The sequence below is a fragment of the Protopterus annectens genome, chromosome 1.part0, assembly GCF_019279795.1.
Source record: "Protopterus annectens isolate FY-2018-M chromosome 1.part0, PAN1.0, whole genome shotgun sequence".
NCBI lineage: Eukaryota > Metazoa > Chordata > Ceratodontiformes > Protopteridae > Protopterus > Protopterus annectens.
In genome coordinates, this window is record NC_056725.1 from 1,121,615,249 (window position 1) to 1,121,687,337 (window position 72,089).

Genomic DNA, 72,089 nt, shown 5'->3' on the forward strand with positions numbered 1-72,089 from the left:
GGCCAAATTGGAGGGTGCAGTGTAGGCCAGACACGGATCAACCCTTAGTACTCTGTTGTAGATATAATACAGTGATAAGGATGTAAATCTTTCTACCTATGATTTCTTGTTTACACCATGCATCTTCATTGTGCAGAAACACTGGTGTTGGTCCAGTTGTTGCAAATGTGTGCTGAGGTACATGCAAAATGATGCATTGTACTCAATTATTGGTGTGATGAGGGTTGAGTACAATGGCATTATAATGTTCTTTGCTGTGGATGGCCTGCCCATACTTATAAGTTGCATCATATAAAAGGGATTTGTCACTACTGTGGACAATGGTAGTCAAAGCTTTGATTACTATCTAACTGAGTACCCAGTTCATGTTGTACTCATAGTGGTGTGCTGTCTATATTGTAATTAGTTTAGGTATTTCTTTTTCAAAAGGTAATAATTACACTTTTGTGTCTATTTATTGTGTTTCCATGGCTCTGACACTAATCATTTTTGTGTATTAATAGCTTCTGCAGTATATCAGTAGTGTTCATGGATTCAAGGATAGCCTATATTTTGCAGTCATTCACAAAGTTGGTAAGACAAAGGCTATCTATGGTTTTCTTGACTTCTTGGAAGTAAATACTGAACAGGAAAGGGTATAGTACAAAACCCTGTGTTATGTCCATGGTCACTGAACTTCTGCTAGGGATGAACTTACACAGTACGTGTCATGTTGGTGACTCATTTGGCTACCTACCTGGTGATGTATGAGTTTATGACCAATTGAGGCAGTTTATCTGTAATACTTGAGTGTGGATTTGTGCCAAATACCTTGACCAGGTCTAGTTAGATGGGTTACACAGTCTTTCCCTCATCCATGTACTTAGTGGCCTTCTTGAAGAAGTCAAACAGATTTAAAAGACATGATGTATCTTTAACAAATCAAAAATGGGTTGTGTACACAGTCAGGCAATTACCTGTGTGCTTTTTGATAAGGTCCATGATGATTCATTTGATTGCCTTGCAGATGAAGTGAGTCAGGCTTATGGGTTTATAATTTCATGGGTCAGGTGATGGTTTCTCCTTGTTCGGATGGACGGCCATTGCTGTATACCCTTCTACTAGAACATAGCTTGTCTGGAGGCTGTGGATAAGTAGGGATCCGACTTTGTCTGTTTTGTTAGGTTGCAAGTTATTGAATAGGAAACCTGGACATTGTCAGGGCCCATTGGTGCTGAGTTTTTAGCCTTAGAGAGCACAGAGATTCATAGGTTCATAGGTGTGTACTAGGCTAATGGCTCTGGAGCCTTTACAAGTTTAGCCCATAGTATTACCCTGGCATCATGCCACCCGACCTTAGTTTCCAGTGCTTCTGTTGAGCAGAGCCACTGGAGTGATCCCCAGGGTGAATTTTCTATTTCCCATCCACTCATCAAGATTCCTCTTGAAGAGGGCCAGTGAGGTGCTCTGTTTGACATGTATGGGAAGTCTATTCCATAGCATGGGCAGTCTCTGGGTTATGAACCTGTCCCTCCAGCATGTTCTGTTGATTGTGGTAATGAGGTTGAGGTCTCTGGACTGTGTGGTGCAGAAGGATTGGGATTTCTTTAGATGTAGCATTTCTAACCAATCTGGGTCAGATATGGCTTTGTAAGTCAAGCAGAGATTGCCTCTAAGTAGGTGATAGGAGACATAGAATAGTTGGAGTTTTTTGAGACAAGTGTTTAATGCCTAGGATCCTCTTTGTGACGTACTTTTCCGGCTTCTCCATTTGTTGCAGGTGTCTACTGAGGTACATGCCAATTGGGGCATTGTACTCAATGATTGGCCTAATAAGGGAAGAGTAGAGGGAGACAATGACCTCTTTCTTCCTGGATGCAAAACCCTTAGTAATGAGATGTGCCACATAGAAGGACCTTCTAACCACAGTGGCAGTGTGGTGGTCAAAAGAGAGGTTGCTGTCAACCTGTGTTCCCAGATATCTTATAACGCCTTGTGTGTTCAGTGGACTATCATCTATGTGGTAGTTCATGGGAACTGGGTTTTTCCCAAAGGGAATGGCGACACATCTTTTGGCATTGAGCTTAAGGTCATGGTCCTGATGCCAGTCGTTGGTCTCAGTGAGGCCTTTCTGTAGGATGTCACTCATTGGGGATTTGATAATGGCTCCCAACTTGCAATTGTCTGCAAACTATGTTAGCCAGAGTCCCTTCATGTTGGACTGGACTTCTGAGAAGTACATACCAAACAGGAGAGGACCCAGGACTGATCCCTATGGGACTCCACTTGTGATTGGTCAGCAGTCTGACTTGGAGTCAACTACTTTCACACTGTGGGTACTAGTTGTGAGCCAGTTTGGAACCCCCCCTAGTGATATAGGGTTGATGCCTAGCTTAATGAGGTTTTCTATGATTTCTGAGTGGGGAATGGTCTCAAAGGCCTTGGCCAGATCAAGGTAGGCTGTATGAACCACCTTGCATTCATCCACGTCTCTGGTGACTGACTCAAAGAAGTTGATCAAGTTGAGCAGTCATGATCTACCCTTCACAAAACCAAACTGTGTGGAATCCAGAGTTTGGAGATTCCCTATATCCTTGCTTATTAGGTCCATGATGATGCATTCCATAGCTTTGCATATCAGACTTGTCAGGCTAATGGGGTGATAGTTACTCCTCCTTTGTGGAGAGGGATGACAATAGCAGTGCGCCACCCAGTAGGAACAAAGCCTGAGGTAAGATTGTGATTGAACAGGGCACACAGGTGAGGTGCAAGTTCACTCTGTAGTTCATGTAGAACACAACCAGGGATATTGTCAGGTCCCATAGAAGCTGTATTCTTGGCCTTGGATAGTGCTGTTTTAACCTGTGCAGTAGTAATACTGAGTGCCTGGCAATCTACTGGTATCGTGATTGTCCTTTGGGGGGAGAGAGTAAAGTAGGCAATGAATCTGTCGGCCAGTATATCGGCAATATCTGTTGGCTCAGTATAGGAGGTACCATTGTGCAGTAGTTCAGAGCAAATCCATGCAGGTTCTTTACGCAACTATAGAAGGCCTTGTGATTGTCTTTACTATCTGATGCAATTCTGTTTTCATAGCTAGCTTTAGAGGATTTGATGAGGGATCTCAACTTTTTGTTGACGCTGATAAGTGAGTTTTTCCAGTCTTGGGACTTCACTTTATTCATCATAATTTTTGCCTTCAGTTGTAGAGTTTGTTTATGGCAGGGGACCACCATATTGACTTCCTTTTTTGGAGGAGAGCGTCTTGGTTCTGTTGGGTATGGTGAGATCCATGTATTTGTGTACATGTTCGTAAAGTGCATTGGTGTATGATTCGGTGGCCATGCAACTATTCTCCATTTGCATGGGTGCTGTGAAGTTAGCCACTTCTGTTCTTAGCTACCCAAAGTTAGCTTTAGAGAAGTTTTTCATGGTGGTTACCTTTGCGGGGGTGGGGGGGTGGGAAGAATGTGGATTTCCAAGGTGACTAGTATGTGGTCGGATCTAATTAGGGAGAAGATGACTACTGGTGTAGAGCAACGGTCACCCATGTTAGTAATAACCAGGTCAAGGATGTTGCTACCTCTAGTGGGGGTAAGAATGATCTGGTCCAGAGCATTGGAATTAGTGAATTCCAGAAAACATTGGGCAAGAGTATTGGCACATGAGTAGTTTTCTCAGTTAATAGAGGGGTATTTGAAGTTGCCTAGTATGAGTGTGTTAGGTTGGACCCTAATATTCACCAGGGTGCTTAGGAACATGGAGTGAGTGTCTTGTGGCATGGTTGGGGACCTATAACAGGCTACAACCTGAATCGCTGTCTTACCCAATGTTAGCTGCACCTGAAGAATCTCTGAAGCGTTATGTTGGGCTACCAGTCTGGAGGTGTGAACATCCTTTTTGAGCTGCTCTCTTTAGAAAATAAGCTGAGTATTGTTTGCATGTATACTTTGGGTGATGTCCAGTGTGGACAGGGGGTGAAGTTTGATCCAAATCTGTCAGCTAGCAGATTTTCTATTTTCTACTGTTGTGTATGTTTGGTGCCAGCCACAAACAGCTCTGAGTTTAGTTGTGTATTACCAATATCATTTTGTACTTATTTAAAAAATGATTTGTCACAAAAACTCCAAATACAACTTTGGGTATGCATCACATGCCACACAGTGAAAATATTCACAAAGTCATATAACTCTACCTATGTCATATAATTACATTTATTGCACATCATATGCATATGTTTTTCACTGGGAAGCTGTGTGTCAGGGCCCTGATACCATATAAGGACACAATACAAATGAAGTGGATGTAGTTCATGCAGAACAGTTACTGACACAAATGCTGTTACTCAGACAATGCTGATGGGGACCACATCAATAATCCTTCTGAATAGCAACACAATTTTGCATACAATAAAGTCATAAAGGTTGCAATTGAATCTGGATTACTTATGTGTCTGTGAATGTAACAGCATTACATGTGGATGAAACAAGACATTTGTGCCCATGTAATCAGTATGATGTTATAATGCTGTATCCCACAGAGCATTTAAAGATGGTAGGTATAAATATGCACACCTATGCCATACTGCAGCTGTCCATGTGATTGTTGAATGAGAACTCAGTAGAGTATTGGTATACTCCACTACTAAAACACATGCCTTAGTAAGGAAACAATATACAAAGCATCATCCCATGTCAAAAATTCATAGGAGGCATATTACTACAGCTGCTATGTAAGGAACATGTAATCAAATTGTAGCAGCAGCCATCAATGCATTACCTGAAATCACAGATTGGAATACACTGTTGTAGGGCTACCTTACATCCACACCTCAACATATCACATGTGGATGACAGCAACATTGACATCTTCATAGGGTCATAGGACATTACTAGGCTAATTGCTAATATTACATAAAATTCTAACCATCTTAATGGGATTTAAACAATTATGTCTATGTGATGGAAGATAGTAAGGGTGCATGCATATGTGCAAAAGTGCTTAATTGTATTACATTTTGACTCCATCCATATGTGACTTGGGAACCATCCCATGACAAAATTAGCACTCACACATCCAGTGGGCTTGAGCTGGCTTGCAGAGGGTCATGGAAGAACTTTGCTACAAGATGTGTGTATATATCTTTGAGATGATGACATCCTTCAGTCTTTTGCAGAAAGGATGTTATGTGGACAGAGTAAAAAAGGGGATGTTGCATTCTTGGGGCTATGTTAAAGGTTCATAGGAGTGGGAGTCAAATGAAAAGAGATCCAAAAGGTCATACAATGACCTTAATACATCACCAAGCACGAGCACAACAGTTGACTGAGGTAACATTTGAACATTAAACCTGTGTGGTTATAGAAGCTGGATTCCATACAATGTAATACTAACACTACCACATTATTCTGATTTTAACAGGTTCATAGGTTGGTACTAGGCTATCAGCCCTAGAGCCTATACAAGCCTAGCCATAACAATTCCCTGGCTATTTCTTCCAACACTATTTACTTCCCTGGACCCCTGTCTAGCAGGGTGACTGATGTGATCCCTGGGGTGAATTTCCTTTCTCCCATCCAATCATCAAGGTTCCTTTTGAAGAGGGCCAATGAGGTGCTCTTATTGACATGTATGGGCAGTCTATTCCAGAGTCTGGGGAGTCTCTGGGTCAGGAACCTATCCCTCCAGCATGTTTTGTTTATTGTGATGACAAGATTTAGATCCCTGGAGCATTTGGCTCTGAGGGATTGGGATTTCTTTAAGTGTAGCATGTCCAACAGCTCTGGGTTTGACATGGTCTTGTATGTTAAGCAGAGATCGCCTCAGAGTAGACGATATGTGACAGAGTATAGCTGGAGGTTTTAAGGTGGTCAGCATGGGGCATCTGCTTTAGGCCTGTGTTTCTTTTAGTGAGGTATTTCTGCGGCTTTTCCAGTTGTTGCAGATGTCTTGGGAGGTACATACCAAATAGGGCGTTGTATTCTATAATGGGTCTAATGAGGGATGAGTACAGTGGGACAATGACCTCCTTTTTTCTGGATGAAAAGCCCTTAGTGATGAGGTGTGCCACATAGAAGGATTTCCTGATTGTTGTGGTGATGTGGTTATTGAAAGTGAGATCACTGTCCACCTGTGTCCCTAAGTCTCTTATCACACCTTTACTGTTTAGTGTACTGCACCTATGTGATAATTCATGGGTACATGTTTTTTCCCAAAGGGGATAACTATACATTTCTTGGCATTGAGCTTGAGCCCATGGCTCTGGCACCAAGCATCTGTTTCTGTAAGGTCCTTTTGTAGAGTAACCACATCATTTGGGGATTCAGTAATGGCTCCCAGTTTGCAGTCATCTGCGAACTTTGTTAGCCAGAGTCCCTTAGTGTTGGCCTGTACTTTAGAGAAGTAGATGCCAAACAAGAGAGGTCCCAGGACTGAACCCTGAGGTACTCCACTTGTCACTTGTCTGGAGCTGGATTTGGAGTCAGCTACTTTTACAGTGTGGGTTCTGTCAGTAAGCTAGTTGGCAACCCATCCAGTGACGTAGGGATTAATGCCCAGCTTAGTAAGTTTATCTATGATTCCAGAGTGGGGGATGGTGTCAAAGGCCTTGGCGAGGTCCAGATAGGCTGTGTGGACTGCCTTACCCTCATCCACAGCTCTGGAGACTGATTCAAAGAAGTCAATAAGGTTCAGGAGACAAGATCAGCCCTTCATGAACACAAACTGGGTGGGGTCCAGTGTTTTAAGGTTGGCAATGTCTTTGTTTATACGTTCCATGATAATACATTCCATGGCCTTGCAGATCAGGCTTGTCAGACTGATGGGGCGGTAGTTCCCGGGATCCATGGTGGATCCCCCCTTGTGGAGTGGGATAACTGTAGCTGTGCGCCACTCAGTGGGCATGAAGCCTGAGGTGAGGGTATGATTAAAAATGACACTTAGGCGAGGTGCCAGTTCATTTTGTAGTTAATGTAGTACACAGCCCGAGATGTCATCTGATTCCATAGATGCTGTATTCTTACCTTTGGATAGTGCGTTTTATACCTGTGTGGCTATTATTACCAGAATTTGGCAATCTTCCAGTATTGAGATGGGCCATTTAGGGGGTGAGAGGGGGGTGAAGTTGGCACTAAATCGATCTGCTAAATCGATATTGGCACTATCCTTGGGATCAGTATATTTAATGCCATTCTGTTGTAGCTCAGAGCAGATCTGAGCATTGCCATTTAGATTCTTGACATAGTTATATAATGCCTTGTGGTTGTCTTTGGAATCTTTGGCAATTTTATTTTCATAACTAGCTTTGGAGGATTTTATGAGGGATCTGAGCTTCTTACTGAGGCTGGTAAGGGAGTTTTTTGCATCTTGGGATTTTCCTCTTTTCTGCAACAGTTTTTTTCTTTTGTTGTAAAGTTTGTTTATGGCAGGGGACCACCAGATTGGCTTCCTTTTTTTGGAGGAGAGCATCTTGGTTCTATTAGGGGGTGGCACAATTCATGTATGAGTGGATGTGCTCATACAGTGCCTTAGTGTAGGGATCAGCAGTCGAACTTTCAGCTCCTGTCTGCATGGATATCATGAAGTTTGTAATTTCTGACTTGAGTAGCATGAAGTTAGCCTTGGAGAAGTTTTTTTATGGAGATTTCCTTACTGGGGGATGGGGCTGGGATGTGGATGTTAAGGGAGATTAGCTTATGGTCTGACCTGACCAATGAGGGGGTGACCATAGGTGTGGAGCATCGATTTCCCATGTTGGTAATGACCAGGTCTACGATATTGGAGCCCCTGGTGGGACTATGGATTAGTTGATCCAGGGCATTGGAATTTATGAATTCCAATAACCGTTGGGCCATTGTGTTAGTGCACGAGTAGTTTTCCCAGTTAATTGCAGGGTAATTGAAATCACCCAGTATTAGGGTGTTTGGTTGTATATTAATATTTTCCAGTATGTTTAGAAAGGTGTAGTGAGAATCTTGGGGCATGGTGGGGGATCTGTAGCAAGCTACAATTTGGATTGCAGTCTTACCTAGTGTTAGTTGCACCTGGAGAATTTCAGATGCATTGTGTTGGGCAACTAACCTGGTGGTGTGAATATCCTTGGTGAATATGGACACTCCTCCACCTTTAGTGTTTCGATCCTGGTTTGGTGGCCAAAAGTGTGGTAAGAGTTGTAGCCTGGTATTGCAGGGGTGCTCTCTGGAGCCTTGAACCAGGTCTCAGTTACTGCACAGATATCAATGTTCTCCATTTTTAGGAGTGCCTCGAGAGAGTGCATTTTGAGGTTTAGACTTCTAGCATTGAGTAGCATTACCTTCAGATTTTGCATGCTTGTACCTGTTATGGTGGTGGTTTTGTGCTTTGAACTTCACCTAGAAAAGGCACTATAGAGGTGGCAAGAGCCTTAACCAGTAACCTGAATCCTAGGGGTGACAGGTGCAGACCATCTCTGGCAAAGCATCGTGGTCTGTCAATCATGTCGTCCCAGGCAGACAGATACTGGATCCCCTTTGAATGACACCAGAAGCTTAGCCAATTGTTGAAGTCAATCATTTTGTCCTTATATTGTGGCATCATTCTGGGCAAAGGCAGGATGCTACTCAGGGCTAGGGTCATATCTGCCTGGGCCACATGATCCAAGAGCTCTTCCATGTCTCTTTTCATGTAGTCCAGGGAGGTACATCTCAAGTCATTCACTCCAACATGGACAATGACAGAGTCATATTTGTACTTGTTGTGGAGTGGCTTGAGTGCATGAATTATGTGGCAGATCCTGGCACCCGACACGCAGCTCACTGTAATTTTCTATTAGTTCAGCCTGGTGAGTCGGACATCAGTGTGCCTGACTATAGAGTCACTTATAATTAAAGTGTTAGGTATGTTGTCTTGCCTTAGAGGCTGTTGCTGGGTGGCACACTGGTGTTGTGAGCTATGTGACACTTTGGTTGTTGTTGGTGTTTGTTTGCATTTCAGCTTCGGAGGTCCTTGTTACTTGGGCAGGTTACAGTTAAGGGCCTCCGCATATGTGGATTTAGTGTTGCTATGTGTAGGTGTTGGTGGTGTCAGATTAGAAGGGCTATGTGTTGCTTGAGGTGTAGTGTGGGTGTTAACCTTCTCCTCTTGACTGTCTACCATAATCTTGGGTGGAGAGAGTGTTGCTTCCAGTTTGGCTATGTAAGTGCATCTCTAACAGGTTGTAGTGTTGGGTGGTAGGAGGAGAGGGTTGTCTGAGTACATGAGGCAATTGCTGCATTGCCCCAGTATGCCCAGATTCACCAGGTGGGCAGGAGAAATCAACTGAAACTGACCCTTGGACATGTCTGGTTTGGTGCTTTTTTTTTAAAGTACAGGAGCTGTTTTCCCTTACCTTAGCAAGGTACTTTGCAATTATAGGCTGTTTAGTGCCTATGATTGATTTCTCCTTATTGATAAGGAGATTTGAGTGCTTGTATCAGTTTAAGGCTTCCTAGTGCTTTCCAGCAGGTATTATAGTAAGTGCTAGTCACAGGGATGCTTAAAGGTAAGATGAAAAAAAAATGGTTTATCCTAAACAATGCAGTGTGCACTAGAGAAGTTAGATGTGAAAGTAGGTAACTTAAGTTTTACCTGTCTAAAAAGTTAAGTTTAATGGAGAGTCACTATTTTTAAAACAGCAAGATAGATTGAAAGGGGGTGATCACTTTTGTATTCTGGTACTATGGAATACAGTAGAATGGCCAATAAATTTAAATAGTTGAAGGGGATTGATTTCACAAAATTATAATTTTGTGCTTACTCACACAAGCCAGTGAAAGCAGAGATTACATGAGATATATGGTCAAATTAACATAACAGACAGGCAGCTAGAAAGACAGTGGTATTTAAGAACATGACAGTGACAGGGTGGGGGGTGAGGAAAATGTTCTGCCTGACTCACATGAAACAGAGCTGTGGTGTCTTTTGAAGTTTTAATATGCAGTTAAAAGCAGGACACAAGCAAAACACAAGGTAAAGGAAACAAATCACAGCACTCAAAATATAAAAAGGCAATAAACCAATATAAAATACAACAAATAAAAAGCAAACCAACCTTTCCCTCACAGCAAAGTGTAGCAGAGTCTGAGTAAGCCTATTCAATAAAGTGTCACGGTGCATTTTATAGAAGCTGATAGCTTCATTGTATGCTAATATGAAGTTGTTTGGAGGAGTGTCTGACACAGATGTGGAGTCACATCTTGTATTGAAAGTTGACTGCAGTAAGAGTCAAAGCCCTACCTAGGTATCTACAGAATGCAGTACTCAATACAAGCACCACAGCACAAGTCTGACTGTTATAGTGTCAGACAACACTTTATAGCAGATGACATCATCAGTGCACACTGAGAAGAAGACAGTAGTAGGACTGTCTCATATGTCTGCACACACACACACACACACACACACACACACACACACACACACACACACACACACACACACACACACACACACACGTGTGTTGATTGCAGTAACACTAGAACCCTACCTAGCAAATATACAGAACACAGTTCTTAGCCCAAGTGTCACAGCACAAGTTTGACTGTTCTAGTGTCAGACAACACTTTATAGCAGATGACATAATATGTGTACGTTTGGAAAAAGATGCTGAGAGTCCTGTAAGAAATGGCTGTGTAGTCATGTACAACTGTAAAAAGTTTTGCTCTTCATGAAACTTGGTTGCTGACAATATGATATAGACCAATGTTCTTCTTACTACTCACACACGCAAGTTAATTGCAGTGAGATTAGAACTCCTACCTAATTAGTTATGCAAACTAGAGAATAGAGTACTTAATGCACGCACCATATCACAAGTCTGAGTTTTGAGCAGATGACATCATCAGTGTATGCTTGGGAGAAGATGTTGGGAGACCCATATGACATGGCTGTGTAGTCATGTATGACTGTAAAAGATTTTGTTCTCCATGAGACTTGATTGATGATAGTAGGATAGAGACCCATGTTCTTCTGACTATACACACATGTAAACATACAAACACACACAATTTGGCTGTTGTGTTACTTGAACCCCTAACTATTTTGTTCCCATCTGCAGAGCATATTAGCTGATATTTGTGTCATCATCAAAGTCTGATTTCTCCTTGTCATACTGGTCTTTATAGATGATGATATCATCATTATATGATGCAGGTAACATATCCTGTTATGACAGTGGTGTACAAAGTGTGGACTTCAGATTTTCTATACTCTAAAAGACAAATTCTTAAACAATATGCAATAAACTGTCAGGAATGCAATTGCGTGATTCATTTTTGTAGTGTAGTTAATATTTGACCTATTACTGACATATCCATTTTCAAGTCCATAGGTGCAGGGCACACATGAGTCTGAGTAAATATGTGTTCAGTCACTAACAAGTCTCTTCCCTTTGGTTGTGTTTTTAAATAGCTTTTCATGGGATGAAGACTAACTGGATAATAACCACAGTGATAACATGCCAAACACCTTTTTACATTACAACTTACCGAGCAACTGATTTGATGGCAAAATGTTTCGACAAGGGAGATTCACATTTAATGAAAACAATTTGAACTTGAGAAGTAGTTATGCATACATGCTGTGAGAAATAGCTGACAGATACTATGATGCTTATACTGTAGTTTATATTGGAAATGTGTCATAACTTTTATGACATTAAGAACTGTTGCTATTGCCTTCTCCATTTGCAGGGAGTTAAATGATAAGCAAAGCTGGCTCACTGCTTTAATGGGAAATTAGCAATATTTCTCTTAATTCACCTTCCTTCGCACAAATGCTCTAAGAGTCAATGCATGGCCTTCAGCACTTTGGACAGTACTTATTGTAAGAAATATACCTGTTGCTTAGCTTTCCTAGTGGTAGCAGGTGTAAGAACAGTGAGCTCATGTTTAGTGCGTAAATGATGTAGGGTTTGAATCCAGCCCAATCTCATTTTTTTGCACATGGTGTCAAGATGGCATTACATAAGTAAATATGACAATTCCTGCAGATGTGAGAAGCAACAGCTACAGTGTAAGGCTGTATAAAAAACACCAGTCAAGTAATTTATGTCAACAGGACACATATGAATTTGCATTTTTATATATTCAGTAGTCTAAATAACTATTAGAATAAATGTTTCAGCATACTGTCTTTACTCTGCTTTGACTCTGTGGTCCTTTGGTGCAGTGATTTTAAGCAGCATTATGCAGAGGTAATTTGACTTGTGCAGCTGATGGCAAAAACTCACCAGGTTCTGCCATAGAACATGACGAGCCATTCACTGTCACTTGGTATTGGTGCATGATGCCAAACTCCATGCAAATATAGAGGGCAAAAAAGTGAAAGGTTTTATTAAGGGGCATTTCTGCCATGTGTGTGGATTGTTTTTTTTTCACCAGCTTAAAGGTGTAAAAATGGGGTAGACAGGAAAGTGGGGAAATGGGGGGGGGCAAGCAGGGGAAGAACAAAGGAGAAGCAATATAGGAATGTGGTGGATGGAATTAGGAAAGAATCATAGCTATGAACCAACAAACCAAAACACTCAAAGTGAAAAAATCCATTCTAAGGAATCCACAACAATGAACCAATACTCCAGAATATCACTTTAACACTTTCTTCAGTTTTATAACTAGTGACTTCTTCAGAATAATGAAAAAACAGTAGCAAAACCATTATTTAAAGCAAATAAATTAAAACACATGATGTCAAACAACCAATCACAGAATGAAAATCATTAAACAGCAGAATACTGACTCATTAACTCATAAAAAAAAACTGAACATACATTCCACCAGTATACTAAACTTCACTAAACAGCATAAGAGCATAGTCTCAAAATACTAGTTATACTAAAATTATCATTAAGACCTGGTGGCATATGGGCTTTTAATTGTATTTGCCAAACAAGTTCTTTGAATTCTACAACATCAGCCCATGGTCCCCCCTTGGGTCCTTTTTAATAACTTCTAAAACAATGAATTTAAAAACACGTGTTGGAAAACTAGCCAGATGTTTAAATAAAGCATTGTTTAAGTTATTATTCCTTATGTCTCTGCCATGTTCATAAATTCTTTCCTTTAATTTGTGTATAGTTTTTTCCTATGTAAAAACAATCACAGGAACAGCATAAGGCAGCATAAATCACTCCTACTGAGTTACAGGTAAACAACCCATTAGGTCTAATGGTGATACCATTAATTCTTATTTTTTCAGTACTTAAACAATGAGAGCATTGTGTATAGAACCTGCAAGTCTTAGTACCTACCCTCTCATTACCTGATTTAATGAATTCACACCATTCCAACATATTTTAATTGTTGTACCTCTCCTAAAAACTAAGTTGGGTTTATAACCCAGTTTCTCAGTTAGTCCATCATATCCCAAAAAATCTGCCAATTTGTTAAATAATATGTCACATGTAGTGTGATGGTCAACAGAAAATCTGGTGATGAAAGAACACTAATTTTCATTAGTATTAACAGATTTAGTTAATATATGGTCTGCATTTTGGTTATATCTTTCATTTAACAAGGGCTGCATTATTCCTTCCTTTCTTTTAGTAACAATTTCAGTTCTAACCTTTCCAATTAAATCAAAGGGTCTCTGGAGTGAAACATTTCAGTTAACAAATCACATTGAGTCTCAAATTCATTATCAAAGGTCACCATCTGTGTCATCTGCATGGCTTGCCCCTTCAAAATACCTCTTTTTAACATGGTGAGGATGACATCTTTGAAAATGTAAGAGACTATTTCAATATGGAGGTTTCCTATATACATTACTAACGTATTGCTTCTTCTCAAAATCTTTTTTAATTTCCACATCCAAATAATTGATGATGTGTTTGTTATGGGTATAGGTGAATTTAAGAAATGGAGTAGTAGTGCCGTGGTGGTGCAATGGTTAGTGTTGTCACCTCATAGCAAGAGGTTTTACCTTTCGACTGTAGACTGGAGCACCTTCTGTGTGGAGTCTGCATGTCCTCCCTGTGGTCGTATGATGTTTAAAGACATGCAGGCAGGTGCGTGCATGAATGGGTGTGCCTTCTTTGAAGGTTGGGCATCAGGCTGGCAACTCGGCACCTTAAAATCCACTGCCAATCATTGTCAGACCAGAGTTCTGCTGTGGCAAGCCCTAACCAGGAAAAGCCAAAAGACAATAGTAGCATTAATAAAACCCAAAAGTTCTTCTAGATTTGTTTCATCCCCTGTCCAAACAAAAAACAAGTCATCTAGGTAACAAAGGTACAAGTTCCAGTTATTTTTATACCGAGATGGAAACAAAAATTTTCTCTCCCACATCAACATTATGATCTTCGCAAAGAGGGTGCACAAACTGCCCCCATAGCTACCCCCATTTTTTTGAAGGAAATATTGCCCTTCAAAATAAACATAGTTGTTACGAAGAATAACTTCCATAAAATTAAGCAAAACATCCACTTGTTCATTTGTAAATAAACATGAATCAAATAAACATTCTTGAAACTACTGTAAACCTAGGATGTGGGGTATCACATTGTAGAGATCAACAACATCTACATTAAGAAATATCACATTTTTGTGAACTCTAAAGTGTTTAACTTCTTCAAAAAGTGCCAAGAATCTATGCAAATATGATCTTCACCTTTTAAAACATCTTTAAATTTCACATCTATATATTTACTCAAAGAATGTGTTTTAGACCCCTTTGCATTACTGATAGGTCTTAAAGGGGGGGTGGGGGGCATGCATATTCTTATGTATCTTCAGAATACCGAAGATACCAGGCACTCTTGGGTGTTTGGTAAACAAAAATTCCACTAAGTCATGGTCAGTCTGACCTTGATCTTCCATGTCTTTCAATAATAAATCAATTTTTTAATAAGAAACATTGACCATGTTTTGTGAAAATTCTTCATAAAAAGAACAATCTAACAAATGAGCATTCATTCTATTAACGTAGTTAACTTTTAACATTATGACTACCCCACCCACTCTTGTCTGGTTTCATAACTCAAAGTGATTTATCATTACAAATTTTGAACAATAAAGCTTTTTCTTTCATAGAAAGATTATCATGAACATAAGCAAATTTCTGTTGCAACATCGCTCTAAAGTTAAATTTACAAATTTTGTCAAATAACAATAGGCTGTTAAATAATGGAGGGTTAAAAAAACTCTTTTTTCCTAAGAAAAATGTTGACATCATTCTGTCTACTATCATTAACAAATAACTTCAGATTCAAACTTCTGATAAACAGTTTTAAATCCAACGTTAAATCTGTTATACTTGAATGACTGGATGGAACAAAGTTAAAGCCTCTGCTGAACAAGTCAGCAACATCTACATCCAATTTGTTAGGTAAAAAATTATATATACAAAAGTCACCCTTTTCACTAAAAACATGAGTGGGATATTCGATTTCCACACCAGTCACCAGTTTTTCTTGATCTTGAACTGATGTTACATTCCTCATGACTAGTTACATCTGTTGTAAGGCCTCTTCGGGTATGGGTTCCTCTGATTGTAATTCCCTGATGCCCTGGTGTTCCACTGTGGCCTGTAGTTCACCACATGGCCCTGGTTGTGAATTCTCTCTGTCTTCTCAGTTGGTCCCACCCTAAAGTGACCTGATTGGTGGTTATGTTTGATGGTTCTCCTTCATGACTATTTGCATTACTATTGGTGTCTGAAGTTAGTGGGTGTGTCAAAGTCAGAGAAGAAGGTTTAGGATAGGCTAAACCAGCCATATATGTTTTTTTATCTCTTTCAAGCTCCTTTTCCTTATGTGTTTTAACATCTGCAGCTATCTTCTCCACTTTATCAAACACCCCTTTATAATGGAAAATTGAATGTTAAAATAAGTCATCATGCAATTTTTTATTCAGTTCAGTGATTTCACGATAGAGTCAATAGTTAATCAATTGTGTTTTACTAAAACATGCAGAAGTTCACATCCCTGCCTATCAAAAAGCTCAAGAAGTTCACAATGTAATACAGACTCTGCCTCTAGTCTGTTTGGGAACTTCCAGCTTCTCAAGCCTTTAGGGACCATCCTAGTCATTATACCCTCAATAAACTATATATTTTCAAGCTGAAGTTTCCTACACTTCAGCAACTTAGATTCAAATAGTTGCAAGGTTTGAATAAAGAAGCATGCTTCATTATTAGGGCTTATATGAAAGCTCAAGTCCCTATTAAACCAAGCATTTACATTAAAATCATTTCCATGGTTAAGGTTTATCATAAACCCATTTACCTGAGTAGTACCATTATCAGCCAAAGTTCTGTTACTCATAACTGGTTGCCCTGGAGGAATGCTGTGGGTAGATGCCACAGCTTGAGTGCCTCGATGGCCATTAGAGCTTAACACTTCTTGCAAAAGTTGTTTTATCAGTTGTGTAAGCATCCCAATATTTTCCACTGGGTCATCCTTAAGAGTTACAGTCTGTGTTGAAGGATCCATCCAGGAAAAGACACAAAGGCATACACTCTGAACCAAAGAACCAAAATAGTCAAAGTGAAAAAATCTGTTCCAAGGAATCCACAGCAATGAACAGATACTCCAGAATATCACATTATTTAGTGCTTTCATCAGTTTATAACTAGCGACTTCTTCAGCATAATGAAAAACAAGTACCAAACCCATTATTTAAAGCAAATAAATTAAAATAAGAATTGTAGCTATCCACTTATTCAATGGCATAGTATGAACATGGATAGATAATGTTTTAACATGGATAGAAATTTAGATGAATTTGGACTGTCACCACAACACAGATGGGTGAAAACAACATAATCATGTTGTATAGACAATTGGACCAAATCAAGTATGTTGAGAAGACAAATGTGCACAGTGGAGAGCTATGTATGGGACAAAAGTTTTTTTTGTGGGACAGGTGCAGTGCCCAGTATTTTTTTAATTTTATTTCAAAAAGAGTGTTGGGGAAGGGACATAGGAATGACAGGGTCAGGCAAGTAGGGTAGGTGAGGAAGCAGGTGTAGGCAAACAAGATAAAAAAGACAGACACAGGGATGTGAGAGACGCAAAAGGTTGGGGGACACCATCACTGGGGATAGGGATGGGACATTGGAGGCACATGACTGCCAAGCATGGGGACAGTTAGAATGTAGTCATCACCTGCAGAATTTTCATCACTGTCCCTTCTTCAGCATCCTGTTGGATTGCTTGACATTTGGGTTGACTCTGCATTCCCACAAGCAACTTTTCCAGAAAGAGGAGGTGTGCAGCAGTACTACTTTCTAAGACCTCACACACCATACCTGGCAGTTCCTGGTAGGTAAAAAAATCCCCACCTCTACCAATACTCCCAGAGGGTACCACTGCACCAGCTGATGGGGTAATGATACCTGATATTGAGGGCCCAGATAGTGTAGGGGATGCAGAAGCAGTATTGCCAGGTTGAATTCCAGATGTGCTGGGTGACTGGGGGTGACAGGCTGAGCCACAGCAGTTAGCCTACCTTCCTTTGCTGGAAATCATTTTGTTGGTTGTCAGAAAATTATGACATCAGAATGGTGGGATCACACATATGGAAATAAAAAAGAAAGAGATAGGAGGTGGGGTAACAGAAAAAGAAAAAAGATAATTAGAACCGTTATATGTCACATACAGTAATCTAGTACAATTAAAATATATTTTTACTTTTATGTTAACTATACTTTTTAAAAATACAAAATAGGACTGAGAATTGTTCCTGATAATCCACACAATATGCATATATTGCACACATGATTGTAAAAATATTACAGAGTAAGTTAACAACATGACATTTATGTCAATTTTGTTGAAATTCAAACTAAATATTTTTATTATACTTTTAAAATATTACAGAGTAGGTTAACAGCATGGCATTTATATACATTTTGTTGAAATTAAAATTAAATAGTTTTTTTATTAGTATGCATTTGTGGGATTTAAACCTACAACATTTGAATATACTATTACACTTGGCTATAACAATTATCTTGAGCTACAGAATAAAGGATGCATGTCTGCTTTTACAGTTAAAATATGCATGCTTAATTTGATAGTAATGTGTGCAAGAGCAATCATTTTAATAAAATAATGGCTAGGCTTGTAAATGCCCTCGGGCAGATAGCCTAGTATGAACCTATGAACCTATGTTAATTTGTACTACATACATATTCTTTACTTTTCTGAGTCTTTCTATAGGTTCAGGATGGGCCTCCTTGTATGCTGAAAGCTCCTAAGCAACTGAAAAATAAATATGGAGAGAAAAAGAGAAAAACATTATATGTACCAGTTTTGGCTATCTACAGCTTTCTGTAGCAGTTAAAGTATCTTTATCTGTATACCTACACAACTGTGGGATGTCAGCAGTCCTAAATTCATTCAGCCACTGATTGAGTTGTTCCTGTTTGCTCTGTTTTAGGTCAATGTAATGAGGCAGCATTTCTCCCCAGTATGCGGAATGCCAGTTGCCCTGGAGGCAGCCTTGGCTACACTGTTCCAAGCTTCCTAGTTATACTGGAACATAGTATAATTCCCCTGCAAATCCACACAACCATGCTGACTACATTTACTTGATGGTGCACAGGGAGCAACATTGGCAAAAAGAGAGGAAGGCAGTTTATGAAATAGAAGAGTAATGTGACAGTTGGTATTAATTTAATGCTTGTCAGCTGCTATACCTTTTAAATGACTTGACTTTTAAGACATACATTGGGGGATATAAATTTTATGACTTGACACAAATTTTGTGGAGCTTTAAACATTGATAAAAGTAATTTGTACAATGTGGGATTCAAATCTATGTCAACAGCAAATACATATTCTTCAACATAGGCATTTTTTTCTTATTAGACATGCTCATTACTTATATAGGCACATAAAGAGTATTAAAGAGTGGCACTACACTTCAGTTAACCATGTATGTGTGTGACCTGACAAGGTCCTGATTTATGCATTCTCATTTGTGATGCAGAAGTAATGTATGACAATATACTGGAAATGCATATATTTGTATTACTTTTAGGAAAGATTTCTGAGTTCTGGGTCAGACTGCACAATACATTCTGTTTTTCAGCTGTACTTGTGTTATATGAGTTCAAGCAAATCATGTGCATACAAACAATTCCCATTAACAGGACATGCACGTGGGCATTCTCACTTGTTTGTGCATGTGTGGCTTACATACTTAGTGCAATGAGTGATCACACAACCATTTATAAATATCTTTACAGAAAATGCAGCTCTGCCACCTCTTTGTATTGTGTTCATTCTCCTATCTCTGCTGTAATATCAGACATGCATTTTGTAGTGTATTTTGTGTCATTCTACTTTAACTGTATGATAAAAAGTACATGACAGTGAAAAACATTTATCAGCACAGGAAGGAGAGTTTGTCTACTACTGAACAGAAATGATAAATGTGTGCTGTTCAATTCCATTTAAAAGCTTGCTAATATTACTTCTATACTTTGTAAGTGTATCCCAAGTGACACACCCACTGCAGGGAAGGTAGTCTGAATTGCTGTTGTGTCTTTCTTCTCTCTCCTAATCATTTACAGTTGCAATGTATTAGCAACTAACAGTGTTGTATACCTACACTATGTTTACAATAGCTACATGAAGTTAAAAGTTTGTATTCAGCAATCCAAATGAGTCCACACCTCATTTCATCTTCACCATGCTCAGAGGCCTGATTCTAGGCTATAAAAAGGTGAACATTTAGCTAGGGAACTTGAAGGTGAGGACCCTTGTGTATTTGGACAAAACAGAAAATTGCTCTTCCTTTTGATTGATCTGCATAGAAGGCTTCAACTTTTACTAAGGTATGCTTGTATTTTTCAAGTACATTCTAGATTTTGCAACATGTTACAATCAATTTATATAGCCAGTTGGAAATTGAACTTTTAGCTGTATGTACGTCTTATAGTTCACTGTGAGCATAAGCATTTTTAGCAGTCATTTTCATTTCTCAGATATACAGGTTATTATTAGCTTTCATCACAATTGTTATTGTTAAAATTGTTATTTTACAATCTTTTATGTTATTACAGAGAAATGTAATGCACATGTTACTGACACAGGTGTTATACTTCTGAGATGGCTCAGGCCACCTTCAGGGGAGTGGTGGGCACAGTGAGAGGTGACTGGCAATCATAAATTGAGCTTTCTGTTGTAAATGTGTACATATTCTGATAAATGCATTGAAAGCATATATGCCAATTTAATTATGTGGTATTCCTTGGTTTGTACAAACTTTCATTTGTTGTTTCATGGTGGGGAGCCACATACCATTTGCGTGTTGCCAGAACACAAATATGCTTTTCTCTTGAAAATATGTAGGCATCCTGATATTTCATATAATATATGGTATTCCTTGGTTTGGACAAACATTGATTTGTGTGTGAGGGTGAGTTGGGACAATCACATAGCCTTCAGTTTTAATAATTGAAATGTGTGTTTCCAGTGCTTAATGTTGACAAATGTGTATGTAAGCAAGACTTTAGTTAGGTGACATTTATGTGTTGTATCCTTCTGTGTTTTATGTGACATATGATTATGGTACCCAAAGGTGTTCATGTGTCTGGGAAAACAACTGTATCCCAGGAGCAGCTTCCAGGTAAGCTTAAATATGGCAAGTTTTAGATTTGTTTGTATAGTAAAATTATAAAATATATAATTTGACTAATACTTTCCTGGAGGAATTTTACTTTACCTATTGATAACTTAATAGATGCATATGACACAGGTGTTCAATACACATGTGCTCTGGGTGGATGTTTCCGCCAAGTTTCAGTTAAAACTATTCTTACAGGACATATAGGCAATTAGTATTCACTGCCCCTCTGTTATTCCCATTGCAATGTTTATTTGCTGTACTTCCCTTCATTCATTTCTTCCATGACCATCATCCCTGCAAAGTGTGGGGTCATCTGCACATGGCAAGCAAAAAAGTTATTTTTGCTTATTGATGACCATTTGTCAGATATATGCTTTTACCTGAATGTGTAAGGTGGGTGTAATGAGTGCCTGTATTGCTGTACCATCTGCAATAGTGGAATCAGTGTTAGTTTGCTATCATATAAATTGTTTTAACATTTAATGTAGTGCAGTATTAATTTAATTTCTGAGTTTGTTGCTTATTATCACAGGTTTTGTTAACAGTGGGAGTGTAGGACTTTTACCACCTGATGTCAGAAGCAAAGCCTACATGGAATTTACATGTGTGCATGGTGATCAGCTGCAAGCAGCAGCGCTAATTACACATTCATATTGTGCACCAGATTTAAATGTAAATAAGTGTGGTTATGTAGTTGGCAACAGTGTTGCTGGGATGGAAACTGTGTAAAGCAACACGGATAGCAATCCTGTTTACAGCAGAGCATAGTCGGTTACTGTGTTTGTGCAGAATATCACAATGATCAACAGGGCTTAACAGACAACTTTCCATAGCTTTCAACCTCTTAGTGCAAGAAATCTGGACAAAGCCCAACACAGATTTAGAACAAAGACTGCTAACCAAAAGCATGGAGTAATAACAGGAACAGATACATGAAAAAAATACTCCAAGCTACCATGACTAGGTAGTGTGAAAATTATATATTTATTGATAAAACTTGTGAGTGTTTTCATGGTAAAACAGTACCACTTCTTCAGACCAAACACATAAATCTTCAACACGATACATATAATACAAAAGAACCTATCAAAATTCACATTAAAGTCCCATGTTAAAAACATAGAAAACGATTTGAAAATTAAATACTATTTTTCACAATCAGTTAATAAGCCCATTCATACACAGATAAATATGGACTAAAAACAAATTGACAAAATATAAAACAGAAAAACCTTATACTAGGCAGATGACAATGCTTTGCACATGAAAGCCTCTCATTGGACAGAATATGTAAATCACCCTGGCTATTGGTCAGAGTTGTCCAAATAAGCTATCATCTTAAAGCACCCTAAACAAAAACAATATAAATAATTAAAACTATCTAAAGATGAATATATATATATATATATATATATATATATATATATATATATATATATATATATATACACACATATATACATACACACACACACACATATAAATGGAGACTCTACATAAAGCCTAATTGAAATGTAAAAATCCTGAATAAAAAGGCAAAGGCTTCAGAGCTGACCTAAGAAAAAAAAAGCTCCAAAGATCCACCAACTAAAAATAAAAAAGATGTCTGTGTAGGACTATGTGGCAAACAGAAAATTGAATAAACACCAAGTCTACTTAGGGCCCTGAAATAAGGGGATGAAAAGTAATCCTTGTTGAGGCCATAACAATATCAGAAATATATCAAGCCAAGAACTAATAAAAAGCCTAGTCTAAAAAGCTTAAAAATCATGATATAGCTAATCAAAGGCTTAGACAGCCCATCAAATGCTAAAAAATGTCTAATCTACTTATCAAAAAGAGTGAAATACTGTGTGCCAATAGGACAACAGAGTGTATAGAACAATCTATCAAAAGATCAAAAAGCTAAAAAACTAAAATCTCTGGACAATGAAATATGCCTGAATAGTCTGGTATGACTAAAACAAGATATATGTGCACAAACATAAATAGACCTCTAACCTCTATAAAATGAAAAAATATAAACATTCCATGTAAAACAACAAAGACATCAACAACCAACCTAAATTTTTGTTCCAGTGTCCTGACACTGTAACATCTGCTGAAAGTGTTATGAGGAACACTGCTATATCTGTGTGTGACATTATGATTAATACAGGCTAGTTGACTAGTGTGCATGGCATATATATATGGCACAATCCACACTGTCACAAATGTTACCCATGCCATTAATATTGTTAAATAGCTATGTGTGGACTGTGTGCATCACCAGAACAGGTATACCATATCACACGTGTATCTGGTATAACAACTTGATGTGGTTTCTGCACCATCCTAAAGTAATGTTTATCCCATAAAAAGAATACCTGGGTATGGCCAATAAGATGTGTTACAGCTCACTGTGGCAAAGGTAGTACACTTCAGTTACACATCACTGGAAGATGTGTAGTAACATACATGAAGAAGAGTGCATTGTACCCAAATTATTGATGTGATGGCTGTGAACTATGGAGGTATTATGGTCTATGATGTTAATGTAATTCACATACTCAGTAATTGTGTTACATACAAATGAGTAATCAGCACTGTGGCATCAGCCCTGTGGCCACATGCTGGTGTATGTTCCACATACCATCTACCCCAGGACACAGGACACATACCTAGTGGTCTAATTATAGGGTGTGATGTCTACATTATACTTGGGTTGTGTGTTTGTTTTCCTGAAGTAACAAATCACCTCATATTTTTATGTCATTGCAGTGCTGTCATGGCTGTGGCGGCAACCTGTTCTGTGTGTTGATACTGTCTGTATTATACTAATATCACAGATGGAGTCAGTGATTGCCCACAATTTGTAGTTCTTCAGAAAGCTGTTTGGACACAGGATGTGTATGTCATTTGTGATGTATGTCACTTAAATAATGGACAGCAAAAGGTCTAGCAAACAGCCTTGATGTACGGACTTGATCACTGGACCTGAGATATAGTTCACTTCACACATCTCAGCATATTATGATGCCTTGTATGTGATTACAGTGGTTTCCCCACTTGGTGATATAGGTGTTTATGGCCACATCTGAAAGTGTTGAGTGAACACCTCAGTGTGGATTTGTGTCAAATGCTTTGGGCCTGTCAAGTTCAAAAGGATGATAGTGTTGTTGTCATGCATGCCCTCAATGACCTCTTTGAGGACAACTAACAAATGTAACACACATGATGTAGCATTAACAACTCTCACAAGTTTGTTGCACATAGCCAGGATATTACTAGTGTCCATTTGGTAAAAGGTCCATGATGACATGTTGGTCTACCTCATAGATAAGGAGAGTCAGGATGTGTCTGTACATGCATGCATCGGGTGCTGCCTGCAAACTTACATGAATGCATGTTGATATACACCCTTCTACAGGAACATTGTGTGTGTGGAGAGGGTGTGCTGAAGTGTGTATTGAACCATGTCAGGAAGGTGCATGCACCGAGTCATGTGGTACGCAATCTGTGATGTTGACACAGCCCATTGATTTTGTGTGATAGGCCTGGATGAAGGTAAAGCAGTGCATACTGCCTATCCTGATCTGGCCTAGGGTTTGGACACAATCCCCATTGCAGGTATCATTGAGAAACTCACCCAGCTAGGGATTAACCCTTACATCACTGGATAGGTAACCAGTTGGCTCACTGACAGAACACATACTGTGAAAGTTGGTGAATCAACCTGTTCCAGCAGAGTTGTCACTACTGACTTACCCAGGGATCTGTGCTTGGCCCTTTACTGTTTGGAATCTATTTTTTGACAGTTCAGGCTGAAGTATATGGCCTTTGGCTTACCGTATTTGTTGATTCTTGCATACTGGGTGCAATCATTGAGTCCGTCTATGATGATTACATACTACAGGTGGGGCTAACACAGACAAATGATTGGTGACAAAGCCACAAGGTCTAAAAATAAATGCAAAAATGTGTCTTTATTTTTGTCCTTCTGCAAAGTGGAATTCTCTGCTAATTACAACATTGACAACAGTCCTGTTATGCTGAAATCCAGTGATGCAAGCACTGGGAACACGCATAGATAGTAATCTGAACTTCAACCACCAAGTGTCCACACTGGTATTAAAAGCCTATGTTGTGCACATCATAAGTCATGCCATCATCTTCAGATCTGAGGATTGTATTACAGCACTGTATTTGAACCTCATCAGAACAATAATAGAGTATAATGTTCTCTTTTGCATGTACCTCATCAGACACATACAACAGCTGGAGAGACCATAGGGGCTTCTCACCAAGAAAACACAGGGTCTACAAACCACACTATAATGTATGTGAATTGACTGAAAGCCATGTCACTGTAATCTGAATTGCATAGGATGAGATGACTTCTGCCTGGCCTCCAGGCCAGTCTCTGACCATGTCCTCGTGAGAACAGTACACATACGCAAATCATATACAGCTGATGACATCAGCAGTGTCTGGTGAGGAGAATATGGTAATAATAGTGTCCCACATGCTGGTGTAAAATGCTTTCTACAATGTCAGGCAAGTGCACAAACACACGCACACCCCTAGTTGACTGCAGTAAGAACAGAACTCCTATCTATCTAACTACTCTTGAGTATAATACGGTAATAACAGTGCCCCACATGTTGGTGTAAAATGCTCTTTGTAATGTCTAGCAAGTGCACACACACACACACACACACACACACACACACACACACACACACACACACACACACACACACACACTTCAGAAAACCTAACTATTCAAGCATGTAGAATATGAGCTCAGTATTTTACACAAGTGCCACAGCACAAGTCTTACTTTTACAAGGCTGCAGGACAACTTATAGTGGATGACATCAGCACTGGATGTAGGGGAGAAGATGTTCGGGGGTGTGCATAGGTTCATAGCTTCAAAGGAGGTTACTAGCCTAATGGCCATAGGGCATTTACAAGCCTAGCCATGTAAAAGCTCAAGTACCCTTATTGAGCATAGTTAGATGTTCATTGTTAGAGCAGTTTTGTGATCAGCACTGACTCCCTCTGTCCATGAGGGACATAGGTGTCACCCCTGGGGTGAATTTATAATCAACCATCCAGTTGTCAAGGTTGCTCTTGAATACGGTCATTGAGGAACGTTGCTTCACATGCAGTGGGAGCCTATTCCAGAGGAGCATCAATCAATGGCAGCTATATCTGTCTCTTCAGCATAGTCTGTTTATGTCACATGCTAGGTTGAGATCTCTGGAGCAAGTTATTCTTGCCCCATTTGATTTGCGGATGTCCAGCATTTCCAATAAAGCAGGGTCTGAGACTGCTGTGTAGGCCAGGCACAGGTTGCCTCTCAGCAGCCTTTATGATACTGAGTACAGTAGCAGGGCTCAGTCTTTCCATGTGTGTCATGTTTTGGTGGCCCTGGATTCTCTGGGTCAGAAAGCTCTGTGGCTTCTCTAGTTGCTGCAGGTGTCTGGTGGGGTACATACAGAAGGGAGCATTGTACTGAATTATTGCCTGATAATGATCGGGTACAGCAGAGATTTGACCTCCCTGTTCTTGGATGTGATGCACTTATTTATGAGGTGTGCAATGTAGAATGCATGTCTTACCACTATGGACACATAGTGATCAAAGTTTAGATTGTTATCAACCTATGTTCCCAAGTCTCACAGTACTACATTTGAGCTTAGATGGGTGCTATGTATATCATAATTACCAGGGATACCTCTTTGCCAAAGGGAACAATGAGGCATTTTTTGCATTACATTTGGCACCAATCATTTGTCTTTGTCAGTTCTTTCTTTAATATGTTAACATCATTGGGAACACTATATGATTATGCCCAGCTGACAGTCATCTGCAAACTTGGTAAGGGACAGGCCATCTACGTTCACCTGGACTTCATAGAAATAGTTTCCAAACAGTAAAGAGCCCAGCACAGATCATTGTAGTACTCCACTGGTAACTTGTCTACCTAGTGGAGGTGGACTCCCCAACTTTGACTGTGTGCATTCTATTGGTGATACAGTCGGCTACCCATCTAGTAATGTATGGGTTAATCCCCAGATGGGAGATTTTCTCTATGATACTTGAATGGGGGATTGTGTCAAAGGCCTTGGCTAAATAAACATAGGCAGTATGCCCTGTTTTCCCTCATCCAGGGCTTTTGAAACATTATCAAAGAAGTCCACTAAGTTTAATAAGCAAGATCTACCTTTAACAAAACCAAAATGGGATGGGTCAAGAGGGTTGAAGGTCATTTATGTCTCTGTGGATAAGGTTCATGAGGATTATTTCCATAGCCATGCAGATAAGGCTGGTTAGGCTTATGGGTCAATAGTTCCTAGTGTCAGTTGATGGATGTGTAGGCAAGTTCAACTGTGAATATAGTTCTAGTTCTGCATGTTATAAGACAGGTGCATTGCATATCATATGACATTTGATACTGATATATGCAGTGTAGTTGATATATCTGTGAAAAAGTGCTGAGACACCAGGGTTGCAGTGCATGGAGGTAGGCAGCACATAGCTACATTGTAAATAAATGACATATTGTTAGATAGAGCCTTCAGTTTGTTATGTTTCCACATGTAGTTTCATGGTATAAAGAGTAAATGGACAGAAAACAGGAGTAATGCACACTAATAGTGACTTTGCATAGTGCAGCAGCAAGCAGCCAGTTTACAAGATGGTTGGCAAAGTGTTTGCTTGTGTGAAATATACAATTCCATTACTTTCCCTGTTTATGTATAGTTAAGCAGTGCACAAACATGAGCTGAATTCTTAAACGTTTGAGAATTAGTACTGAGTGCATGAAACACACCTCCTGCTTAGCTGAATCTGTGGTAGCAGATATAAATGCATAAACACATTTATTTTTGAGCCCAGATGATACTGGGTTTGAATCCAGGTGTATCTAATACTTTTAAATATACAGTGATAATGCAATGACATGAATTCTTTACAGTATGTGCTGCTGTGTGTTGGCATAGTGCAGCAGATTTAAGTGGCATTGCAGGGCTGTAAAAGCAGCATTGTAAAGCTGCTCACTGTCACTTGGTGTTGGTGCATGATGCCAAATTCCACGCAAATACAGAAGCCAAAAAGTGAAGTGATCCATTGCTTGTTCTGGTAATTATGTGTGTTGTGTGTGATTCTAATTTTTGACGAGATTATAGCTGTTAAAATGGGGTAGATAGGAAAGTGATGAAATAGGGAGCAAATGGGGGGGGGGGGGACAAAGATAAAGCAATATATGAATGTGTAGAAGGGTGGTAGGAAAGAACCATAGCTATCTATTTCTTCAACAGCAAAAACTGATAAAATGTGCAGAACATTAGCTGTATTTGGATTGTCACCTCCACAGAGAGGGGTGACAACAATGTAATCATGTTGTATAGCCAATTGGACCGAATCAAGTGTGTCAAGACGACACATGTGGAAATAGAGCTCTATGTATGGGAAGATTTTAATTTATTTATTTATTTATTTTTGTGGGACTGGTGCCAAATTTTTTTAATTTAGTAAGAGCGGAATGCTGGGAAAGGGTCAAAGGTATTTCTGGGTCAGGTAAGCAGCATAGGTGAGGTAGCAAATGCAAACAAGGCAAACAAGACAAGACATAGGGACAGTGAGGGACACAAAATGTTGGGGGACACCATGACTGGGGTGAGGGAGGGGGCAACACATACTCATGATCATCAAACATGGAGACAATGAGAACTGAGTTTTCATCCACTGGATTGTCATCACTGGCAGCTGGATAGCTTGATGGCTTCTCCTCCTATGTACCATGAAGGAAAGCAACCTCTTCATCTGGCATAGTTGTATACTAATGGTGTGGTGTATGACACTATGCAACAACCCTGGCATCTCCCAGCAGGTGATGAAATCGCCACCACAGCCACTGCTCTGGGAGGGTACCACTGCACCAGCTGCTGGGGTAGTACTACCTGAGGGTGCAGGTAATGTAGGGTTAGCCAATGCATTGCTGTCAGGTTGGGTCTCAGACATGCTGGGCATCAGTGTTGATGCTGGTGGAGCAGGGGCAGGCTGATCCACCGGGGCTGGGCTAGCTCTCTGTACTGTGTAGCATTTACTGATTTGGTACACATGAATGACATGGAGACATTTTGATGACACATACTAGAACATAAAAAAAAAGGAATAAGGGTTGCGGTGAGAGAAAAAAAGAGATAAAAATTAGTACTATCATATGTGACATACAATGCATTAACACAATTTTACAACTATTTTATCTGAAGTATTACATTTAAGTATACATCCTAACAAATGCACACTATACATACAGATTGCTGAAAGTAATCCTTGAAATGTGCATATATTGCACATATGCATGTTCCAGCTATACAGATTACAGTTAACAGCAGTGCATTTATGCCACTTGCATAGAGTTTAATTTAATGCAAATATTATTAAAGAAATACAGTACTGCATAGTTGTGACTCGTGGCATTTGAACCTAGAACCTCTGACTACAGTCTTATATTTGACTCCTAAAGTTGGTATGGGCTACAGACTAATGCATACTTGCTTGCCTTTACAGTTAGGATATGCATGCTCAAGTTTCCAAAATTTTATAAAAAATAAAAAATCTATCTTTAGCTTTTAAACCTACAATAATACTTCTCTTGTGCCGCATACATATCAGTTGCTTCCCTCAGTCTCTCCATTTGAACAGCATGAGCATGTCCATTGAATGCTATGTCAGCATTAGCTAGGGAAAGAACAGAAAAGAACAGAAGAGCATTATGCATACTAGTCTTGCCTATATTTAGCTTTCTAAGTATTGCAAATACTCTCTTATTGTCATACATGCACAGCAATGGGATATCTGCTGTCTCAAATTCAGTCAACTAACCACTGAGGATATCCCTTTTGTACATGTGTAGTTCATTAAAATGATACCTACACTGTTCTCCAGTGCATGGGATGCCAGTAGTACTGGATATATCCTGAGATAAATGACTCCATATCTCAGACTTGTACTGGGAGACAGAGTAGTCCTCCTGCAGAAGGTTTTGGCTGTGGGGCTTTACCAGGAGTCCAGTAAATATTCTGGACTCCTGGACACCCCAACTCTGTGCCCTAAACTGAGCACCTTCACCTCTAACTCCAGACATATCTAACAACAGACCTAGAGCAATGGAAATGATGGTTTCCTGCCAATTCCAGTTATCGCATTTACTGGTAGTGCATAAACCAATCAACGATGCCAACCATGTTTGCACAATGTTAAGCGGAGTGCAGCAGTGCCAAGCAGGGATAACATAAATATTTGAAACAGGAAGGTTAATCTGACACTTGACCTTAGTTTGAGGGGTATCTGATGATGTAGTTAGCTGTTAAGTGAGTTAAGTTTGCAGACATGCACTGAGGACATAAATGGCATGACCTCACACATTACTTTTTGGCTTTATACTCTGATAAAATTGATTTTTAGAGTGTGGGATTCAAATCTAGGCATAAGGGACAAAACATTTTCTTCCACAGCATTGATTTTCCATCTTTACCAAAGAAAAAAGTGCTACTTGGGCATAGTCAGGAATCATTCATAAATACAGCTGATAGTCTGAGGTGTTATACATGTATGTGCATAACCTGACATGGTTCTTGTATATAGATCCAGTTGTGTATGTGTCTTATTCACTTGTGAAGGCCATCCAAGTCCAGATAGTAGAATTATATTTACAGAAATATAGTAGACAGTATACCCTCAGTCATACATCTGAAAACACACTAAGGGTGTGTTATCCCTTATACATATAATTTATATCAGCTCCACTATCCAAAGTGTTATAAGTAAGAATTAATATAATGGGAAATGGAACAACAGTAAAATGTCTGGTATGTTCTGTATTAGAACCCAGGAGTATGTGTATGGCAGTCCTAAACCTACAACTATTACCAAAAGAATGTTGAAATAACATTTGTCTATTTTACAGTTCATTGCTATAACCTTTTATTTATTTTATTTTATTTTGCATTTGCTGACCGGGCTAGTCCAACTGGATATATGTCCATTTTCAGCAAAGCCCGGGGAGAAAAGCTCCAATAGACATAGACTATAAATTACATTTATACATGTAAGATACAAGTATTGAATTCATTAGGAAATACACAAGACTGACATAATGTCTGACATTTTAAAACATACACAGTTTATGGGCTATCAGAAACATTCAAACATAGTACAGCATAAAGTATCCTTGAACTTAGGGATATAGGAGAGAGTTAGTCACGGTAAGTACAGGGACATAGCCAGCATGTTTTGAACTACTGTTTAAGGTTACTTTTGAATAGGGATATAGAGGAAATCAAAGTAAGATCAGTAGGCAGTATGTTCCAGGTTTTGCCAATGGAGTTAGAGAACAGGGAGTCACTGGCTGTGTTATTGGTTTTAACTATTTGTATTAGAATCTTGTTGGATGAACATAGGGTCTTAAGGTTGTTGTATGGGGTGATAAGGTTCTTAAGTATGGGAGTGTTTTCAGGTTGGTAGAGTATTTTATGTGCAATTATAATTTTATTGTATTGTAGTTGGTTGGGCAATTCTAACCATCCTAACTGGCTCAAGTTATGACAGTGGTGAGTTCTGTATGCGGCTCCTGTGGCAAATCTAGAAATGTTATTATAGGAGCTTGCCAGTTTGTTAAAGTCATTTTTACTCAAGTTTGTAAATATGAGGGAGGCATAAAGGAGGGTAGAGAGTAAGTGGGTATGGGCTATAACAGCCCTAGCTAGAGTGTAAGGAAGGACTTAATCCTGTATAGTGAGCCAAGTTTTTATTGACTGTTTTTATAGTATGGTTAATATGCAGATCAACTTTCAGGTTGTTATCAATCAATACCCCTAATAGTTTGGTGGAAGGATCAGGAGATATGATGGTGCCATTGTTTGACTTAACAGTAAAGGTAAGCAGGGAGGACCTACGGGTAGGAGAGAATAGTAAGTAATTTTGTTTTTTTAGGATTCAATATGAGTCAGCGGTTAAGGAACCAGTTTTCAACTATTTTGAACACTTTTTGGTTTAGGGTCTGTAGATCAGAGGGGGGAGTAGCTGAGCAAATGAATGTGGAATCGTCTGCATATTGAATGCAGGTAGCATGTGGAATGACTAAGTGCAGGTCATTAATAAAGACTGAAAATAGGAGAGGTCCTAATATGGAACCTTGTGGAACACCAAGGCCAATGGGAAGGCAGTTTGATATCTTGGTTTGCCAAAGGACAGCCTGTTGTCTATCATTTAGGTAAGATTGGAACCATTGTATAGCCAGATTATCTAGAGAAAAGGATCTAAGTATGTTTATGAGTAGCTGATGGTTTACCATGTCAAAGGCTTTAGAGAGATCAATAAAGAGGGCTGAGGAAAGAATATTATTATTGTGCTTTTTGTTAATGGTATCAGAAAAAGACAGGAGGGCAGAGGTGGTGCTATGAAATGGTCTAAAACCATGTTGACAGTTGGCGAGTAAGTTGTTTTGGATAAGATAGCTCAGCAATTGTCTATGTATACATTTTTCCATGATTTTAGCCAGGGGTGATAATATGGCAATGGGTCTATAATTTGATAATTAATTGGAGTTACCACCTTTATGAGATATCTTCCAGATAGAGGGGATGTAACCTTCGGTTATAGTATTAATCAGGGTGGAGATGGGATAGGCTATGGCATCCACAGCTTTTTGCAGTTATTCTTCTGGTAAGAGATCAGCAGAGAGGGTGGTTGGTTTAAGTTTCTTAATACGGGTTCAAACAAGGGATGTGGGAACAGGATGTAGGTGAAACGAGGGTTGAGAGCTGGGTGTAAAAGTAATAGGACTTGAGCCATCAGGGGACAGGTGGTTGGCTAGATTGGGTGGTTTCAGTAAAGAAATTGTTGAAGGTATTGGCAACTTCTTCTGGACTACTGTGGTTAGTGCCTGAGGGGTTCGGTGTGGTGGATTCTCCTGGGTGTAGTAGTTTATTGATACCTACTCAGAACCTTTGAGGTTTGTTTTGGTGGGTTTGCTGTAGTCAATAGTAATAGTTTTTTTTTTGACAGAATGGATTTTTTTGTGTCATTCCTTAGTTGTCTATATTTAATTTGATCTGCAGGGTTTTTTGTGGTATGCCACTAGGCCCATACCTTATTCCTGAGTAGGATTTTTTGTCTGGTTTCTTTCATGAGCCATGGGGCACTTTTTGTATTAGTTATAATCAAACATGTTGGTGCATGGTAGTTTAGGATGGTTAGCAATTTAGTATTAAAGTGTGTTACTGCTTCCTCCAGGAGCAGGTGGTTTAGGATTGACCAATCAGATAAACTTAGATCATTTTGGAAGTTATTAGGGTTGAAGTTTTTTTTTTTGTTCCTCACTGTCTTATAGGTGGCTGGTTAAGAATGTCAGCCTTGTGCCTAATTATAAAGGTAAGAAAGTGGTCACTTATAACATCATGGAGGGTTCTCGTCTTGTATATTTGGGGATGACTGTTAATGAGAATCCTGTCTAAGGTACTTTCTTTGCTGTTGGGTTTGTTGATCCTGGTGGGGGATGGTCTTAGTAAACCCATGTAGGTCAACATGGATAACAGCAGAGTGATTTCCTTCCTATGTTGCAAGCCTTTCAAGTTGTAGGCAGTTTGGAGGGGGACAGCACCTTGTTGAAATATGTTGCTGAGGGGCAGGACAGCTTTAATATTCCATGTTACGGCAGAGTGATTTTCTTCCTATGTTGCAAACCTTTCAAGTTGTCACAATAGTAAAAATAGGTTACACCCCCTGTAATAGAACACAGGGCCATCTGTACTCCACCCATATGCTTACACCTGTTGACACAGGAGTAGTTATTTCCATAAATTCCTACTCATTATTATGTTCTTTGTGTTAACCACCATGCAACACCGCTTAGCGTGTTTGTGCAGTGATCAACAGAATTAATTGAATGCATCCATTTTCAGTTATTGGCTGCCTGCGTCCTGTCTGCAGGTGTTTGATGACTACAGCTTTTAGGGAACACTGCTAACCACTGTGTAATGCCACTAATCTGCGCTGTCCAATGAAAAGCAAAAATTGCAGCAATGTATTCTTTTTGAACATTGCACTTTTACAGACACCATGTCTGTAGGTGTTCTGTCTGCTTCCTGTGTGAGACACTAGTCTGGGTTTGTGCACTGCTAAGCATTGCACAAACGAGATAAGCAAAGCCAAACCTGACACTGTTTATCTCCATTTCCCTTGTTTGAGCTAAGCTGTGCACCACACAAACACTTGACAAAAAAATAAATAAAAGGGAAAAGTAGTTGAAATGAAGAAAAACAATCTATGTTATAAACAGTAGACAATGTTTGTTAATATACTTGAAATATTTCTACATAGGTCTGGATTTGATCACTTCAATGAGCCGCCAGAACACAGTAAGGGTGCCTTATCCCTCTTTGCCACACAGCTTTGCAGGAAGGAACTGAAATCATTCTGCATACAAACAACTGCAACATCATCCACAGTACTAAGAAACCACATAGTTATTTGTACATGTATTAATTTTGGATGTAGTGCACTGGGTGATCACACAACTATTTATCACTATTGCTTGCAGAAATGCAGCTCTGTCTTATCTATATGTGCTTGTTGCTTATTGTTGTCTAATCTGAGCAGTAATCTGAGACATGCAGTCTTTAAGGTATCCTGTATCATTGTCCTGCAAACTTGTGAGGATATTAAATGGCAATAATATGCAATTATTAACAAATGAAAGGGCGGTTGGATGAACAGAAATTGTGAAATGTGTGCTGCTTACTTACATTTAAAACCTTGGTAAAATTACTTGTACACTTTGTAAGAGTAACCTGGCTGACACACCCACTGGAGGTAAGGGAGTCTGAATTGTTGTTGTGTTTTTCTTTTTCCAGTAATCATTCACAGCTGCAACCCATTAACAACAAAAACTGAAGGAGCACTTGCACTATGTTTACATTTGCTACATGGAGCCAAACGTTTGGGATTTATCAATTCTAATGAGCTCCCATCTCATTTGCATCTTCACTGTGCTAAAAGCCATGAGTCTATAACATAAAAAGACATCTGTGTAGCTATGGAACCTGAAGGCGAGGAGACCTGTTTATGTGGAGAACACAGAATTTATGTGGACAGCACAGAAAAGGATATTACTTTGGGACATATCTGCACAGAAGATTATTGAACTTCAGAAGGTATGCTTGCATCTTTCAGCTATATACTGCAGATACTGAAATGTCATTTAAGAAAAATGTGTTTCATATTTAGATAATATATAAATTAGCAAATGCCACTGCTATCTGTATTTATTACTTAAAAGTGTACTGATCTGCAAAGCACAAAAAAGGAAGCAGTTAGGATAAATACTCCACCAATATAAGAAAAAAAAAACATCATATAAGTCCACAGGAATACTTGATGGAGTAACCAATTCGTGAAGGTATAAATCAGTCCAATCAGAGCATAAATAAAACCAAAAGAAACTTTACTGCACGTAGGTAAGCACTTTCATGATAGACATATCACTTCATCAGACCTTATAAAAAACATTGTGGCCATCTCCATTTTTAAAATACAATTCAACCAATCAGAGTAAAAGATCAATTAAGCAGCCATTTTCTATCTTATAATAGTAATTTTATATTTATAACAAAATCCTAATGAGCAGTGATATATTGTACTGAAATAACACTATAAAGCAGTATATAAACTGTATATATTATTATGCTGTCTAAAATGTCTCAAAAACATATAAAAATATAGAAAAAATACATAAAATAAAATACTGTTATCAGAGCTAAATACATTTTAAAAACACAAATGGGCAACAATGTAACTCTAACTCTACAAACCAAGACTGTGTGTATTTCATAGAGCCCTTACTTGAACAGTTTGCTGTCCTTTAACACAGGCTTCAGGAGTACCTTGTCTTTTAATCCCTTCCCCTTATTTGCCCTTAGCCTTATAATCCATCTAGTTTCAGAAGTCTCAGAGTAATTACATTTATCACCACCCCTATTACTTGGGTTAATCTTCTCTACTACCAAAAAAGAAAAATCATGATCATTCCCTTGAGAAGACACATGCTTAACTAATGCATTTGTTGAGGTTCCATTCCTAATGTGTAGTAAGTGTTCCCTGATTCTAAACCTTAGCTTCTTATTGGCTTTGCCTACATAGAAGGCCATACATAAATTGCAGACTGCTAAGCAGACCACATTGTTTGAGTTGCAGTTTGCTGCTACATCAAATTCATATGTTCGCTTGGTATCAGGATGAACAAACATTACCTCTACTAATATATACACATTGATTGCACTTACCACAAGGTATTGTGCCTTTCATAGCCTCTATTTCATGTCTCATGCCTTCACTAGGATAGCATAACATCCTTTTCAATGACTTCTTATTTTTAAATATAAAGCTAGGGGTTTCTCCTACTATTTGTTTATTTTCAGGGTTCTGAGTTAATACACACCAATTCTTTTTAATCACATTTGTTACTATGTTTATATGACTAGTATAGTATGTAGAATATCTAGCAGTATCCTTATTTTGCTTAGGAGGTCTTTTCCTTTCATCTGATAGTGAAAAATATGGCTTTCCTGTGTTATCTCTCCATGAAGTGGCTTCATCTAAGATTCCATCTGTCATATTATCAGCATATACTCTTTCATTGAATCTAAGTTTCAGGCCTGATAGTTCTTTCTCTATTCATCATCCCTAGCAGTCAACCTAGAAGTTCTAAGGGTCTGTCACTTCACTATGTTCTTAAAAATATGTCCTGGATGCATACTACCCTTATGTAGCAGTGTGTTCCTATGACATGTTTTCCTAAATAATCTGGTATCTGAGCCATGGCTGGGTAGAGCAATGTCACCTTGTAATTAATCTGTTGGAGATTTTTTTTTACTGTATAATTTCTTGTCTTAAAGCAAATATTTGGGTGAATAATTGGCAGTAAATAGAAGCATATGCCTTCCCCTCTGCACTCTTCTGTGACTTTTGTTGTTTATAATTTCTACAACCTCTTGTTATCAAGGAGTGCATTAATACTGAGACATATCTACATGCTGTATTGTACCTCCAAAGAAGCCTTTTTTTTACTTCCTGAATCCCAGCACAGAACATCTCCTCCAGTTACTCCACTGGTTAAGTGTACCTCCTGTCTCCATCATTTACAGAATCATTCTGTCCTTCTGCAATCCCCTCATTGCCAGATATCTTGTCTATCACCACACTTCACTGCATTGCCCTTCATGCCTTCTCATTATTCTGGTTCTCCTTCATCCACCATTTTTTGTTAGACAGAATCATCTAGATTACCTGATGCCACTGTATTCACCTCCTAAATCAATGTTTTTTGTGAATTACATTTTCCATTCTCAGTTTTAGGACATAATATGAAGAAATAAAGAGGTATATTTGATAAGCAATGCAGAGAACTGGAAGATAATATAATGGATAAAATAGGGGATCTCTTCAAGACCGGTGATGTTGAGGAAACTTCTTGGTAAAAACAAGTATGATAAAAGGCAAAGAACAGAGGGGCATAGCATAAGCAGAAAGTATTATGGAGAGGTTGCAAGAATATATTGAACAATATGAGAAATTAAATATCAATTCATACATATTTGTATTTATCTATTTAGTTACTTTATTTATCAGTGTAATACACTGTTCACAACAGGCCATGTGAAAGTACAGTTCAGGTGAAGAAATTCACAAAAAATAAAGCATAACTAATTCACATAGAGTAATCACTGACTGTACAGAGTCCAGCAGAAAACTGAAACAATGAGCAAATATTATTCACATAGTAATTCCAAATGTAAATTAATTTCAGCAGTAAATATGGGAGTTATGCAACTGGTGTAAACAGAGGGTAGAAGTAGTTGTGATGTAGGTGGGGCAGGAGTTAGGCAATATGTCCAGTGATAAGCCATATGCAGTCAGATGTTTGATGGACGTGCAATTTGAGTTGTGCTCTGAAAGTGTGGAAATAGGAGACTTCTTTTAGGTGAGTGGGAAGGGATTGCCAGAGTTTGGGGTAAAATAATGGAAAAGTAGTGGTCGGTACTGTGCAGTTTTGTTTGGGGGTTCTGGAGTGAGGGAGTTAATTGAGAGAAGTTGCAGACATTGTAGGCATTGTTTTACTTTGGAGTGTGGCAGCAAAAAGTATGAAGGCACCTGGATGAAATAGTTTGAAAAGACGAGACCCAGTGATTAGCTCAGCTCTGTTTGTGATTGGGCCCAATCCGTTTTTGGAAAGAGTGATGTAATGGAGTTTCGGGGGTGGGGGGGCAGTGAATCAGCAGATTTTGTTTTTAATTGACTGCAGAGTGTATGAGGTATTTTTAGTGGCTGTGCCTATCATGAGGAGCCCTTATTCAAGTTGAGCAGAGGACTCCTTTGTCTTTTGTAGCTCTAACTGGTTCAGAGATACAGGGAAATATTTTCCAGGACCAGAATAACAGAGAGTTTGATCTTTTTCCTTGTGTTTTCAATTTGTTCATGGAAATTACGTGACTGGTCCAGGCAGAGACCTATGTATTTCAAGGATATGATATAGTTGCTTCTACTGGAATGCCATTCAATGGTAGGAATTTTTTTCAGATTTTGTGAGGTTCCAAATATATTTTACTTTTTGTTTTGTAGGGGTTTATGAGTAGTCTATAGTTGTTAGTCAAGAAATGCAATGATCTAATTAATATGAATAAAATTAATAAAGTTAGGCATTACTCTTGGCAGAAATGCAATGACCTATGTTATATGAATAACATTAATAATACTCACTTAGCTGTTCATGTTATTAGGTTGACTCTCAATACCTTAATTGAACTGAGACTTCACACTCCCTTTGTTACATATGAATGGAACTGAAACATGGAAGGAAATTAATTAGATACACACTTAAAAGTAGATGTAGTTTTGTCCACAACCAATCAGTTGAGTAGTCTGAACAGAATCAAATACAATCGCACTTTGGTTAACAGTACACAGACGTTCATCAAACATTGTGTATTCAGTGCTTCCAACTTTGTTTTGAATACTAGGTTGAGGTAAAGCCTTTGAGGAATCTGCAATAATCTGATTTGCTGAGGGCCTGGTTATCAGGAAACCCACTTTCATTTTTAGATTTAACTGAACCTGCAGGTATATGCCTCCAATTGATCTAACAATTACATCATCTTTAGTTTGCACCATGTGACCTTGTTTCATCATTTTTGTCATTGCAGCATCGGCTGTCTCCCACTTTCTCACCCTTCAAACTTAAGCAGCACTAGCAGGCCTGGTTGAAAGAAGGAGGTGGCTGGATGGAAATAGTCTGTCACAGAATCTCTTGCAAAATTCTTTGGCTCCCTTATCATTTTGTATTATCGACTCATACAGATTTTTTTTGGTTTATGTTTAGATTCCAACACTGGCATATAAGTCTTTATTTCTCTTCCAAACATTAACAGCAATGAGTTTATACAAAAAATGACATTGAATGAATGCTACAAAGCTCATGGGCAGCTAATCTGTTCATCTTTTATTTTGCCAATCCCACAGTTTTCAGCCAGTTGATACAAAAGCCTCTCAAAAGCTTCAGCACTTTAGCTTGAACACATCTGTAGAAGCTTGCCCTTTCATGAGGTTACTAACTACTGACTCATAAGCAACATTCAGGCCCTGAAAAAAATGAAAATCAACTGAACACAGACCTTGTGAAACAACAGTATCGGATCTGGCTCCTGATTAGAAGGCTACATGTTCAAATCATGCCAGGGTCATGTTACTACTATGAAGGCATTCTAACACATTAATTTGATATCAAAGGTTTGGCAGTTGGTATAATGGTTAAGGTGTTTACCTCACAGAAAAAATGTAAGTTTACTTCTCACCAAAAAAAAAAAAAATGTCTACACTTAAAATGGACGTCATGGGCAGTTAGCCTAATACTTAGCTACAAACCTATATAGTTTACACTTCCTTGTCCATTGCATACAGTAAAGTGTTTAGCAGGATTTCTTTAGCTTCCTTATGTAACTTTGCTATGACACTGAAACATGCAAATGTCAGTCCCCATACTGTCCAGGCAAATGTTTTTTGCAAAATTAAACAACAGCTCTGCTGGGTTAAATTTCAAGAAAATCAATACAAAACAAACTCAGTTTTCTAAAACTACATTACTGATAATTTGGAAACAACATCCACTTTGTGAGGTAAAACTACTATTTCTTGTTAAAAAAATATCATATGCTGAGTTTGGTAGTGTTCATCCAACTTGTTGATATGGTTTTCTTATTTGAAATGGCACTTTCTTTTAGAAAAATATCTCAGTTCTGACACCATTTCAAGATACCGACATTTAGATACCAAGTAATCATCAAAGGCAATGAGACAATATTTGAAGTAAAACACCAACTTTAATGAAACACAACATGGAAACACTACAAGGGTGATATTTACACACACAACGGACTCAGTTCATTGTGGGATATATCACTTTTCAAAGTCACAGTACTATTAGAAAATTCACTATATGTAGAAGCACAGAGTGTTATACACTGTTTATCATCACATGCTATAGGCTGACACACTGGAAAACTGAAGCTTCTGATCTGTGGTGTTGGAAAAAGCAGTTGAAAATCCCATGGACTGAAATAAGTTCAGATCAGACAATACTTAAGGAAATATTCCCACACTGTTCACTGGAAGGCCTGATAGCAAAAGTAAAGCACAAATATTTTTGCCACACAAAGTAAAGATGGAATTCATTAGAGACCATAGTGATGTAAGGGGAAGATCTAATGCAAAATAAGAAGGGATTGACAGAGGCAGGGTTGAATGGATAGCTTTACTGGAATTAACAGGGCAATAAAAAAGCAGTTGTCGACAGACAGGCCTGGTGTGCTAAACCTATTGAGGTCAGGAGTAGCTGGACATGATTACTGACTAAACTCAACAATTATGTGTTTTCTGATTATGTAATAACACAGATCTATAGTTAGATATTTATTAGATGAGTGTTTTATTAGATAAATGTGATGTCAATAAGGACTGGGGCTGGATACAATTAAAGTAGACTGCTCATATATTTATATAGACTGATCTTATATTTATATACTGTTTGCAAGCAAGTGGGCAAACTAAACTGCAGTATGATCTATGAAAGTATTTCTTTAAAATGGTACTGTGTCAGAGTTATCATGCATTTGGGTTTATCATTCCTTCATATGGAATGTACAAAAGAAAGATGTACACAGAGCAATAAAGACATTTTTTATGTTTTATTCCTGCACTGTGCTTTGAGTAACTCACTCTAATATTTATACAGATTTTGTAACCAATGTGCCAAATGTAGTAAATATGTTAAGATAGTGTGCATCCTAAACATTCCCCAAACATTCTACTAATGCAGCCAATATTTTGTGAGCTATTTTCTTAAGCTTCATACTTGGCAGGTATGTAATGTGACTCCAGCTAAAAGGACAGCAGATTACATTCTCCAATAAAACCATTTCTTTGACACTTGGCAGAGAAACTGTTATTGCATGTCTGCAGGTGTTTTGTAATTGGATTAATGCAGAACAGAAGGAATGTCAGCTTCCTAAGCATTGACTAACACTGAGGAAAGACACATTCATTTCTAAGAGCAACCTGGAATGTACGATGACAGGCATGTTCACACACACAAAGCCAGAACTAAGCTTTCACATTTAAAATTAACTGTTGGGACAGATATCACCTTCCAGAGAAAAGTTTTATCCCAAACTAAATACAATAACATCAGAAAGTAAAGACGGAGTGGGGAAATCTGGACTCAATTTTGATTTTATTCCAAAAGCAACTTACATAGCCTTCACCAAAGACATTATATCAGGCATATCATACTCTCCTGCAGTCCTAGGTGTCTAATAAAAATGTCCTTAGTAAACATAACACACTTAAAATAACAGGGACTCCTATGCACTACACATTGCATTATGGATTAAGAGCTTGAAAGAAAGAGCAGTGCTATTTTAAAAGCACTGATTTTGATTTAGATTAGATAGCATTTTAAAAAAGGAAGACAGACCATTAAACTTCATTGTTACATATATTTTTAAGAAGGCACTGTCAAAACTTGGAAATGCACATTAAATACACATACTTCAGAATGATAAACTAAGCTGTAGTTTTAATTTAAACATCATATTTTCTGTGAGGTCATTTGCTTTACCTTCTTAAGTTATTGCTTTTATTCTGACACTGTTTGTCTTGAGATGTGTAATTTCTTTGGGTCCTTCTTTAGGTATATCTCTTGAGTACCAGCACCCCAGCACCCAAACTTAAATGTTTTACTTCTGTTATCAAAGTGACTAAAATCCTAAAACCTGTAGATATTCTTTAGTCTTCAAGTGCTTCCATGAAATAGATACATGCAGTTAGCCAGCTAATTTCTCACATCACACTCAAGTGGGAATTAGTATTTCCTATGCTTTTGATTGAAACACCTGTGGGATAAGTATATGGCCAACTTACCTATAAGTTGCACTGGCCATGAGCTGGGGTCAGTGGTTGGTCCTAAGGCTTGGCTTATTAAAGACAGTGACGCAGCCTTCTCCAGTTTCATCAGCAGCTTGAAGGATGAAAAATCCCACGGTGGAGCCATCTTGCAGCAACCGTGCAGGTGAGTATACCTTAAGGGCCTCACTGTCTTAGCAGGGGCTTTTCTTGTTTCAGTGCACATCTTTGGTAGAGGCAACTTCCATGCCTGCTGGATGGAAATTTTTTGTGGGGGTTATATATTACAAAATATATATATATATATATATATATATATATATAGATATATAGATATATATGTCTATATACATAAATATATATATATGTATATATATATATATATATATATATATATATATATATATATATATATATATATGTTTAACAACATAATGTTGAATTTCATAATGTCTAATAGTCATTTGGTTGAAAAATAACATCTCAACCCAAAACGCTGAATTATCAAAATGTCTACAGTCATTTCATTGAAAAAGCCATGAGATCAACCCTACTATTTTGCAGGAGGGCTATGCCCCCCTGCGCCACCCCCCACTTAAATATATCAACTCCGAGATCACACTAAAGTGCAGAAATGGGCAAATTTGATACTTTAAGCATTGTGTGTTTAGACTAATTTTATTTCAACATTTTGATCATTCAGTATAGTGTGTTCAACCAATTAAGTTTCAACCATTTACCATTCAACATTATGTCGGTAAACCTATATATATATATATATATATATATATATATATATATATATATATATATATATATATTATTTTGATCCAGGGTTTCAGCAAGGAGTTGTGATAAGAGTTATGGTGTTTACCTTACAGGCTCAAGGTACCAGACTGATTTTCATGTTTGGAACGGAAGTTGGTTAGGCTTAAAATTGACCACAATGGCAACAAGCTTAGTTTTTAACAATAATTTAAGTTTATTAGTGAGGGGTAGGCATAATAGAATCATAGGATCCGATCATGGGAGATTACTAGACTATTGACCCTGAGGTCATTTCAAGCCTAGCTGTTTCATCCTAATGTAATACCATTGAAGTGCTATTCAATACTCAAGATTCCATTTAGTAATGATTGTCCATGTCCAAGAGGGATGTGGGTGCTATAATCAGTAAGATTTGTCCAGGTTCCTCTTGAACAGTGTCAAACTCTAATGCCCAAAGGAGGAAAGATTTGTAGAGGCATGATATTTTGCAGATCAAAACACAACCAGTGTGCTAAGGACAGAATTTTTCTTTGGCCAAAATAAAAGCTTATTCTTGTAGCATTTGAGTTGCTTATGCTTAAGTGTTTCAAATACAAAATAACTGTTTTATGCAATTATTAAAGGAAATTTGGGAAATACAGAAACTGTCCCTTGCAAAGATTGATAGGTGGGAACTCTATTTTGGATGTACAACATATAATGGCATGTATACACTTTGGCTAGTTGTGTGTTTCTGATGGAGCATCACCCCAACCCCATGTGCAAAATGGGAAAAGGGGTTGTGGATGGGTGGCTGGCAGGATGGTTTTATGAGGTATGGGTCTGTATATAGTCTGTACTTGGGAATTACTGATGCAAATATGAGCAAGTTTTTTTTTTGTTATGACTGATACTAGTAGCTTCTGAGGGAAGTTTAGTGGATTTGGCATGCAAGTGGCAGGAACACTTGAAGGCTCTTTTATTTAGTCATTGGTGAACCAATTTGTCAGTTTAGAGAGACCATATTTTTCAGAGCTGGTAAAAGCAGTTTACAATTTGGATCCCCTCATTATTTCAGTTAGTGGACCGCCAGGTATGGGTCATAATTTTAGGGCAGTTTTTAAATGTGTACCTGTCTACAGGTTTATATATATATATATATATATATATATATATATATATATATATATATATATATATATATATATATATATATATATATATATAAAACATTGGTGTGTTACATGCTGTTTTATGGTGAGCAGGTGCTATCTGAGGGGGAGATGGTGCGTGTGGTGCAGTCAGTTATTTCACTGAAGAGGGCAGTTGTAAGTTTGGCTGTCAGTTTTACATTTTTTGGCCAACCTGTCCTTGAGGCTTATTTCCTGTAGATGTTATGATTATGTTTGTTAACAGCAGGATTAAAGCACTGAAGAATAATGGCTCTTTGTTATTGAGAGGAACTGCATTGTTTGAAAGATGTTAAACATTCCAGAACCCCACAGCAGCATGTCATCCTCTCTTAAAGAGGATTTCTTATTTAGGTTAGGTATGACTGTAATCCAGGTTTTCAGCATGTCAAGTGTTGAGGTCATCCAAGTTCACATGGGATTTGGGTGCCTTTTCGGAAATCAGGCTGTTCAGCAGTTTCTAAACATTTTTTTTTGTTTTTGTATGGGCTAACTCTCTCTCTCTCTATCTTTCAGGTTCTACTCTGGTCCAGACTTTTAATCACAGATGGCTTCAACTATCTGAAGAAGCACAAGGTTTGTTTTCTGACTGGGATGCTGCACAGACAGTACAACAAAGGCAAAGCTACAGGAAGAGACCATCAGTGAGTTCCGAAGAAGAGTTTGTAGATGGGCCTGTTTCTGGCAAGAAGATATTAGTAAAAATAAAAGAGATACCTCAGGCCCAAAGGTCAACCCTGCACCCTTGCCATTAGCACCATCAGAAATAGAAAGTAATGACTCGGGGGGGCAATGGTGGTAGGGTTTAGTGACAGACGTCAGTGTCCTGAGGAGTTCACGATTTTGGTACTGCATCAGTTTTCTTTCCAAGGGAGATAGGAGGAGCCAATTTGGCTGAGTATGCACCTCCACCCTTACCCAGCATACAGAGGGAGACCGAGCATGTTGAGGGGTGATGTCCTGCCTTATCCAGATAATTGTGTTACTCAGTTCTTGTCCTCTAGGGCTACATTTAACCTTTCAGTTTCCAACTCCCCTGGATCCCACATTGTGGCACACATCCCTGTCAGCATTAAAGAAAAGAGCATCCAAGAGAATTCATGGAGATATTTGGCCTAGTGGATACCGAGGGAATAAGGCATGTTTTGGATGCTGACAATTTTTTTAACAAGGACTTGATGGCAACCTTGGCAACCACTAGGGTTGCCACCTTTTCAAATGCCCAAAGTGGGACATTTTTGGTACAAATGTTAGATTTTGCAGGGTGAAACATACCCATGGCCAGTACCAAGGACAACATTTCACTTTTTTGCCTAAATAAAAGCTTATTCTTGTAGCATTTTAGTTGCCTATTCTGTTTCTTATAACAGTTAGGTATTTTAGATACAGAATAACTGTTTTATGCAACTATTATATAAAATATAGGAAATAATTTTGTCCTAAAATCTCCGGACATTTGCCATTTTTTCAGTTTTTTTGCAGGACACAACTGCCCAAAGAGGGACTGTCCCTTTCAAAGTGGGAGAGGTGGTAACCCTAGCAACCACTGGGAAAAAGGCCTCAGCCAGAGCAATGGTTAAAAATTGAGCATGATTAGAGAAAAGTATCCAAGCCAGGCTCTGCCCTTGTTAGCATATTTTTTGGCAATCAGGGAAACGTACCACATCATAGTGGGCTCAGATTTGGCAAATTATGATCAGTGGTAAAGGAAATTAAAAGCCATAGTCTATGATAGTAGGTAAAGGACAGAAAAGGGCAGTGTAAGGCATGTTGGCTTTCAAAGAGCTCTGTGGTAATTTAGGAGTACCTTTGGCCAATGACAAGTCAGAAAGGCTGAGTCGGGCCTTGACCTTTTAGGGACTAGAAATTAATACTATTGACAATTCCTTTAAACTTCCACAAAACAAATTACTGCAAGTTCAGCAATTGCTTGGGAAGTTTCTGGTGATCAGTAAAGCTCACATAGGGAAATTATGCAGCTTCATGTGTTATTGAATTTTTGCCTGCAGGGTTCTCTTTGTTGGGATGACCTCATTATTCAAGGGGATTTTATTCTGATATTAGTGAAGAAATCCAAGACAGCCCAATCAGGTAAAGAGCAGCAAGTATGGCTAGACAAGTCAAAGGGATTGGCCATTTGCCCAGTTCACTGGTTCAGATTAATGCACAGGACCACTCCCAAGGGAACTAGGTTGGGCCCAGTTTTCACTTTGGAGTTTGGCAGGCAAATTTATTTTGGCATAGATCAATCTCTTCTTATAAAAGGCCATTAAGGGACAAGGTATGCATTCTTAAGGGTATTCATTCCACTCTTTTAGACCAGATTTAATTTCCAACTTGGCCATGGAAGGGCATTCTGCTAATGTCATGCAGAAAATAGGAAGGTTAGCATCTGAAGACTTTTTATCATACATCAGGCACTAACCTTTATTTTTGTTTCAGGGAGGGTGATTATCTGGCTGTTGGAATATTCCTTCATCAAGCTTTGGTCCACTCAGCTGAGCATTCTAGTTTTTTAGATCATAACAAATGGTTAGTTCATTCACTTGGTTTCTCAGGCCTGCTATGGTTTCAATTTTGGGAGATCTGGTGTCAACTTACAGCAAAGGAAATATTGCCCAAGGTTTTGGTAATCCACTTTGGGGGAAATGATTTGGCCAAGTCTCCTAACAAAATTCTCCTAACCAGAATACTTTCTGATATACACAGGCTACATATGCTAAATCCACACATGATTTTGTTTTGGTCATCCACTGTACTGAGACTCCTCTAGGAAGAAGCTAGGTATTCCAGAGTGATTGAGATGTCCAGGTAGTTCATTAGTCACAGAGTTACATGGGTGGGTCGACAGATAGGAATTCAAATTATCCACCACAAAGATGTTGAAGGCTTGGACTCTGATTGTTATGACAGTGCAAAGTGCATTTGAACAATTTAAGTTTTGATTTGTTTAATTTATACACTATTATGGCCATCAAAGAATATTTCAAGAATTAACCCTCTTCCCTTTTTAATGACCTTGGGTATCTTAGGGTCTAGGCTACCTAGAGGGGTATGGCATGGTGGCATGCCGGGTTGCTGGTGGCCTTACATCTTCACCCCATTGCCCCCCCCCCCAACATTGGTGCTCAGAAGCCTCGTCTCACCTTCAGTTGGCCTCAGTTTCATCGATGTCCATATGAAGAGGTATATGGGGTTGGAAAGGAAGAATCAAAGGGTTCTTCCACCATGTCCAAGGTAGCTTGGGTCACACACCTTGCCCTGTGGAGGTTAACTGGAACAGGCTTGGTCACTCCAACTGGCTTAAAAGTTAATGGTTAATAGTTATTTGTTGATATGTTATATGTTAAATTACTGTGGCAACTTTAATGTTGTCAGAAGTATTGGGAATAAAGGATTGCAAAGGCACTACTGTGTGGTTATTGACACAGCTCAGTGGACAAATGTAGTTTGGAACAAATTAATTTGTCCTGAGAAGCTTTAAGGGTTTTATGGTTGGGAAAAGGGTGGAGTGATGAGACAGTGGGAGTGAGTAGTTTATATTGAATGGTGAATGGAGGAAGGATTGTGAGGAAGATTCAGGCAAGGATGGGCTAAGGTTAAGGGGAGAGGAATTAGAGAGGAAGTGAGGTAAGTATAGAGAGGAGTTAATGCAGTTTTAGGCAAGATTTGATGGGTGGGGTGATCAGGTTTAGGCAGGAACTTGTTGCAAGTATTACGCTCAAGATGACCTGTACATATTCAATAGACCAGGTAGACCTGGGGCTAATATTGGTGGGGGGAGAGGAATCAGGTCTACGTGTGTGTGTGTGTGTGTGTGTGTGTGCATGCGTGTGTGTGTGTGCGTGCGTGTGTGTGTGTGTGTGTGTGTGTGTGTGTGTGTGTGTGTGTGTTTCTCTTCTCTCGTTGGCTTTTTCATAGGTGGATTATCAGTTTGGGTAAGGAAGGTTGGCTTCTAAGTATGTTTTCTGTTTTGCTATAATTGTTTGTGGTTCGCTGGAATTATTAAGTCTGCTTGAACTGGGTGGCAGGATTTAGTCTTGATGCTTAGATTAAGGCTGGTGGATTGTCTGTGTGATATGGCCATTGGTTTGTCTTAGTGGGTTCCACATCATTGTTTATGGCGCTTTGTGTATGACCATGTTGACTAGGGTGGTTGGTACTTCATTGTAGTTGGAACAGTCTCAGCCTTGTCAGGAGTCATTGGTAGGAAGTGACAAGCCTGGCTTATGGCCGATCCTTTGGTTGGCCCCCTTTTCATGGTGCTTTGGTTTTGTGTTGCATCACCGTTTTTCAATATTGCTAGTTTTAGAGGGGTTTGTTGTTTATTGGTTATGGTTATTCATTAGGTCTCTTCATCTTATGAGAGAAGATCATGGAGCTATGTGCAGATGCAGGTTGGTGGTTGCCTATGAGTGTTGAAGCACCTGTGAGTAACTGTTGACCGCTGCGCAGCTGCACCTACAACCATTTGGGATGGAGGGCATGAATGGCAGGCTTTCTGTTCCACCATTCTGAATGCAGGGTATGATTCACGTTTACCTTTCAACTGTTCATGTTTTCAGATAATGTCCAGAGTTTGCTGCATAATTTGGTTCTGTTTCTCATAAAATTTGTGGTTTTCTTGTCCTAAATAATGACATACTTTTGAGTTTCAGATTTCTTATACTTCAGAAAAGGCATCCTAAGATCAATACTTTTATTCTAGTAGCTTTCTAACTTTATAAGATCAATTTTTAAAATATGTTCCTATGTTTGGGCCTTTGTCCCACCATTCTTTAGGTTTCGTCCAGAGTTCTTCCATTAAGAAGTTGAGAGGTATGCTTTTGTGGAGTGTTACAGAAGCACTTAGCTGTGGTTAGGTTAGATGAGTAAATATATTAAAATAAAGAAAAAAGGGGGAAAAGGGAGGATGTTCAGTTTAATGGAAATGCTCATTTCATAGGAGATGATCCTGTGAGGGCAGTTGTTTCTTTTCACAGGAATGTGTATTAATAAAAAAAGATGGAGCAAATGCAAAATGAAGAAATGTATTGGAATCTAGGGAGCATTGGTTAGGCATGCTACATAGTAAGGGTTCCTTTCACAGCAGCATTATATAACAACAACAACAAAAAGAACAAATAAACTAATAAAGAATGCAGACTGTTAATGAATTATGATAGTAAGAAAGAGTTGTAGGCACCTTCAGCAGACAATTTATATTAATTTACATTCTGTTATCTGCCAATGTCTAGCTAATAGTGCTAAAGTCTTAGAAGTGTCCTGATCATTCCTGATTAATTCTGAATTTGTCCCTGATTCTGTCAAGATTGGTCCTGGATGGGTTCAGAGGTAGTACTGGCATAGCAGCTGCTTCAGAGGTAAGGTAGGTTGCTATGATTTTAATGTTGCAGGGTTGGTTGGTCACTGGTTTGGATGCTGGTCTTTGAGGGGTATGGGTAAAATGTTTTGTCTGAGGGAGTTGTTTTTTTCCCCTCTTTCTCATAGTGGTTTGTGTTATTCTTTCTTTTGACAGATGACCGGATCTTGCAGTCTGAGGCAGAAATGGGCAGCAATTGTAATACAAGTGGAGGAATTGTTCTGAGAGCTGCCAGACAGACAGTCTCCTACAGTGGATGCAAACATCACATCAACAAGGAAAAGGTCAGCATGGATGTCAAAGAGCACTTTAGTGGCAAAGGGGAAGTGAGCTTGCAAGGCAGCTGTCAGCGCCATGGTACATATTCTGGCTGGTGGAACAGTTTCTGATACCATTGTAGGTATTGATATCTTTCCAGGATTAGATGGAGCCAATGCAAACTTCACAGTGTCTGGGGGTAGTTGGCTTGGAAGTGAAGGAGAATAACCACTACAGAGTAACAGTGAGGTGGCAGGAGGTGGTGGTGCATCAGGTCTTTCCTAGGAAGGCTAGGCAGGTAGAGAGGGAGGCTTTGGCTGGGGGGGGGTAGCTTAGGGTCCTTATTAGGGAGCCGTGGGTCATATTTGGATAGGGCCAAATTATCTCATCAAGAGGTGTTTTCCAATTTTGGAATGCAACCTGGGGATTGGTTAGTTACTCAGGCTATGGTCAGTGTGGAGGGGGCTCTTTTTAACCCTGCATGTTGCTGCACCGGTTAAAGAGAAGATCTGGAAAGGTGAATATATGGACATATTTGAATTCACTGTTGCAGAGTGGGTTCAGCATATATTGGAATCTGAGGCAGCAAATAACACTGATCTCTTGGCATCTTTAGCTGAATTGGAGTGGAAGACAGTCAGGAGGCTTCAAGATAGGATGTGGGAGAATTAGGTACTGGGTTTTGTGTACTACATGGAGCTTTGGTTAGAGAAGGATAATTAATTGGCTTTACCACTTTTGGCTTATTTCCTCACGATTCAGGAGGTGCAAAGGTTACATGCAGGGAATGCCTTGATGTGTTATGATCAGTGGTTTCAGAAACAGAAGGTGATGGAAGAGTCACTGAGATGGGAAGTTAGACACTCTGACATTTGGCTAGCCACCATGGTGGCTACTTTGGGGAGCTTTACTAGATGGGTCAAGTTAGGTGGCAAAGTGGCTGGTTTATGCTGAGCATTTAATGCAAAATGTTGCATGTTGGCAGCATGCAGATTCTCACACACTTGTTCAAATTGTGCAGAAGTGCATCCAGCATCTAACTGTGACCATGGGGAAGAAAATTTGGTCAATGTGGGATCTTCTATGACCAATATGGGATCATTATCTCTTTCATGTCAAGGCTTACAGGTTTTTCAAGAACCGGGCAATTTTTGAGGACAAAGTGGAGGCTTGTCTTTTTGGGGTTTCCCATTTACCCATTAATGGGCAGGTATTGAGTTACCTGTTGAGTCATTTTCCGGATTTGGAGGTTGCCAAGGAAGTTCTCCTGTTGGTTTTTGATTGAATCTGGGGTTTGTGAGGACAGCTCAGTCTGTATGAATTTATGTTCTATGTGCAAGAAGGAAGATGTACTAAAATGCTTGGTAGAAGAGGAGCTGCATGTGGGCAGGCTATTGGGTCCCTTTGATTACCTCTCTTTTAAAGTGTCACCGTTGGAATTTATCCCTAAAAAGTCACCTAGTGAATTTCATTTGCTTCACCATTTGTCTTATCCAGAAGCAAATTCAGTTAGTGATTTCATTTCAAAAGAGAATTCAAATGTTAGGTATGCTTCACTGGAAGAAGTGGTGGCAATCATTAGAGGGTTAACCTTGACTGTTAAAGGTCAATATTGAATCTGCATTTCAATTCTTGCTGGAGCTGGAAGATGAGTGGCCATTGCTGTGCATGGTGGTTGACAATAAATTTTATTTTGATAAGGCCATGCCAATAGGGTATTCAGTGGCCTGTGACACCTTCTAGAAGTTTAGCACCACTCTTCATTGGATTTGACAGTAAAGGGTGGGTTCCCAGAAGGTGGTAAATAATTTGGACAATTTTGTTTTAATGGGTGAAGGATTTGTAGGGCACTGGAAGTTATGCAGGTGTTTCTGGCAATGTGTGCGAAGCTAGGTTTTCCATTGGCTATGCAGAAGTTAGAGGATCCTGCCAAGGCCTTGTGTTTTCTAGGTTTGTTAGTGGACATGGCGTGAGGGCTGTTTTACCTTCCATATGAGAAGATAGAGCAGGGAAGATTGCTTAAGTGAGGGACAGAGATTAAGTGCAAATTGGGGATGTCATGGAGCTTTTAGGGCTATTGAACTTTGCTTGCCAGACAATTCATCCCAGTCATACATTTTGTAGGTTGGTGGCATTCTTGTTAAAGGGAGAGAGAAGGAAACATCATTGAGTGAGGATTAGTAAACTTGTTCATTTGGATTTGGCATTGTGGTTATCATTTTTCGATCGATTAAATGGCATTTGTTTTTGGCATGTGGACTGGGTTGGTCACAAGGATTTGCTATTGTTTACAGACACAGCAGGAGGTATTGGGATGGGAGCATTTTTTAGCAGGGAATTGTTCACAGCTCATTCGCCAGATGACTTAGAGGATGACTGGAAGAAGGATGTGGCCTTCTTGGAATTGTTGCTTATTTGGGCATCTACAGTGGTGTCACAAGAGTGGTTGTGGGGCAGGAAGGTGGTTTTCAATTCTGACAATATTACAGTGGTGCGGGTGTTACAGTCAAAGATAGCAAAATCTCAGTTGCTTTCATTAGTTTTATTGAAACTGGTTTTGCAGAGTTTGTTGATAAGTTTTTCTTTTATAGGTATACATTTGCTGGGTTCTAAGAATGTGATTGCTGATAGCCTTTCTCATTTTTAGTTTCACAGGTTTTGGGAATTGGTCCGGAGGCAGAGGGTGAAGCAATCGTGTTGCCAGAGGAGGTGTGGCAGTTTGGACTGAAGTGAATGGATGGCTGAATTGGCAGTCTTGGGTGGTTTCAACAAGGAAAGCGTATGGTAGGGAATTATCCCAGTTTAATGAATTTGTTTTACAGTTGCCAGAGGAAGAGGGAATTTGATCAGAGAAGCTTCTATTGCACTATTTACGTAAATCTTGTATTAAGGGAAGGGCAGTGCAGTTGGCTAAGGTAGATTTAGCTGCCATTAGCATATTTGCATGGGTGGTAGGGTTGCAGGACTTGACAAAGTCATAGACAGTAGCTCGGGTGTTGAAGCTGCTGGTAGGAGGGCTGACAGGCATTGGCCAATGTCTATACAGGCTCTTAGGATTTTGTTAAGTGGCTTGAGGTTATTGAAGGGGAAATCACTGGATTATAATTTGTGGGTGACTGTCAATATGCATGTAGAGTGGAGCTTTCATGGTACATGAGTTGCTGGGTCACTTACATGGCAGGATGTGGTGATATTTCTCATGTCAGTGGAGATATGGTTACAGAAGTCAAGAACAGACCAAGCAGTAAGGAGATGCAGATGGTTTTCAGGATGGCCATAGATGATGTAATGTGTTAAGTGTTTTGGGCCAGAAGATTACAGCTGTCACATGGCGGAAATCTGTAGGATTTGATTTTCCAGTTACAGGGCGGAAGGGCAATAACATACAAACAGTTTATGTGTGTGATAAGGAAGGCCTGCCTGTGTCTAGGCTTTCAGGGAGAGAGGTTTTCCACTCATTCATTTCACACTGGAAGAGCATAAGAGGAGGTGGGCCAGTGGAAGTGATTCAGAAGGTGGGACGTTGGTCTTCTGGTGCCTTTTACTCATATTAGATAAGTTGTTAATTGGTGATTGTCACTAATTCTTTATTTTTTAGATAAAATGTAGTCATATTGGGTCAGTCCTATATTTATTGGCAGTGAAATGGGCCATGATTAGACTGGATGGATGTGAGCTGGGGTGGCAGCATTACAGGTAGAAAGTTTTCTGACATGGTGTGGGAGATCTCAGATGGCCACAGCTTGAGGATGAGCTTGTGGATGTATGTTTTCAGATTGGGATTCCACGTGTTTTAGTGGTTCATTTAGCTGGTAATGATTTAGGTGCCATTCCAAAATGGCAGTTGGTGTTTAGGGTATTCAGTGACTTGGCTAATTTAGGCAGTAGGTTTCCAGACATGAGTGTGTGGTCTGACGTGGTACCATGTTTGGTCTTCAGGAATGTGGGTAGTTTTATTGGTATTGAATATGCTCGACACTGTTAATTTTAGGCTGCTGAGGCAATTGAGAAACTTGAGTATTCACACTATCAATCATAGGGACTTTGGTGATAGGGACCCAGTATGGTTTGGGAAGGATGGAGTACAGTTGAGTTAGTTGGGATTAGATTTATTCAATGTACACCTGGCATTGTTTTTGAAAGGTTTGGTAAAAGAGCTGTAGTATTTTAGGGGGAACAGCCTGTGTCAGGCTGTGGATGAAGAAGAGGTGTTGGCCTGTCCATCCTCTGTTCCCCCTCTGGTGCTATGTGTTGGATTATACAATGTGGTTGGTTGGGTATGGAAGAGAAGTGAGCAGTGGAACTCTGCTAATTTTGTGGTGGGACACAGGTATGCAGGAGATACTGCCACTGTTAAATTGTTATGTGGAAGTTATATTCATATTGTGATTAATAAATTTATGTTTGAGTAATTGATTTTATGATTAAAGAATGTTATTCAATAAAGGTTGTCAGATGCCATATTGGTGTACTGTGTTTTATTGTGGAAAGGGGATCAGTCTGTTTCAGTACTATGGAACACATTTCTCAGTGGGCAAACAATAACAACACATGTATAACTTGTATCTGCACATGCTTATATGTACTAAAGGGTGTTTTGGTGGCACAATAAGCCTTCTTTAGCAGCAACTTAAGTAACTGCATCTAGTATAGTGTGGGACATACATAAACATAGAGAAAAATCACTACAAGGATTAAGAAGCACTCTGAATGTAAGAAATAAATACACCATAATTATACGGCAGATCAGAGGGATTATATTAACATTAATCAGGGATATACCATTTAATGAAGAAGATATAACTAGATTAGGTACAATCATTGCAAGTCTTTCTAGCGGGGACAAAATGCTAATGAATACCTACAAACTGGTCAATGCCATTAAATAGGAATCCTCACTTTTATTCTCTAAGTATTGTGATCAACAGGGAAGTGAATTCACAGAAGAACAGAAACTCAGAGCAATTGAATTAACTGTGAAGCTATCCCCATTTAAAAAACTTATTTATACCCAAATAATGATTAACAATAATACCTATTATACTTCCTCCATTTTGAATAAATTCGACCCTAAAGTCTCCCCATCCTGCCCATAGGTTCATAGGTTCATAGGTAAGTACTAGGCTATCTGCCCAAGGGAATCTATAAGCCTAGCCAGAATGTGTCGGCTTTCACCACCCCCTTAGATTAGTTCCCTGTGCCTCTGTCCAGCAGAGCCATTAGTTCTCTGTGCCTCTGTCCAGCAGAGCCATTGCAGCGATCCCGGGGTAAATTTTCTGTTTCCCATCCACTCGTCAAGGTTTCTCTTGAAGAGTGCTAGTGAGGGGCTCTGCCTAATGTAGATTGGAATCCTGTTCCAAAGCATGGGGAGTCTCTGGGTTAGGAATCTATCCCTCCAGTGCTTCCTATTTATCATTGTGGTGAGGTTTAGATCCCTAGAGCATGTGGCTTTCGGGGATTTGTTTTTGTTTTAGGTGGAGCATGTCCATCAATTTTGGGTTGGACATGGCCTTGTATGTCAGGCAGAGATCACCTCTGAGTATGCAACCGAGTACAGCTGCTCATTTCTGCAAGCTGACCTCCTACATGTCTTTTGGTTCTTCAAATGCACACATAATTTGTGGTGCTCACTTAAGGTATGTCTAGAGAAAATGGGCTATCAAAAATCAACTCTTTCATGGCAAATAGCTATCCTTCATATTACGAACCCCAAGCTTTCAAAATTGAAATATCATGTCCTAATTGCTCTCTGTCTATTAACGAAGTTATACATTACAAAAAATTGGTTAGATTGCACCAGACTTTCTTGGAATGGGTTTAGAAATATACCAACTAAATACATGTCCTCTCAAAAACTTATTATAAGAAATATAAACAAACAAGTCTATTATCAGAAATTTTGGAAACTCATCTTTGATCATATTCTGGATGAACAGGTGTAAGTTAGAGAGGATGAGTCACTAGAACTTGTAGTTATACACAGTAAGAACCATCTTTGTTCATCTTCCTTTGTTCTTCTTCCTTCTATTTGCTATTGTCCACGAATTCACATCTCCTCCCTACTCACAAGGTACGATGCTAGGTATGTTAGATGCTTCTCTGGTTTCCTTTTCCTTACAAGTTGGTAGCACTATCTGTATATAGTGCATTTAGTTGTTTTTTAGAGAATTGGTTGTTTTTATTTTTTATATAATACTTGTAACTATTGCTAATTCGTAAGTATCAGACTGCATTTTGTATGTTCCTGTGTTAAAACAATAACAATTTTATTTGAAAAAAAAATAACTGCTTCTAAGTGTAGCTTATTTATGAGCCATCTTAATGAAAGATGCTTTGCTGCTTTCAGATTGCAAGATTCATTTGTATTAATCTTTAAGTGATATTTTAGAACTACCAAACTCTTTGGGCAGGATTCACGAAGCCTCCGTGTAAGAGTTACAAGGCTTACACGGAGGCTGCAGTTAAACGGTGTGACGTCAGCATGTCATGCATATGCATGAGGGCATGCTGAATCACACCTAAGGCTAACACGGTCCGTGGAAGACAGTAGGGGGCGTGTCCGTAGGCCGAGCCCTGCAAACGGACATGCCCCCAGAAGAGTAAAAGTCCCGAAAGTAAACCCCAACGACAGAGTCTGTGTAAATGTGAATAAACACAACACAACACATGCCCCCACAGACTATGAACATAAAATGTAGAAATTAACATCTTATAATTTTTTTTTTAAATTGTAAAGATGTTTGCCCGTGAGTGAGCTCGTTTGAGCGGGCGTGCCCGTAGCTTAGCCACAGTTAGCAGTCAGTGGAAAAGCATATAAGCACTACATATGCAAAGTAAGCCAAAAAGCAATAGCGTAGCCGTAGAGACGTCATCTGAAGAGCAAGCAGTCATGGTTCGAACCCCCACAACATCAATTTTTATTTTTAGTGAAATAAGCACGAAACAAGTCCCTGACATATATGTACACATATAAAATTATATTTTATGTAAAATGTAATGAAATGGGCCATGTATTTCGAAGAAATGTGAGATAATAAAAAAAAAAATATGTCAGATGTGCCTATAGCTGAGCTACAGTCTAACAAGTTGAGTACATCTGCCTGTAGGTGAGCAGTGTTTTAACAGGTGTAAAATGAGTGCCCGGGGTTGAGCATCATTTTAACATGCTGAAACTGTGTGCCCATAGCTGAGCTGAGCGTAATATGCGTGCTGACAGCCGAATGATGTGTAAACCAGCGTAACCCATTTGCGCAGAGCTGCGCGCCGTGCCAACAAGCTAACCAACGGGCAATGATGAGCAAGCTGTAACAAAACTGCCTTTACACAGACACACCTCCTAGCCTGTGTAGACAGTCATAAAATATAAAAAGCAGTGGCCAGGTTCAAACCCAGGATACCATGCACCATAGTCAAGGTACTGAACCACTAAGCCATGACAGTGGCACTTAGCAGTGCAGTAATAGCATATATATAGGAATGAATAGAAACAGGAGCATGACAAAGCAGGTTTTGTGAAGCTGATACAATTCCAAAATGGCCAATCACAGATAAGTGTGGGAAAAATGGCATATATAAGCCCCATAGGTGGGAATACACAGCATAACCGATTGTAGAACTGACTTGCAGCCAGAATGTCAGGTGTAGGTGAGGATAGTTGCTTCCGAGCACAGAGGTAGGGCATTGAGGAGTCCAAATATATGGTTTGGCTCCTTGTCCACAATCATGAGGCCCAACTCATGCAGGGCCAGGTCCTGTGGGGAGCATATAGGGCTGAGGTGTGGGACCGTTTGGCTCATGATCTCACCAGTGCCACAGGGATACCAAGGACTGGTAAGCAGGTCCGTCACCACCATGCGGACCTGAAGAGACGGAAGCAGGACCAACTGAACCGTTGGATCCAGGAGGCCCAGCAAATGCCCAACGCCCCACTATTGAGTAAGTTACATGTAATTATTTATGTAAGAAATTAACCTAGCTGATATTATGGAGATGTGTATTCCAATATTACTTTATTTATATTACAGCTGCAGGTGTCCGTATTGCGAACTGTAGAGCCTATGGCGATAGGCTGGCATGATTGCGCCACCAGGCAGGTCAGTAATTCTCTCCCTGTAACTGTAAATAAATATATATAATGTTGACAGTTAGCAAAAGAGTGCAGTGTAGTCACTAATTAATAAAATGTGCAAGTAACAGTGTAAGAGGGTTTGCAAGTATTGCTTGATTACAAAAGTGTGATGCAGCCTGTAATCCAAACATAAAAATTAAACAAGTCTGAAATAAAGATGTCCCACCTGTAATATAATAGTACATAACCTGCAGCAGGGTGAAAAGTACAGCTGCAGAAGCTGAGTAAAACACCTGTGTGAAATATATCCCTGTTGAAATACAGAAACATGACAGAAGTGAGACTGTTGGAAAGGATTGTTATAACTACAGGTAAAACATGTCAATAAAGCCTAGAATTAAGTACCATCCTGAATTGTAAAAATAAAACAAGTGAGAGAGTGTGAGAAAGAGTTATGAATCCACCAATAAAGTAGTAATAACTCCTGAATAAAGTATACTGCAGTCAGTACAGAATGAAATGAATGTGACAGGCAGAACCAAACAGTAACATGTGTTGTGTTGAAACGGTACCGCAGCTGGAATGTGTATCCCAAAATCTGGATATGTTGCTCTCAGTCTGCAATATGCAGATAGTATGGTTGTCTGAAATACCAAACATCCACAGTTGTCTATAGCTATATAAAGCAAATGTAGCAGGATGATGTAGCTGAACAGAGCCAGATATGAATGTGTATGAATAAAAATGAAAATGTATATTGATGTAGCAGTAACATTCCTATCACCAACTTGAAGTAGCTATCACATAGGAAACTGTAGGCAGAACTGTAGTGTGTATATATCTGCAGCTATTAGAAATGTACAGCATATGTATTGGTATTTGAAGTTGTTAATTAAATTTTCTTCACCCTACCCTATAACCACATATAATCCATTCCACGTGAAATTGGTATGTGCAATCACAATTAACACCCCTGGACATTTGTCCTGTTGGTTCATACATATTTGCATGTACGTTGATGCATCTGCCCTGTTCATACATCCAAACCTGATGGCCTGTTGCCATCAATCAACCCTGCATGTTGTTGGACTGTGTATTGCTGTTCAAAATATGCATGTGATATGCTTGCTGTTCAATGGTTTGAATATCTGGGTGTTTAGTTAATGGGAATACTAATGCATGCTGTTACAACTAATTGTGAATGGTATTGTACGTTACTAACCCAAACTGTCATGACATAATGCAAAACATAGGACGACAGGGAAGGCGGGTTCCAGCGGACCCACCTCTCCCTCCTCAGCTGGTGAGTGCACCTGGCAATAGTGCCCAGGCCGGACCCTCCTCCGGTGGCCCTCTGTCACCTGTGGGTGGAAGCGGTGCAGGGGATGGGGCTCGTCCCCCCTCTGCAAGTGTGGCCGGAGGAGAACATCCACTCACCCTCCGTAATGTCCGGACTGGGGTGCGTAGGGAGATCTGGGACGCTGTTCTTGGGCCCCTACACCAGCTTGAGGCATGGGTGGTACAACTATCGGGCATGCCTGCTTCCCGGCCTACACAGCCCCCAGCACAGCCCCATCCTGGGCAGTGAAGGCACAGTGGCAACTGCCCATGAGTGGGGATATCAGTTCCACTGTTGCCATCTGTGGGCTCTAGATATCCAAACATCCGTCCCCGTCAATTGTGTAACCCCCCCACATGTGTCATACACCGCCCCTGTATGCGTCTTGTTTGTCTTGTCTGTTAACCTACCCAACCTACCTCCCCAGCTATACTGACTTCCTGTACCTGACATACCACTCTCACCTGAAAAAAAAAAAAAAAAGGGCACTCTGTACCCACAAAAAAATTACGCCCCATACATAGCTGCCCATTTTGCACACATGTCTGCTGGACATGGAGACTGTCAATTGCAATTGGCTGTACAGCAAGTATTATTGTTGTCCTTACACCTCTCTCAGGGGTGGAAGGTTTCAAATGTCACACCAAATTACAAACATATGCACAGCTGTTGCTGATGAAGAAATGGGCAGCTATGGGCCTTACCTACATCCCTCCTGCAAAACCCGAGCTTGTTTTCCTACTGTCTTACCCTCTTTGTGACCCCTTTTTCACCACTTTCCTGTCTCCCCATTTTCATTTCTCTCAAAGAAAATAGCGTGGGTGTGTGCAAGAGTAAGCACTTTTAAGCAGTTGTAAGCGGGTGTGCGCGGAGCTGAACGCTAGTGCGCATGCATGAGCTCCGCGCAACTAGTGCTAACCTGGTTACAACTGCTTAAAAGTGCCTTAGTCACTCTGAATGACAAAGCCTGTAGTCTGCTCAAAAGCAAAATAAAATCCCACTGTCAGTCCCGAACCCAGGACCTTGGCAACAGTAGTCTGCATGACTTACCACTCAGCCATGACTGTTATATAAGAACATTGTGCTACAATAAATATATCATGTAATAGTAGGAATGAATGTAAAGGGAATATAGGATGTGTAGTACACAAAGCATGTCATGTATATTTACTGTCAAATGTAGTGGATTTCTATAATAGTAGTGTGTGAACAGAAACAGCCATGCTAGTTGGTAGCTAGTAGGTAATAATGTCACTGTAGCACCTTTCAAGCCACACACATACTCACAGCAGGATAATCACTGCCCATACCCCACAACCTCTTACAGCAACACATCCCGACTAAGTAATAAAAAATGTGGAGCAAAGACCCAAAAACAGGGATGCATTCCAAATATTGCTCCAACAAACTTAGACAGTTGAGAGAGTAACAGGTTTTGCATTATGTTGGATGTTTGGAAGGCTATGAAGTCTGAAACTGAAATGTTTGTCACTATAGTCTGACTTGAGCCCAGAGTGATTTGCCAGAAAAAGCTGTTTACAAACACAAGGTTCAGGGTTGGAGTCTCACAAGGGTGGAGTCTAATGCTGTGATAAAAATGGGCTCACAAGAGCAGTTAGCCTAGTACTAATCTATGAACCTATGAACCTATGAGATATGGACCAAAATATGAAGCAAAAATGTGGACATCTTGCAAATATCTGTACACTTGAGAGGTCTGACACTGCCATATTTGAATAGTTAAGAGCCTAGACATAGCAACAGTGACAGAGTTACAGGAATGCCCCACAGACTCCCTGTGAAATGTACAAACAGTAGGCAGAAAGGTGTTACAACACATGCAATGGTAACTATGAAGTACTGAAAGCATGCACCACTTGCAAGTCGGAAATAGTGTAGTAATACATATGCTCATGCTAACCCACAGTGACAGCTGCAGATTACCAGGCAATTTAATGGGTGTACCCCACTGATATGTACCATTCCATGAGGCAGATAAAAGATGCACCAGAGTGTCTCTGGGGCCTGCTCAGCAGCATACTCAAATACCCTAATAGATGTCAAGGCCCACACCATGGCCAGACCACACTGCATGCAGTAACACCCTAGCAGATATAGCAAGCATTCCAAGGTGTGAATGTACATGGAAAATAGCAAAGCCACAGCAACACACTACAGTCAAGACACCTAGCAGGCATGCAAGTAGTGAATGTAAAGGGCAAATATTGAAGCCATAGCAACAAAGTGAAAGAGCCACTGCTATATACCAGTTACACCACATGTCCCACAGGAAAGCACACACACCCACATTAACAGTAGTAGTAGTCTTAGGTGTCAGTGTACATACACACTTAGTACAGGAAACTGGAGAAATGAATGGAGAAATGTTAATCTACAACACAGCCAGAAATATGAGAGAGATACTAACCTTTACACTCACATAACAGTGTCCACAGCATACCAGCATGGTCCCTGCCCTTAAACTCTGAAAGGGCTACGCCTATCTCACATACCTTTTTATAGCACTGTCCTGGAATCATAGTGAGAACTGCAATCAGTACACAACTGGCTGCATGCAATTAGCAAATGCTGGCTAACAATTGGTGCAGAGGCCATCACATGGACATATGCAGATACCTACAAAAGCATGCTGTACTCCCAGTCCACACATGCAATACTTTCATTGCACCCTCTGGAGGTAGGGAGAGAGAGAGAGAGAGAGAGAGAAAACATACACAAACAAAAACACTCATCAAAACCCACTCGAAAGCTGACATCTGCCAACTGGAGCAGCAGCAGGACACCAAACCAAATGGCAATGCAAGCAGCTGTGACAAACACGGGTAATGTAAAGTAATACTTTAAAAGTCTATTCCCCATGAGTACATGTCACACATACCCCTGCTGAATGTTAGTCAGATAGGTAATATGCCATATGAGTCACCCTGTGTAACTGTTTGACAGGAGCAGGTACCATCACATCACATGTGTCACAATGGTCAGGGTAGCAGAACAGTATGCTGCTGTAGTCCCAGTGGCAATAGCATATTGTATTGTATTGTATTGTAATGTATTGTATTGTGTTGTATTGTATTGGTATGTAGAGGTGCCTCCTTCATGGAGTGGAACCACTGCTGCTGTACGCCAGTGTACAGGTACATATCCTGTAGTCAGGCTAGTGTTACATAGCACTACTATATGTGTGTTTAGCTCCTCTTGGAGTTCATGTAGCATGCAACTGGGGATACCATCAGGTCCCATTGATGCTGTGTTTTCTGCTTTTCTGAGGGCGGCTCTCACCTGGACATCTGTGATGACAGGGAGGTTACATTCAGCTGAGATAAGTATGTCTTAGTTTGGGGGAGAGGTAGGGGGAAACTTGCACTGAACCTGTCTGCCACAATGTTGCCAATATCTGTGGGTTCAGTGAATTATTTGTTGTTGTGTACTAACTATGAGCATATTGGAGGGTTTCTGACCAGGTTTCTAACATAACTGAAGAAGGCCTTGTGGTTATCTGTAGTGTCCCGGTGATTTCCCTCTCAAAGTTGCCCATGGATGTTTGTATGAGAGAAAATAGCTCTTTACTAGTGCTGATCAGACATGCCTTCCCTTTATGGAATTATGCTCTGTCTTGCAGTAGCTTCCATCTTTTGTTATACAATCTGTCTATGGCTGGGGTCCACCAGACAGGATGCTTTCCCTTTGTGGAGAGTGTCTTGGTCTTATATGGGATTGCATGATCCATGCATTCTCAGAGATGTCCATAGAAATCATTTGTGAAGGAGTCAGCATTGTGGGTTGTGGCTTCCACTGGCCCAGTGGGCTTAAAGGATACCATCTCAGTCTTACAAAGTGTAAAGTTTGCATTTGAAATGTTATTCACTGTAGTCATTTGTGCTGGTGGTGGAGGTGGGATATGTATATCCAGGGCAATTAGTTTGTGGCCAGATCACAGTAGTTGATGATGTACCCCATACAGTACCTCGATACAAACCCCCAGAGTGAGGAGGTGCTTTGGACCTGAATCAGAGTTCTGACTGCTGGGGTTTGATAGTATGTCGTATGGAGTGTGCCAGGTACTGTTGCACAGTTGTTGGCTGAGCAGTGATATTTGGCCATTTACATGTGTATCCACCAATAGACAGACAGATGCTATATATGTGAGATATGTTGTATCACAACAGTCGAGTAGCATGTGTAGTATGTGTGCCAAATTCTGCTGACATATTTTGCTGATATCATGTTATTTCCTTTTTCAGGACCATTTTTCACCAGCGCAATCCAGCGTACTCTGCAGCTGAAGATGAGGAAATACACCAGAGCCTGGTGCGGGAATATGCAATACTCTTTTCCCGCACCAGCCAGAATCAACAGGAGAGGGCTGCACTGTGGCAAGACCTGGTCCGTTGGGTAAATGACATAGGCACGCATAATAGGACATATGAGCAGGTACGACATCACTGCAGTGATTTAATCAGAAATGTCCATCAGCGTGCGTCGGATATCCACAGGCAACAGGTTGCCACAGGTGGTGGGGTGGCTACACATCCCCCACTCACCAGACTGGAGGGACTACTCATAAGTGTTATGGCTCCAGCCCGCCAACAACAACAACAGCAGCATACCTGCATTATGATGGAGGCTGGAGCCACACAGCACCAAGACTATGAGTGTGCAGGTAATATGCCATATGTATAGTTGACTGTTGTGTACACTGGTAGTTAATGCATGTGTGAGGTGTGTCCTTGGTTTGTAGCTGTCATCATAGTCTTTAATGTGCAAGTGTGACATTCTCAGTATGAGCAGCTGACCTGTGAAAGGCAACTGTTGTACTACTGACCTGTATCATACTCAGTAACAATGGCACAGTTGTGCCCACTGACATTAATTTCCTCACTTCTGCAGGTCCCTCCGGTGTAACAGCAATGCAGCCTATCCATGCTGGTGAGTGTGTATTAAAAATACCTTTAATAGTCTTGATAGTAATAGTAATATTAGGCTCACTTAGTAGTGCTCTGTGTATGCATGCAGGTGTGTCTGTGTCTGTGTGTTGATATCTCGCATACTGAGTAGTGTGAAAGTGTGCAACTGTGTGTGCAAGTGTGCAACTGTGTGCACGTGTGCATGTGTGCATGTGTGCATGTGTGCACCTGTGCACGTGTGCACGTGTGTATGTGTGCATGTGTGCACCTGTGCATGTGTGCATGTGTGCATGTGTGCACGTGTGCATGTGTGCATGTGTGCATGTGTGCATATGTGCATCACTGGTAACATTGTGTAGACATTGTAAACTGTGTTTCCTGTTTCCCTCCCACAGGTTCTGATGCTGCTCTGGTGTCATGCAGCAGGGAACCTGAATCAGGTGCATCTGTGTAATGGCACAGGATGGTGTGCCAGGGTCCGTCACTGGTCAGCCAATTGACAGTACACAGCTGTCATCCCCATCAATGCGCACAGTCATCCTGCCAATACACCCTTTGTCACCAATGTCCCAAGGTGATGGACAGGATACAGTGGGCATTGACCAGGATAATGTGGTATCTGTGGCACATGCTTCCCCACACAGCAGCCATGGGCATGGCCCTGTGATGGTACCACACAGACAGATGTCCAGGGGTTCTCGTGGGAGCATCCATGGGCATACTGCCCCTGTCAGACGTGCCCACAGAGGTCTTACAACCTCAGCTATGTTACGGGCTGTCATGCAGGCACAGTCACATATGGAACGGTACACCAGACAGGGTTTGAGGGAGCTGACAGCATGTCGCATAGCCATGACTGATAGTATGCGTGGCATTGCAGCTGCCATCTGTAATTTCACCGATGTCATAGACAGACATTGTGGGGACATATTAGATGAGTTCCACAACTACATGTCCATGAGCCAGGGCAATGGTGGACGGTTGAGGCGTCAACGTGGGCGTATGCCAGCAACAGCAGCAGCTGGCAGTCGTCGCGGATGACAACAGGGCCGCGGCCGCCCCCATAGTGCCAGCAGCAGCCCCAGCAATGCTGGCTTTGTGCTGTCATCAGACCGCCCCAGGAGACCAAGTGCACGTGGCTCTGGACAGGCCAAACAGGGATCTGTGTCCAGTCAATGAACACCTACTTCTGATGACAGTACCCAGTCTGGATTGGTACCAGATACGGTCCGTAGCACCCCTGCAAGGCACAGGTACCGTGTCCGTGGCCAGAGACACTGATCTGTATGACCTGGCAGGTACAGTCTGTGGCTGTCCACAAACACTGGTATATGGCAGCCATGAGGTGGAACTGTGTGCATCCATACACACATGCAAATTGACAACACCTAGGGCTACCGCATACACGCACACACTGCATCAACATTGCCCCACCTTGTACTGCTGTCCCTCACCAACACACATACACATACATGTCAATTGGTGGTATCAGTGGCAGACTCAGGCATACCAAGTTCACACCCTGTGCATATGATGAAACTGTGCCACCTCCTGCAATCTGTAACATTAGTGCAGGTACAGGTTAACATGTTGCTGATGCACAGGGTGACTACATAGGTGTGTAGTAATAGTATCATGCTGTTAACAGTACTGTGTGTTGATATAATTGTGGGTATATCCCAGCATGCCTGATGCAGTAAGGATATGATTGTCTTGTACTGTTTTCTACACCCATGGTAAGTACCATAGTGTATCATCTGCACATGTTTGCATACTGGTGGTAAGGATGTCAACAGAAGGCTACATACATAGGTAGCACAGGGGATAAGGTAATGAAAGTATTGATACGCAATGATGGACATGTAAACTGCAAGTGGCATGTTGCCCACACTGGACTCTGCAATGCGGATGTTTGAGGATGTTGATATGTGTGCAGTACTACATGACTGGTACAGGACACACAGGAGCACCCTAGCACTGCAAGCTCACATCTCATACCATGCTAGACAGCCCCAACACACAAAACTAACTTTCACAGGAAGGAGAGTCCCCATAAATGTCAGGGATACTGTGGTGGCAGGACAGGTAGCATACATCCTACTAAGTATGGAACCACTGTGTGAATGCTCAGTGTCTGTTATTTGACATGTGTATTACTGCAGGTATGAGCACCTGGGTTTCCATCCGGTTATTGTACATCCTGACGGTACATGGTCTGTACACTTGTGTGTGCTGAGACTGGACCCTGGCCATCTGACCTGTGTATTTCCATGTACATGTGTATAGTGCCTGCATATTTGCACTGTTACCTACTGGAAGTGGTACAGCTTGTTTGTTGTACAATGGACTACATGCAGCGCAGCTTACTGTAGCTTTGTTTGCATGCATGTTTGCTTGCAGTTAACCTGGAACACTGATCCCACCTGCAATGCAGATTTACAGAGCTTCTGTGGACTTCTAGTGACATCTGCATAGCTTACTATATGTATGTCCATGTCTCACTTGACAGAACGTCACTGTTTGTCCTGTTCGCATGTACGTTGCCTGTCACACATTGCATATGACTTTCCTGGCATTTGACCACCACATGAGCAGTCATATATGCCAGTGCTAACTAATCACAGGCACTACACCCTCACATACTCACCTTCTGTACCTTGTTCCCCATTGGCCCTATGTGCTGTTAATCACCATGGCAATCACAATACTATGGTAGCATGTGCAAAGGTCACTTGTCAGTCACCTCTATGGTACAGTTATGGAATATGTGAGTCATGTGGCAATGTCACAGCTGCCACATGTAGACAGTCAACCCTCTCCCCTACACATGGATGTACAACACATGTATGAGATGCAACCACATAGCCAAACTGGGGACTAAGCACTCTGAACCCAGTACTGGCATAACCTGTCAGGTGGCATGAAATACTACAGTGACTACAATACCAGTCTGATGTAGACCTACACTGACAGCAATCCAAACACATGAACACACTGGGGCATTTGTGGAGCCTCAGAATAGCATCCTGCCTGAGCAGCAGACACCTCTGCAGCTGGCACACAGGCATACATTAAGCCGGAACACAGCACGTGCAACACATAACACACAAATCCTGTGTGCCAAACAGTCACAGCCTGTACGACTAGACAACACACCTGCTACAGTTGTGTTAGGTACCTTTATTGTCTGGTACAGTGAGGTCCCGCTCACCAGGCTGGACAAGGTGAAGGTCACAGTGATATGCCCATGGGGCACTATGGTCCACCACATAACACAAGCATACAGGTCAGTCAGAGGCATGGACATATATGACTCAGTCATTGTCCGTGCCACTATGGCTGACCTGTGATGTACCTCCCTAGACTACATGATAGGGAACATAGAAGGGCTCTCTGAGCATGTGGCACAGGCTGGTATGACCCTGACATTGGTTGGCATCATACCCTCACCAAGAATGCTGAAGTATTACTGAATGCTGATGAATTACTGTAGCTACAACACCCTAGCTGAAAGGTTCCTAGCATGTAGTCACTACATTGCTATGGAACAACTTGTTACCACTCCCACAACAGGTGAAAACATGCAGCACCTATTCATCAACAACATGTAGACTATATGCCCCAGACCAGATGTGTATCCCTCGCTGCTAGGATGATACCATATACAACTCACAGTGTATATACACATACCACATGCAGCACCGGCACAGAAAGCCACAGTCATAATGTTATCCAGTGCAAATACCATGTATTCACATGTGGCAGGCGTCAGACATGGGAACTATTGAAGGTCACAGGTATATATGTGTATTTGGCACACACATACATCATCTGTGTGCATTGCCATTACTGGTTTAATCGATGTCATGCATTATTGTGAACAACAACCCTCACACATGGGCATTCTGTGTGACAAAAACACACGTGGCATGTGTGGAATTCAAAGCCATAACTAACTGTGCTATGACAGTAGTGAGAGACGCAGTAGCAGAGCATGCTATTTGCATTACTGGGAGGTTTGCCCTCTTCTGCTGTACTTGTAGGGTCCTGACATCATCTCTGTGTAGAGATTGGAATATGCAGCAGCTGGTGTGTTGTACTGGTTGCCAAAAGGGTCAGTTTTCTCACACATATAATTGCACACCCTACTTCCACACACTGAGCATTTACAGGATTCAAACCCCTACCTAACTATGTTATGACACTCCAGACGGACGCATTAGCAGAGTGCACTATTCTTATTACTGGGAGGTTTCCCTTCTCCTGCTGTACTTATAGGGTGCTGACATCATCAGTGTTTAGAAAGGGGAATGTGCATCCTGTAGTGTGTTCTCCTAGTTGCCAAAAGGGACATTTCCCTCACACAGAATTGTACACACACTAACCCCCCTCATCCAAACACACACACTGAGCATTTGCAGGATTCAAACCTCTACCTATGTTATGACACTCAAGACAGACGCATTAGCGGAGCACACTATTCGCATTACTGGGAGTTCTCCCTCCTCCTGCTGTACTTATAGGGTGCTGACATCATCAGTGTTTAGAAAGGGGAATGTACATCCTGTAGTGTGTTTTCCTAGTTGCCAAAAGGGACAATTCTCTCACACAGAATTGCACACACACCAACCCCACTCACCGAGCATTTGCAGGATTCAAACCCCCACTTACCTATATTGCAACACTTGAGGGAGACGCATTAGCAGAGCGCACTATCCGAATTATTGGGCATCTGTTCTGCACCTGCAGTATTTATAGGGTACTGACATCATTATTTATACAGAGGTATGTACATCTATTACTACCTGTCAGGTGGGGGATAGCATATATATGCATTTGCAGCCACCTACTTCAGGGTCAGATATGCACATCAGCACTGGCAGGTTATGTTTTATACCATGCTTCATGACCACAGGACCTGTAACACACAACACAACCAGTTCAGACCACCCCTCCCACATCCTGGACATACACTTTGCTTCCCTGGGAACAGTGCCAAGATATGAAGGTGTTCACATACACCATTCCAGTTGTTAACGTCAGGTACAGGTATATATTGTGTGGGAACTACTCAGGCCTCTACAACATTACCCTACAGCCACTACAATTTGGGAGTCCATGTGCTATGGCAGGACCACTCACCACAGCCACAAGGGGGAATACATATTGCACCTGACCATCTGCAACATGGGTACTCACTGTTCCACACCAGAGGTAGACCACCATTGTTGATATCTGACCATACCCACCTTTCCCTGGACATCCATATCCCATTCCCACCCCCAGGCAAGGTTGTCACTGCAAACAAAGTGTATTCATCAAAAGCAGACTTTGCACATGTGAAGACTGGGGTGGAAGACTTCAAAGGACCCATGCTGGGGGAGTATACAGGCCACTCTGCATAATCCTTAACAATTGCATTCTATGAACATGTGGAAGGTTTGCATTGATCATGCTATCCCAAATATACCCATGACTCCTCCACAACAGGACACCCTGTCAGGTGTACACCAGCCATATATGAGCTGTCCAACAGATGGAGTGAGCTAATACATTGCAGAGCAGTAGCCCACAGAGGGAGGACATCTCTGAACAGTACTGGCATGACACTTCAATCCCTCATAATCATCACAACAATGTGTTGACAGTGAAATTGCCCAGACACTGCAGATAAGGCTCCCCTCAGTCTGTTATTGATGCCCACTTACTGTTAGAGGTCCTCATCAACCCTCTTCCAGCACACACCAACAACATGGATGTGGCATAGCAAATTCAACCCCTGGGATCTCCACTGTGTCCCTGCTTGACAGAGGCACAGCACACTAGCCTCAAACGGTGCCTTATGTGACTTACTTTACAGTGGCACAGTAGCCTACTGTACTGGGGATGCAGACGCCAAGCACACTCTGGCTAAGCTTTCATTCCCTAGGGCAAACAGCCTAGTATTGACCTTTACACCCATATGTTTAATTGTCAGATGCACAATATTTGTTGCTGATAGACTGTTTGCAGGTCTTTATTGCCATAGCATTCCCTGTTTCTATGAACAACTTGTGTATCTGTGGAAGATGTTTGAATATGAGAGGGATCCACTATATCACTTATGTCTCTGTAGTCATTTAACTGTGTGCACTGGGCAGATTGCTGTAATGTGGTTGGTTCCTGGAATAACACGTACAAATACCAGATATGTGTGGCCAACTGCTAAACTGAGATATGGCCTAAGTGTGTGAGCATGACCAGTTCAGCCTTTCCATGGCATGTTGTCTGACATATGTCTCATTTATCAGTGTGCGAGCATGCCCAGTGTGAGCTTTCCATATGTTGAACTCTGCAGTCCACCACATTTGTGGATGAGTGTGAACTTCAACAATATCTCATGTTTATGGTTGTGTGTTGGGTGTCATGTTGTGTACTTACTGGCCAACTACTTCGTGTCTGAACACAACAGGGATTATACTGTGCCTGCAGGGTTTGCATGGGATACTTTGCATACAGTTGTCAACATCCTTTCATACTGACCTAACACTGTAGTACCATATAGTGTACTGGTTCAGTACTTTCACTGTGGTGGACAGTATCCTGGGCTTTAGTCCTATCACTGCTTTAAATTTTCATAGTGAGCACAACAGACTGTTTAGGGGCCAGTTGTGCACATATGACCATGTTGCATTATGTTCAGATATGGACTACTTAAACCAGGCTTGTCCAACATTGGTAGTGTATTCCACAACATAGGTGGACATTAGCAAACACTAACGATGTGCCCTAGGCCATTTCTAATGCTAGTCAGAGAGTGTGTTTGTCCTTCGACACACATTGTAACTGGAGTTTGCCATGACATATGTCATGGTTAGTATACTGTGCCTCCGTCTACCCGTGACATAACAGTGATACCCAGGGTAAACCTACCATCTCCCATCCACTCATCAAGATTCCTCTTGAGGAGAGTCGCTGGGTGACTCTCTGGCTAACCTGTACTGGGAGTTTACTCAAGAGTGGGGGTGGATTCTGTGTTATGGATCATTCAGTACAGCTTGTCCTATGTATGTCACTGCTGGGGTTCAGGTCTCTCATGTGCATAGCTCACTGCCATTCAGATTGTACAAGGTGCAGTATGTTCATTGATTCCAGCTTGGACATGGCTTTATACATCAGGCACAGCTTGCCTCTGGGCGGGTAGTATGGCAGTGTGTGGAGCTGCAGTTTGTTTAATCAGGCAACACATGGCATCTGTTCAAGCTCTTTCATACTCCTGGTGAGGTACTTTTGGGGTCTTTCCAGTTGATGGAGGTGTCTGCTGAGGTACATCCCACAGGGGCCATTGTAGTCAATTGTGACGCTGATGAAGGATGTCTGCAGAGCCACAATGACCTCCCCTGATCTAGATCTGACTACCTTCATGATTAGGTGGGTATATGGTATGTTTCTGTAACCACTACAGCCACATGCTTGTCCAATGCAATATATCTATCAACTTGTGTCCCAAGTCACTTATTACATCTTAAGTACTTAATGGGTTAACACCTATGTGGTAATTGGTGGGCACTTACTGTATATCCACAGGGGTTGACTATACACTTTTCTGCAATTAGCTCGCTGACATGGCTATGGCACCAGTTGTCTGTTTCTATGTGGCCCTTTTGTGGGATGCTTGTGTCAGCTGGAGGGTCAGATATGATGGCCAGTTTGTAGTCCTCTGCAAACTTGTTCAGACACAGTCCTTCCATGTTGGCCTTTACCTATGGGACATATATACCAAACAAGGGAGGTCCCAGGACCGAGCCTTGTGGGATGCCAGTTGTATCTGGTTTGTAGTCTGACATGGCTGCAGCATTTATGACCATGTCAGTTCTGTCCTTGGTCTGGTTTGCAACCCCTATACTGACATAGGGGTTTATATTTAAGCTGGTGAGCTTATCTATAATGAACATGTGGGGTATTGTATGGAAGCCTTTTGCAAGGTCCAGCTAGGCTGTGTAGACCACATTCCCCTCATCAATGACCTTAATGACTGTTTCAAATGAGTCAAACATGTTTAAGGGGCAGGATCTGCACTTAAGAAAGCCACACTGGGTAGGGTCCAGTGTCAGTAAGTCCCCGATATCTTTATGTCTGAGGTACATGTT